Below are 72,089 nucleotides of genomic sequence, written 5' to 3' on the forward strand. Positions count from 1 at the left end.
CTTTCATGATGCTGGAACACATGGTCACAAGGGGTTCACCTCCCTCTTCCACAGTCTCCTCTGTAACTTTACTTCCTTTTTTCAACATTCATAGTATATTTCATTACACATACAATTAGCTAGTCCAAAAATACCACCCCCACAATGTTCCTTGTTCCACATAGTGACCTTGGGCATTGGTTTTCCCATAAGGTTAACCCTAGAGAAAGTCAAGTTGGACAACAGTGAAGTGTATTGGTGACTGAGCATTCTAGATTTTTCTTCTGGTCAATAGAAGTTATATCATCATGATTCTTCGGCTAACCCCTCATCCCCTTTCTTCCCTCTTTAGGTGGCATTTCTATCTTGGGGACAGATATTACAACTGAGTAGTAAGATGGCCTTAAAAATTTTTTTGTACCATATTTTTTGGAATCTAAAAGGAGGCCCCTTTGTCCTATTGTACTGGCCTGACTTCATGGTGCTTTCATAGAGCCTTTTTCTTTTTAAGAATGATTTGCCTAATCGTTTGTGATATGTGAGGTCTGATGGCTTCAATGGGTCCTTCTGGCCTCCAGAACTTCACTACTTGTCCCTCAGGGTTGACCAGATATTTTCAAAAGTTCCACCTTGGTTCCTACTTGGAAAACTCAATAAGAAATCTAAATGCAGGTTCTGCTTCCAGCCCTAAAATCTTAATCTTGGGAAAGATGGGAAATGTGACTTCATAGCTTTTTTCTGGCAAAAGATTCTACCTACTTGCTGGACTTAGACTCTGATTCTCCAAACTGATTGCACAGGAAAGCCAGTACATTGAAGTAATAGGGCACAAACTCCTTCTGCAGCTTCCTGGGGGTCACATAACTCTTGTCTGTGAACCAGCAGCCACTAACCATGTTTACAACTAGGGAAACTTTGATTTGAACTTTCCAGAGATAACATCCTTCCTTTGGCATCCTTCACTTCAAAGGAATAGAAGCTGCTGATTCTCGGCTTCAGGAATTTCAACACTATTCTAACAGGTTAAGGGAGGTTTTCTAAGTGAGAGGAAGAGCTGCTAGATGGCCGTCAGGGTAGAGAAACTAGGGAGTCAATACGGGATGAAGAGATTGACGTGGTTCATTGGCCACCTCAGTCTTTGCAAAGCATGGGAATAAAGTTCAAGTGAAGGAGCCGGCTTTCTCTGGAACCCAGTTGAGTCACCACATGAAGGAAAACACCTTAACACCTTAAACAAGCTTAGTTTAATATCTACAGGTAACAATCGCTGGACGCAGAAACTAGGATCCTAATTTTGTAAGCTATTCTAAGTTATAAATCCTCCGGTAGCAGATCCCTGCAGATCTGCCACCTGAACGGTGGGCGAGGGGTCTGCTACCTACATTGTGCCTTCATGCTCGCCTGACTTTACTTCTATTATGTGACTTGATACAGACTCATAGATTGGCTTGTGAACAACTTTGAGAGGCCTGGTTCTGCAGATGCATGTGGCAAGAAGGCTATGAAAGTTAGAGAGACAAAGACAGAGACAGATTTGGGCCTTGCATGAGCTATTTTTGGACTTGAGGACTTTCCTCTTCTAGCACCAACATCCCACTTACACCCAGACCCACTCTATATTGCTGTCATTTGCTCAGGGCTCAGTGTAGCTCATCCCATTCTATCTCACCCATTCACAGTTCATGAAACAGAAACAAACACAGACCACAGAAGACAAATGATAAGAGCAGCTCTCAGCAGCCAGGGGCCCAACAGGAAAGAAAGACATGTTCAAAGTCTGCATGTGGGCTCCAAGTTTCTGTCTGAGAAACAGCTGAGCCACCACCACCCATAGCAAGCGGGGAGGGTGAATTTTTGGATTCCTTAGGCAACAGAGCCTGTGACATAAGCTGCCTACAAGCACAGCTGCTTTCTGGGAAGGGTGCATGGAGCCCAAGAAATTTTTCTGAGAAGGAACTGAGAAGACAAAACCCTGTATCATCCCATTAAACAAATCTCAGCTGCCAAGTCCAGCTTCCCTGGGATGGAGCAGAGTTGGCAGAAGTAGAGGCTCATAAAGGAAGCATCCAGCCCACATCCTGAATTCAGGAAGTGAATTCATTTACTGACATTAAATTGACATAAGTGATGAGGTTGGAAACAGGACATAGGCTTAACTCTACAGCCTGTTTGCCACCATTTGTATCTGGAATATCCCCTAAAGGCCCACATGCTGACAGCTGGGTCTCTAGTCTTTGCCACAATTGATGGTGAGACTTTCAGGCAATAGCGCTCTGGCAAAGGAAGTTGGGTCAAAAACATTCTATCGGGGTTGGGGATTTAGCTCAGTGGTAGAGCACTTGCCTAGCAAGCGCAAGGCCCTGGGTTCAGTCCCCAGCTCTGAAAAAAAGAAAAAGAAAAAAAAAACATTCTATCAAGCTTCAGAAAGTAAGGTAAAGGTACTAGCCTTAGGAAGATACTGGAACCTGCAAGGTTCCCAGGCCTCTCCCAAATTCGTTAGTTGTAGATACAGTAATCCTTGCTGGAAAGAGGAGAGCCTACAAGGAACTGAGAGGAAGAAGTCTCCTCTCACATGCCTGTGAGTAACTCCAGCAAACTGACTAGCCTACTGAGCTGGAAGGGGTGGAATTGTTTCTTTGGATTGCTCTTGCTTTGTTGGGTGAATTTGTCTAGGGAAAGTAGCACAATGGGAGCATGCAATTTATGCTGGATAGTTTTATGTCAGGTGGACTCAAGCTAGAGTCATTCAAGAGGAGGAAGCCTCAATTGAGAAAATACCTCCATAAGATCCAGCTGTGGGAATTTTTTTTAAAATTAGTGAATGATATGAGAGAGACCAGCCTATGGTGGGTGGTACCACCCCTGAGCTGGTGGTCCTGGATTGTATAAGAAAGAAGACTGAGTAAGCCACAGGGAGCAAGCCAGTGAGCAGCATTCTTTCATAGTCTCTGCATCAACTCCTGCCTCCAGGTTCCTGCTCTGCTTGAGTTCCTGTCCGGATTTCTTCAATTGTGGACTACAATGTGAAAGTGTAAGCCCCATAAACCATTTTCTCCATAAGTTGTTTCTGGCCATGGTGTTTCTTCACTGCTATAACCGTCCTGGATAAGATGCTATTGAAAGCTGTAATGGGAATTCAGCTGCTTGCCTCCTCTGGTTTAAGCAGCCATGATGTGAATAGGCCTCCCCTACCATGTACCTAAAGCTTCTAGAATCCCTGAAACTAAGAGCCCAAGAAAGCCTCCTCCTCTGCCACCCCTTGCTTGTATACTTCAGCTCTTTGTCACATAAAAGAAACCTTGTTGTTCTAACTCATAATACCTGGAAGCTGTGGGGCTACTTTGGTCAGCTATGAAAATGGTAAGGGGAAGGGGCTGAGGAGAGGTGACAGGAGCCATCAAGGCCAACAGGAAGATGGTGAGAGAGTTAGTGGCGGTGAGGGATGAGCAGTTACTTCCATCACTTTTGGTGTCTGTTACACACATTCCACATGATGAGAGACAGGCAGAGAATAGTGAAAGTTCTAGAAGGGGAAAGGAGTTCTGAAGTTTGAGTGGTGGCCCACAGGGTAGATGTTAGTCTGTTTTGCTGCTCTACAACAGTGATTACATCAGGGCAAAGGGTGGGGCCAGGAGAGCTGGACCTTGATGAATGGGTCCTAAAACAAACAGTCATTCTCCTAAAGAGGTTCCAGCAGTGTGGCTGCCTTTACTGAGACAGGGAGTGAGAGAAGCCCTGAGTGTCCAGTCCTTAGCTGCTTGGAATTGCTTTGGCTGGCATAGGGTTCTAGAAGCTCTCAGAGCCCATGAATAGATTTAAACTTCTCAGCATAGCCCTTCCACCACACTAAGCATTAATTAGATTTTATCTAATTAATAACAATCTGAAGATGGATTTTGACTGGAAATCTGGAATTATCTGCTTGGATGTTTATAGGCAAATATCACCTTTTATCCCTAGATACTCTCCTTCTGCTGTGTGCGTGCGTGCGTGCGTGCGTGTGTGCGTGCGTGCGTGCGTGTGTGTGTGTGTGTGTGTGTGTGTGTAGGTATGTGCAATGCATATGAGCACATATATGTGCTTGCCCATGTTGGACTCATGTATGTAGGTTAACATTCTAATGTCCTCCTCAATTGCTTTTCGTTAGTGTTTTGAAACAAGATATCCCACAGAATCTTGCCATTTTTGCCTAGACTGGCTGGCCATCAAGCCCTCTGGGAACTACTTTTCTCTGCTTCTGTTCCCTATGCTGGGATCCAGGTAAGGTGGCCACATCTAGCTTTTCATGTGAGTGCCAGACATCTGAACTCAGGTCCTCATGTTTGCATAGCAGGAAATTCACCCAGAGCCACCTTCCCAGTCACTCAACTCCTGAAATATCTTGGTAAAATCAAGACTTGATTTTTATAAACCTTATACTTCTGTGGATGTCAAACAAACAAAAACAAACAAACAAACAAACAAACAAACAAATGTCTAGCAACCACATTTAAGAATGGTTTTGAAGCTCTGAGAAGGCAGTTTCTTCTCTTGGCTCTTTCATGAACAGACATATCCAGTGAAAGGCAACCCCGTTTCCGTAGGGACAGCCATCTCTCAGCACTTTTTAAATTGAGACCATTTATTTAGATTGAAGATGTTTTTAATGATCCATGTTTGGCAGGAATATTAAGTGGGTCCACCTAGCTTATTCTCGCCCTTTCAGTTCTATATTTGTGCTCTGTGAGCTTTGAATAAAGCAGTTAGGGTCTTTTCCTGTAGGAATCAATAGAGCAGTGCCTAAAACAGCAGCAATGGTCACAGAAATGCCTTCCTTCAGCCACCGTGGGCAGATGATGCTTCTTCTAGAGAGAGAATATTCCTCCAAGCAGATTTCATTAATTTTAGGCAGCAAATGTGTTTCTTAAAAGGAAAAAGAAAAAAGAAAAAAAAAACCCATGATACCGCCTATGCCATCTAATACCAAAACCATGTAGGTCATTTGTAAAACCATATATCTACTCAGTGTAAGGAGCGGGGTGAGTGTTATGGCATGATTGCTGCGTAAGTTATAGAGGGTGCATGAGCTTGCATGCAGGGGCATTGCCTGAGACAAGATGCATGGTGCCTGCTTCCTTTCATAAGAAACAAATTCAATATATTTTGAAATTTCAACAGAGGGGGGAGAAAAAGGGGAAACAAAGACGGCTCATATTTCAAGGTGAAAGCCCTCTGGTGACTGAAGAGGTTTACATCTTTACTGCAATTATGGTTTCGGCTCTTTTTATTTTTGTAAATTTTTCCTATCTTGAGATGGTACAGGCTATATTTATAGCTGGGTTTCATTTAGCAATGCTCATTTGTACCGATCGGTGACAGATTTATACGATCCTAGATTCCTGGTGTCACTATTGTATTATTTATAATTCTATAAATTAAAGCTATTATTATCAGCAATGGCCTCTGACAATGGATGCGGAGGTTGGAAATAACGTTTAATATTTTCTCAGCCCCGATGAATCCTCTATGGATTACATCCTGATGTAGACTAAGAAATCATTGTCTTTGCTGGGGGTGGGGGGAGAGGGCTACAGTAATAATAATAATAAGTCACTAATGAAAGACAAAAATTTCAGGACTATTTGTAGGCACTGGGTTTTTAATCTTCCTAATGATAGCCCTGACAATAAATAGATGAGAGCGCTAATAGGAGGCTGAGAACACCAACAGACCACTCCTCTCCTGCCCTCCATACTCGATTAGCCTCCAGGACAGATTCGCATCATGACTTTTAAATCTCCCTTTTATCTCCATGTTGGGCTAGCATGTCTCTACTGAGCGATTGATTTTTAAGCAAGGCCTTTATGACAGATGGGGTACGGGAGAGCCTTTATCTCCTTGAACCAAATAAAACAATCACACTTAATTGGTAACTTCAGCACCTAACAGTTTATTTGTGACTCTAGGATGCTGCAAATTAATAATCAGGTTTAAAGGATAAATGCAGAGAGGATGGAAGGGAGATGGTTGTTTGAGACTGCATTTAAAAAAAAAAAAAAAAAAAAAACCTCTTAGCAGATACAACCCAGTGTAAGATCCAGGCAGCTGAGGGCTTAAACAGCTTGCTTATTGCTGGGCTGTGTAACCTCAATCAAGCTGTAAAGTTGTAGTGAGCTTCAGGTTTTCTGTCAGTAAAATTGAGATGCGTTAGTCACAGAATGTGAGGATCTTAAGCACATTAAATTAAACTAATGAGGATTAAAGCAAGGTGGCTGAAATATATAAACCTGCTCATTGCCCTCTGAGCTCACTGTAGCACCAAAAACCCTGATTCTGTGAGGCTAGGCTGTTTGTCAGTGAAGCACTGGGAATGTGTCACCAGAAGATGCATTTTGAGTTGGCTCTGGACCACTCACTAGCCAAGGCAGGAGTCTCCGTCCTATCTCTGTTGGGCTCCTCTCTTTGCAAGTTACGTCAAGGCAGTGATAGTTTATGAAGTTAATAACATTTTCTGCTATGAACGTTGAAATGAATAATAGTAATTCAGCTCTAAAAGGGACACAAAGTCACAGTTTTTGCAGGAAAATAGATATACTTTGAGTGCATAATATTAAGTTAAGTCACATGATCTCAGAAAGAAAGAGACCACATGGTCTCCACAGTGCACAGATCCTTGCCTACAGTATATGTTCATATGCAAACAAACACGAGTGTGGGTGCAATATAACATGTAAGAAGATGTGGAAAGGAAACACTGGGTGGAGAGGAAGGATGGGTGTAATAGATGTGTGAGTGATCAAAAAGACAGAAAGCTAATTGCTTTTCTCTTCCATCTCTATTCTTTCGTTCTTTCATTCGTTCGTTCGTTCCTTCCTTCCTTTCTGTTTCTCTTTCTCACTCTCTTCCTCCCTCCCTCCTCTCTTTCTTTTTTTCCTCCCTCCCTCCCTCCCTCCCTCCCTCCCTCCCTCCTTCCCCCTCCCTCCCCCCTCCCTCCCTTTCTATGGTGGATAAGTACATTACAAATAAATGTGCAAGTGAAAGAGCAGAATCCAGTGGAAATTTCACAGCTTTACAATGGGTCTTCTGGCTATACAGAAGGCTGCTGAGATGCAGAGGCTTTGGGACTGGCTGATCTCAACGTGTGGTGGTTTGTACTTTGTTCCTTACAGCAAAATGTTAAGAAAGCTGAGAACATCTCTACTTCACAGAGTGGGATGAAATCACATGCTACCAATGGATTTCAGGTGTAAGATGGGTCCTTTGAGACAATGCCCTTGTTCTCCCAAATCTCAGTTTCCCTATGTGTCCAGGAGGAACTAAGATGCGTGATAATGCTCTCTGAAATCACCTAAGCAGTGTCAGGCTAGGAAGGACCTGCTCTCCCTGGGTTCCCTGACCTGCACCTCTATCTAGCTGGGCAACTTGTGGAATAGCAAAAAGGAAGCCTGGGCACACTGTGATAGGAGCCACCAAGAGGGGCAGGAGGCCCAGTGCCACAAGGCTGTCATTTATCCATATGTGTCTGACCTCCTCCCATCATTTATTTGGTACCAGACCCTACCATCTGGGGTATAGAGAGAGGGGAATGAGAAGAATTTAGAGTCTCTGACAGGAACAAAATAGCAAGTGGAAAGTGGAATATTCATACTATAGAGGGTAGAGCTGTCTATGAATCTGAAAACACATCATTCTGACACAGTACTGGAAGATATGGATAGATGTCCTGATGGCCCGAGACATCAGTATCTTCCACACTGACTCTTTTGTCAAGTTGTAGGAATTTACCGAGCACTTACCTGCCCTAAACCACAGAGGAAGACTTTCCATTCAACTATGTATGGTATGAAAGATATCTCGGGATATTTTCCCAGGATTCTTGCTTCTCTATTTTTAACTTTAAATTAGATCTAAGACCTCCTTTCCCAGCATGCTGTGGGTCATGTTCCACTAATTTAACCCTCAAGAGAGCAAGCTGGTATTTAGACAGTGAACTCAGTAAAGATATACATAAAGGAGTATAGGCTATGTACTTGAGAACATGGTAAATCACACACATACATGCACATGCTTGAATATTCATACACATATGCACACATACCTACCTATGTATCTACTATTCCTGTTTGATTTAGGACCCTGGTTTTTGCAGCTACAGCCCTGATTGGACCTCAAACCTCCATTCCTGTCTGCATTTAGTTTTTCTTTCATTCTCTGTGTTGTGTGCCTTGCTTTTCTTTCCCAGATGCTGCACTGCTGGGATTAGACCTTATGACTTTTGCTTGTCAGGCAAATGAGCTGCATACCCAGCATGATGTATAATGTTTTTGCATGCAAATTTGTTTGCAAAACCTGGGGTGGAATCTGCCTCATAAAAGCATGCAGGACTTTGAGGATACTTGAGGGTTAAGTAGGATTTCAAGAGCATCTAGTTAGTGTAGCCTTGGGGCAAACCATCTGGCTTGTACCTATCTTCGTTATATCTATGATCTTGCAAAAATTATGCATACCAGGCCACTGAGGAAAAAGCACTGAGATCCAGCATATGGTGGGAGGATAATATTAGGGAGCACATTGCATCACAACCTCACCCCACATTCTATAATCTTCATGACTCAATATTTTTTGAGGGCTCGCCCTAGTGCTGACCAGATTTCTCTTCTCTACAATAAGTTTGTGTTTCTTAAGGATATATGTAGAGACCACAGATGAGCCCTCAATGCCCTCTGCTTCCCCTGATGTGTCCATGTCATCTGTCTGACATCAGGACCCTAGTGTCTGCATCTCCTACCCAAACTGGACCTGGGACCTTTGTTTTTGTTGGTATGTAGCCTTTTCCTTCAGTTCGTTTGTGCTGCTATAACAAAACACTTGATATTGGTACTCTGTAAAGGACAGATTTCGCCCTTCCAGTCCTGGAGACCATAGTTCAAATTTAGACTTGTTCAGGGTTTGGTAAAGGTTTCATTTCTCTTAAGGCCACACCTTGAATACTGTACCCTCTCATGGCACAAAAAGGCTTGATAGTACACAAAATGTCTGTTTACTAGGAGCTTGGTTCATTCACAGTGAGGGATGAGTCCTCATGACCTAATAATTTTGTTCAAGTTACATTCTCAATACTACTGTACCACACAGTATGTGTTGATGTGAATTTCAGAGTAGGCTATGGGGCTAGATCATGAAGTTGGGCAATCAGATTCTGGCTATCTCTATTCTTTTATTAATTAACATCTTGTATTTCCTCAGGATTTGTTCTTCTAATCCCTGTTCTTCATCCTATACCCTAGAACAGGAGACCCTGGGGACTTCACACAGGAAACCACTGAGAAGGGAATCTAGTCTCTTCCTGCACCCTTTAATAAAGACAGCTCTGCTGTTGTCTATGTGGGCTTTACAACTGGAGACCTCTGAGCCTTCAGGGTTCTCTGCTCTTAACCATGTAGGAGAATAGGAAGGAAAGTGTACCTTTATGAAATCACAGATTTGTCCTTACCTGCTCATCTGTCTTGATTTTTCACAAAGAATTATTCTATGTTCCATATCTGGGCTATGTAGACATCAACTGATGAAGGAAGGGAAAATGAAGGTATTTGCAAAGTGAATCCTGTACATAGTTATATCAGTATTGATATATTTTATATCATTTTTATTTTAAAAAATAATAGTCCTCTGAGTGAAACACCAAATAAAATATAGCAGAAAGTTTATCTTCAGGGGGAATATTCTAGATGAACCCTGAGAAAGTTTTAGAATTAGCATTCTCTGACCTCATCCAGAGAGTTCTATTGTGGAGTACACAGCGCCTAGGAGAACTTTCTAGGTGCCTCTAAGGTGTGCAAGAGTTACACTATATGAATGAATGTGGTCTCTCCTGTGCTGCTGCTCTTCAGAGGAATTTGAGAAGCCATCATGTGTCAAGATTTACTATGAACCTAACACGTTAGGCTTGTGATGGGTGAGGGTTCTGAATGTGCAAAGCTCAAAGTCAAGCGAGTAAGTCTCACAATGGATACAGGGCTTGAACATTGCCCCCTGACATATAAGATACCACTAACCCAAGGCTATGTGCTCCACCACCAAACCTTCAGCCTCGAGCCCGGCTTCTTCACTTCATCTGGGAAATGGCAGCAGTTTCAGTTAAAAAAAAATCCCAGTTTTCTTGTGATTGAGGACAAGTAGAATAACAGCCTCATTAAAGAGTTGTAAAATAGACATAAAGATAATGAGGCTAGAACAACAATTCTCAATCATGTTGTTCACGATCCCTTAGTGGGGTCCAAACACCCCTTCACAGGGGTCGCCTAAGACCACCAGAAAACAGATATTTACATTGCAATTGATTCATAACAGTAGCAAAATTATAGTCATGCAGTAGCAACGAAGTGCTTTTATGGTTGGGGGGGTCACCACAACATGAGGAACTGTATTAAAGGGTTGCAGCATTAGGAAGGCTGCAAGTCACTGCTCTAGAAGGAAAGTTTAAAAATCATCACGTTGATTTGCAAACCTGTGCAGGATGGGTACACTAAGGCTCAAATAGCAACCTAATGAGGCCCTGGCACCTGCTAGTTCCTAAGCCATAAACCTCTGTAGCCAGCGCTTAGCCTCCTTCCTCTGGTTACACAGTCTACTGCTGCTTCCTCGAGCCCTGGTCTTGCTTCATTAAGGAGGACAGAGGAGTCTGGCATGAAAACACTCTTTAACATGTGTTTTTCCTCCTTGTCTCATTGACTCAACATGCAGATATCTCTGCCAGAAATGTCCAAATGCACCTTGGTCGAAAAAGATTCTTCTATTGATCTTAATCTAATTAGCTAGTTTGAACTATGGTTTGTGTCACGATTCCCATCTTGATCTAATTAGCTACTGGAATGGAAGCAGGTGGATGTGAAATCCTTGTGGCGAGGGTGTGCAGAGCTTATCCTGTTAGGATTTGCCTTTTTGGGGAGAGATGTCTAAACATCGAGAACTGTCCATAGCTTAAATCATGTCTGCGAAATTAGCTCTTAAGTCTTCTAGAAGCATCTTTAGATGCACAGCCAGAAATACCCAGAGCTTAAACCTCAGCTCAGTCATGCTTAGCTAAGTCCACAGGCAAATGCCTTCATCTTCCTAAACCTGTTTTCCTTATCTGAAGGGTAGACAGAGGATTACATGAGAGAGATGGCTGGCTGGGAGCTCCCCTCCCCATACAGAGCCCTAGCTTAGTTCCTGGCACAGTGTGACCAAGCCTCTGATGTCCTTCCCTTTCTGCATTCTATTGCAAGTGTGACTCAAAACACAGGCTCACTCCTCTGTACTGTTTCCTACTGTGACCTGGAGATTCCCCCCCGCCCCACCTTTCCTCTCCTGCATCTTCCCTTCCTTCTTCTTCTTCTCCCTTTGTTTCTGGATTTCACCCAGAATTCCTTGAGGCATACTTACCAATCACCATAGGGTTCCACCTGTGTTCATACTCTCAAGGAAGGCAGAAGGGGCAGTATACAAGCCTAAACCCAGGACAGACCAAGCTGGGGAATTTCCCAAAGCCTGGAATCAAGGAAGCAGCAGAAAGCACAGAGCTAAGTAAGATTGTGCAAAGAGAGCTTTCTGGGGGAGTGTGGGGAGGACTCCATGGTTGGGTGAGGCAGGTCAAGGGTTTCCCAGCAGCATCCCCAAGGCAAGATGTCCCTGAAGAGAGTTTGAGTGAATTTTCTGGCTGGACAGCAATTCCTTATCAGTTATTCCCTGTGAGCATCTGGCCCCAAGTCATTTTCTTTCTGCATCTGCTGACTGCTGTTGTCACAGCCCTACAGCCAAGATTTAATTACCTGGTGTTCTCCCCTTTGAGATTCCCATCAGCCTCCCAGCTGGCCACCTCCGTGAGAAATAGCACCCCCTCTTCTTCTCTTTCTTCCTTCTTTTCCCACCTCTACTGCCTCATTATTAGGTCTTGAAAGTAGCAAGTGAATGGGCATTTTCCAGCTTTGAAGCTTACTTCGGGCTCTTGCTGGCTTTTCCATAGAAGTCTGAAGGTTTCCCTGTGTGAAAAGCGAAGGTGCGCAATTGCAAAAACACTTTTCTGAACTTGACAGTTCCTAAATAGGAGCCCTTGTCTTTGAACTGATGAGAGAAACACCCACACAGAGTGAATGGGCTCATCTGCTTCTGGGCCTAGAAAAATAAATGAATGGATTTGGAAGGAAGAGAGGGCTTATAGATCACAATTATATAAGATGACACTAATAGCTTGTTACCTGTCCCCATCCTTGCATACAGATAACAAGAGTCAGCTACTGTGTTACACTCAGAAAACCCAGCACCCTGCTAACGCAATCAGGGGCCTAAGCTGGTGAGTACAACCATAAGTCATGAATGACTTCGCTATATTGAGGTCTTCAACTTTGTACTATGGATAGAAGTGTCCATGAGGCCCCATTTCACCTATTTCAAGAAAATGATGACTGTTTATGGTTACTGGAGGAAGGGTATCATTTTTACTAGTCCTGTAGTTACTGGGGGATTAGGTGGGAAGAATAGGAGGTTGAGATGGAAAAGAAGGGGGTACCAGACAGAAATGAGGGAGACTGAATAGAATCACAATATAGTATGTATGTACGTACATATGTATATATGTATGTATGTGTGTATGTGCATATATATGCATATATGTATGTGTACATATGTATATATGTGTGCATATATGTATATATGTGTATATATGTGTGTATATATGTATGTATGTGTGTGTATATATGTATGTGTGTATATATGTATATAAGTATGTATGTATAAAACTGTGAAAACCTAAGAAAAATATACCCATTTGGATTCACTTTTGACTTACTTCAAACTCTTTAGGCCTAGACTGTTGTTCAGCAAACAACCTAGAGGTGGGAAAAGAAGGGTATGTGGCAGCTGACGGGCCTGTCTTGTCTGTAGAAGCAGTCACCAGACTCTTTCCCCACAGCACCTGCACAATTCCACACAGCTTCTGAAAAGCCTTATTTATTTCAAACTGAGGTAGCAAATTAGCTTCTGGGAGTGGCCCCAGATGTCAGAGACAGCTTACTCCCCATTTCTAAACACTTTAGAATGACGTAAAGGTAGAATGAAAAAGAACCTAAATACTCGCGCTGGTAAATAAGAAAGGGTCATGGTTAATTGTAGATTTTCTGAAAAGTCTGAAGAACTCTGAGACACAGAGGGGACTGGACTTACCAAAGAGCAACGCCATGTGTCCCACAGCCAATGCTGTCTGTGTGAGGACCCCTGAACTTTGATCCTCTAAGCAGAGCATGTGCTCTGCCCACCCATGAGTCCCCTTCAGTTTCTGATCCTCACTGGGTGCCTGATGGGGGCAGTACAGTGCTTGTAGACTAGAAGTGAATAAATACTTCTCCAAAGATTTATCCAAAGCCCCTCTTCACGCCACACACTATGCTTTCTTCTTAGACACCGAATAATGAATTCCTCCTACACTCAGCACACACTCCCAGAGTGATTGGCTATTGTAATCCCGGGTAGATTCAGACTTCAATACCAAAGAGTTAGTATAATGTCGAGGGTTCCGCTTGCAAAGAGTGGGGCTCAAAATCTTGAAACAGAAATCAGTTATGTCCACTTTGCAAAGCAATCTGCTGGAGTCTCCCATTCCATACAGTTACCTCTGCTCAGCTGTGTCTAAGAGGCAGCCAACTTCTGCTGGATTGAATACACGCTGTTTAGTTTAGAGGAACGACACTTAACTGCTAGCAAAGGAAGGCAGTTTTCCTTTCTCTGGCTTTAAAGGGCAGAAGTTTGGTAGAGCATTCCAGTGTCAAGGCAGTTCCAGGTCCAATCCACACACGAGCATTCACATGTGTGTGGGTCTAACTCTCTGCAGCTTCACATGGATATAGTACATGAGATGATCTCCTGCAGGACATGTGGGAACCATCTAAGATTCTGCTCTCTCTGAGTAGCCACTAAAACACCATCTGCCCCATTTTCATTTTTGCAACCATCTTGGCTCAGCTTCTAAAATTTCTAAAATTCCAACAGGGCTTAAAATCTTATAATGCCCTCTAGTGCCCTCGATTCAAGACTCTGACTCTGGCTTTATTTCTTGCTGTGGTCCTTGGTTTTTACACTGGATTTTGGAGACATCACATGCACACACAGGCACACACATGGACATATTCATTCACACACACAAGTACACATTCCAACACACACATACATACACACGCATGAACATACATACACTGACATGCATAGACACGCATGCACACATAGTACACACACAAAAACACAGGTACACACACACAAAACTCATTACCCCACCACCACATACACATACACACATGGACATACATACACAGACATGCACAGACACACATGCAAACACAGTATACACACAAAGACACAGGTACACACACAAAACTCATACATTTACCCCCCACACACAATACACACATGGACATACATATACACACATGCACAGACACACATATACATATAGTACACACACAGAAACACAGGTACACACATATGTACATACATACACAGATCCACACACAAACACAAGCACACACTTATACTTGAAGCATGCATGCTCAAAACTACTTTTTAACAGTAATGACATCAAGTTTTAAAGGAAAGAGCAGACTTGTTCTGTAGATAGTTGTATTGGAAGAGGTTTGGGGCACAGGCACTCCAAGAGAACCCCTGTGTAGGTGGATGGGGCAGCACAGGATTGAGGGTATTCATCATCTCCAGCTCTGTGCTGCCATGACATCGCAAGAGAGCTAAGTATGGAACCATCAAAAATAAAACACGAAGTAGCCTGAAGGGCCATCTGGCACTTCCCTAAGCCTGTCATTCAGCTGTAGTGCATGTTCTTAACTTCTCTGTCAGGTGAACTCATGCAGGTCACCCTCAGAGGAAGGTCTGGGAGGCTGATAGAGAGGCTGCTGAACGTGAGTGACAAATTACAGGAGTAGTAAGAAGGGGGCAGGTAGAAAGGCTCCTTTTAGCTATCAGTCTACCCATGCCATGGTCAGGTGGCTTCTGGCCTCCCTGGTGAAGTCTGGTGTGGAATGTATACCCAGCATTTCCCTCATTGCCTTCTGATCCTGAACTTCTCTGCAGGAATCCTGTATGGTGCTCCAGGAGACCATGGTAAGGACGTTTACAGCTATGCTATGCCTGGGCATTGCCTGCTCCCCACTGCTCTGGGCGCTGTGGCTGCCCTTTGGGAAGGCCGACTATTCAGGTCTTTTTCTTTAAAAGTGCTGATGAACTGAACTCTCTCTCATTGCATTGCTGATGGAAATGGGACTGATCAAAACAAGGGATAAGCTGTATTTGTCTATTTGGGTTACCCTAGTAAAACACCACCAAAGATAGAGGCATTTGGGGTTATGGGGGTAACGCCTTTGGTTGTCTCTCTGTCCCTGACCTGTGAAAAGCAACCTTCACCTGTGATGTCATGTGTCTTTCTGTCTGTGTGTCTCTCCTGACCTTCCTCTTCTCTTCGGGTGGCAGTTATAACTGGGTTAGGGCTCCACCCTTATGACCTTGTTTTCCTTAGTCAGCTCTATGGAAGCCTATCTCCAAGCACCACCCCAGGCTTGCCACTCAACATTCCGAACTTCAGAGACCAGTTCCTTTTGGCTGTGGAAGGTGACTTCAGGCAATTTCATATATATTGGAGAGAGAGAGAGAGAGAGAGAGAGAGAGAGAGAGAGAGAGAGAGAGAGAGAATGCAATATTCACACAGTTGTTAATAGAATGTTATTTATTTTCTACAATGAAAAACTCAATAAAGTTCTAGCAGAACTTTAAAGCCCCCCCTATTCAGGAAGAACAGGAGTCATGAGCGACATGGTACTGGAGATAAGAATGCAACATGGGATAATACTGGAGCTATAAGACACTTTTAGTAGTGATGTAAGCTTTGAATAGAAAACATAGGGTAATGCAAAGGTGTTGAGGTTGGAGTGGGTAGATGGGAGGGGGAGCATCCTCATAGGAGCAGGGGGAGGGAAGAGGGAGGTATGGGAGAGGGAAGAAAGGAGATAACATTTGAAATGTAAATACATAAATTATCAAAGAAAAATAAAATTAAAAGATGAATATTAGAAGGCTTTGTTTACTACTTTGCTTAATTACTATCTTGTGTGATCTTTTTGCTTACTGCTTTACTTGATTACTTTTTAATCTACGAACTGATTTTTTTTTTTTGCTGTATCTAGAATGATATAAAAGTAGACTGGGAAAGAATAAGCCTCAGCACTGACTGGGGTCATGTTAAAAAAAAGAAAACATTGTAGAGATAGAACTTTTTAGTCATGATATACAATTAGTGTACCTGCTTCTCCATACACCAAGTACAGTGTTTCTGAAAGTCTTTGATGAAAACCTTTGTTATTCTTTGTAACTTCAGTCAGGGGCCTGAGGGTTTCTGATACATGATTGGAAGCTGAATTTGATCATAATGGCTTGACTTCCTGAAGTTCATAGACCTGTATAGAACTGAAAACAAACTTAACTTGTGTGACCCGCGTGCCCATTTGCAGAAATGCTTCACTGTGGTACGGTCATTGGAAACATTTATTGAAGATGATGTTTATGACATACTGAGACTTTAGTTCTCCTTGTTTAGAAAAGGGAGAAGAGATCTAGTTTTAGAAATTTTGGCTTAGTGGTTCATCGCCTCATGTTTTATGGTTGTGGTGCTGTAGAAATTATTTAATAAGTGGTAACATTAGAAAAGCATTTCACATGACTGCAATTCTCTCATTAAACTAGCACGCGCGAAATGGAAAACAGTGCAGAGATAATCTCTTCATCAAAAATGCAGCAAAGATAGAAGAAACTAAATTAAAACACTGTCATTTTTTCCTTCCAGTGATAAAATGCTTATCATGGATTTGACCGCTGATGTTGTATCTAAATATATATCTTTCGGATCACCTTTGGTTCATTAGCAACAGTGATGAATACATATTAGATACCAACTTCAGATTGTAGAGAGAAATCTCAGTGGGCAAAGTGCTTTCCCCATAGGTGTGAGAACCTACATTTGAATCCTCAGAAACTAGGTAGAAGATGAATATAGTGGTTGTGTGTCTGTTGTCCCAGGACTCCTATGGCAAGACATGAAGCAGAGACAGTCCCCAGAAGTTCCTGGGCATGTGTTTCCCATACACAGCAAAAAATAAGAGACCACATCTCAAACAAGGAAAGAGAGGACAGACACCTGACTTCCACTTGTAAGCTATGGCATATGTACACCCCACAGTCTCATACACAGATCTCTAAAATCTACCAGCTATATGCAACTCGGGGGTCGAGCTCAGATAACACTGTTGCCAAAAGTCTCAGACAAGCAGGGTTCTGAAGCAGTCTGTTTTGCTTGCTAAGCTGGTTTTCCATAGTCTCCCCTCCTTCCCCAAATCCCTGGCCTCCTTTTGTAGTATTTGTTTATGGTGTGGCAAATGGCTGACACATGTAAGAGATACTTTTCTGTTGCTGTGATAGAGCACCATGACTGAAGGTAACTTTAGAAAGGCTTTATTTTGGCTTATGATTCCAGAAGGATAAGAAAAAAATGGAAATAGAAGTTGGGTTGGGGATTTAGCTGTAGAACAGAAATCTTGCTCTAAGCAAGCACAAGGCCCTGGTTCATAGGTCCTCAGCTCTGGGGAAAGAAATGAAGAACTCCGAGTCAAAACATAAACGAAAAATAAATTAAAAAGTAGGGGGTGGGGCAAAAGGGGTGGGGGGGGAAAACCTCCATGGCAAAGTGGAAGCATGATAGCACGCTGCACGCATTTCTGAAGCCAGAAGCTGAGAGGTCACATTGTAAACCACGAACATGAAGCAGAGACAGTGAACTGGAAATGGGGCAAGGCTGTGAACTCTCAAAGTCAGCCTTCAGACATACGCTTCCTTTAGCAAAGCCAAACTTCCCAAGCTTCCCTCAAATAATACCACCAACTATGTGTTCAAATACCCACACCTTTGAGAGACATTCTCATGCCAACTACCATAGGCTGTGGCAATATGACCAAGAGACCAGGATGTCTAGCAGAGATCAGCTTGCAATGTATGCAGTGAGTGGGTTAACACAACCAAACTGCATATTAACACAGCCCAGGCTGTGTGAAATACAACATCCTTAGAACATTCCTGAACTTGGTTCTTCTCATCTACGGTACAAGGAACAGCCATGTCTTGCTACGTTGCTGTATTGAATATGGAGGTTATGACTTATCTTAAGTCTATGTCTTAAAGGGTGTGTTTGTCATGCCCAGGAATGTTTTCACTGGTTCCATTTTTGAGCTTGGCTTTGATCTTTAATAAAGAGAAGGCTCTCTGAGCCTAATGATTTTTTTTTACTTTAAATGTGTTCTTTTAGATAGCATACATGAAAGCTCAACAATAGCACTGAAAGTCATTCTATACCCTTGGAAGGACTATTAGATTCTTTGAAATGAAGCCATTTCTGAGATAAAGTTGTAAGAAGAGTTTGAAAGCAGAGATGAGGGATGTCAGGACCAACTGACAGTCACAGCTCCTGTGTCACATGTCGGGACCCTATGGATTGGGTGCTATAGCAGTTTTATCAAAATCCTGTTCAAATTTTTCCTCCTATATGTAAACCCATATTCTTTGACTGTAATAGAAGGTTAATTTTTTTAAAAAAGGCTGGAAAAAACTCTACTGTAGTCACACGTCAGAGTAGCTGAGGAGCCCCAGGTTTCCTGGAAGGTCTCCATGGTCATCCTCCTGTTTCCATAGTCCCAGTTTGAGGCATGTAGGTCATACAAAACCTTCCAGGCATGTGGCCTTCTAGGATAGTGGTTCTCAACCTCAGTGCTACAACCCTTTAATACAGTTCCTCATGTTGTGATGACCCCAACCATAAACTCATCTTCTTTGCTACTTCATAACTATAATTTTGCTACTCTTATGTATCATAATGTAAATACTTGTTTTCTGATGGTCTTAGGTGACCTCTGTAGAAAGGTTGTTTGACTTCCAAAGGGGTCCTGGACTACAGGTTGAGAACCACTGCTCTAGGAACATAAGTACCAATATCTGAGAAATTAATTTTAAAAACATATGAGTTAAATTCATTGACTGAGTTCTCAAGTGACAAAGTATAACTTATGTACTAAATGCTCAAGAATACACCTTGAATTAGCGAAAGGGGATTATTTAGAACAGATCGGAATTGTACATTACAGAATTGTCAAGGGACATATGCCTGAAAATAATCTATGGACTTACTCTCAAAATGTATAAATATTAAAAAGATGGTGATCACCAAAAGGCCTTTGATATAAGAAACTTTCTACTATAAAAATTCCAAGTTAAAAAAATTATATTGGGTTTCCCATTGCTACCTCAGACCATTATTGAGCAACCTCTGCCCCACAGACTTGAGTAGTGGAGTCTTCAGATGCTGGGAGAAAAGAATTTCAGCATCAATAAGAAGTGTAAAAATGAGACCTGGCTCTGGGGTGTACAGTCTGGGCTGAGTTTCAGATTAAATTTCCATGACAACCTCATTTATTTGGTATGATCTGGATGTAACCAGGATACAAACCTAGTGGTACTGATAGGTCAACAGCAACAGTTCACATTAATTCGGAAAAAAAAAAAAAACCTACCAGGTAGCTTAGCAAGAGCTTCGCTTCTTCAATATGGAATACTTAGGGTGGTGAAGGGTGGACATAGGCATGGTAGTCATAGTGACCATAAAGAAGCTTGCACTTTTAACAGAAGCATATCTGAGAACAAACTAGACATTTTCCCTTCTTGGATCATTGCCTGTTGCAGCTGGCACAGGACACGCGTGGCTGTACACACCCACCTTTCCACTTATCAGACTCCTCTAGTTGCCTGACAAATACTGTGTCTTTCTCAGCAACCAGGGTATCCATAGTGGACACAATTAAAGAAATTTAGCCACAAAGGCTCAAGCCTAACTGTGGTTTCCATGACAATATCTTGTATTATCTGCTTGCCAGGAAAGCCACCAGTGTGTCATGCAATGTGCCTCCTAGGTTGCTGGATATGAAAGACCCTGGATAGGATCATGTGTTAGAAAATATTTAGTTATGACACATGGAATGTCGCTACAGACATCCTTTGCACCTGGGGGCGTTTGTCTAGTAAGAACTGCGAAGACTTGTGAGAACCACTGGCATTTTGCTGTGAGTGGAACCTGACACTTCAGTCCACCCTACTCACTGTCTAATCACTTAGCTTCCACAACTAAGAAAACACTCCTGTGTAGTTGGCGCAAAGCTTTTAAAATAACAGAAAGCCATTAAACTCTGTTGACCATACCCTTTCCTCGAGATTCACTGGGGGCTGAGCATCCCTTCAGAGAGGAGCTCTCTAAGTTTTCTCATGCCTTCTTTCTACCATGGTTTGTTTGTTCTCTGGATTCAGTTCTTCCTATGTCTTTTCTCAGATCTACCAGGGGAAGAATTTTAAGATTAAAATGTAGTTTCTTGAATAATATGTTATTACTCCCCCCATGACTTAAAAAAATAAATAAAACATGATTGTTTCTAGAAGGCGGAGTCAAAACACCAAAACAAAACACCCCCCACCCCCAAACCACAAAACCATAAGCCAAGGTGAGGAAGGATTGATTTCTTCAAAGGCTGGAAGAAGAGCTTTATTATACGCCGTAGTTTCTAGAAGTCAATGGCTATCATGGGGCATTTCTTCATTTCCTTCCATATATGGCTTGGTTACTTACAACCTCTACATTACCAAAAGGCCATGCAAATATTTTTCCCAAATGGAACGTTTATCTTTGACATCACATAGATACATATAGTGAGGTTTAAAAAATTGTTAATTTTAATATAACGTTCCCATATCTATACTTAGGAAGATGATATAAGCATAGCATGGATGTAAGAAAGCAGTCAGGAATGTTAGCAAGGGCTTGGAAAATGGTGCTATGAGTCCGTATAGATACCAACAGCATACAGTGCTGGTTTGACTTGCCATTCTGTGCCATGATCTGTGGAAGTAAAGCTAAAGTTCCAACTAAGGACATGTCTGAAGCCTAGAGATGGTAAATACTTACTCTGAGGTCATGGATTGAATTTATGGACTTAGATTTTCTAATTACATGATGGATTTAGGTTCTCCAGGGTCATGGAGATCTAGGTTCCACAGCTAAGCTTGGTTCCTATTCCATCGAATGAAGTGTGTAGATCATGTGAACTTCCAAGAACACTGTAGACATTAAACAGGATAGTGATATAGCTCAAGGGTAGAGCATTTGCCACAGATGCGCAAGGGCCCTGGTCCATCTGCAGCAGGCACATCCCCACTGAAAGTGACAAGAATGGAGCTGTGTGGTAATTGCACAGTCTCTACCTCTCCTAGTCACCCTCAAAGGCTCATATCCACCTAAGATGTTTTCAGGACCAAGACTCATCTTTCCAAGCAAAGCATGGGGAGTCTAAGAGCTCCTGATAAAGGTCAGGACTTCTGACTGCTTCAGAGTCTTAGGAATGTGCTACTCCTGTCATTCATCATTGTCAGGAAGATGACTGTTAGCACAGAGTTGTCACCACAGTCACCAGTCTGACTGACATTGAGTTGAGAAGCATACCTGCAATAGGACATTTAGTCTGTACAATAAATGGGGCTACTGAAAAGTGATTGCCTCTATTTCAGGATGTTGGTAATGGAAGATTGTAAGGTGAATCGTCTTTAGCTAGCAGTTAGTTACCTGGCATGGATACCTATGTAACACTAGCAAGAAGCTTAAGCCAAGGTGGATGAGTGTGTGGGGTATGAGCTTCTGAATGCATGTTCTACCACCTAGACAACTGAAAGTAAAAAAAATGCCATGATCTATTGAGCCATATGCATTGGCATACACCTGTAATTGAGACACTGAGACAGAAGGGTAGTGAGTTCTGGCCCAGCCTGGAATATTTAGTGAATATGTGTGGGCTAATCCTGTCTCAAAAGGAACCAACCTCTGCTTACTCTCCCCCACAAAAACAATCCAAACAAACAAACAAACAAAGCAGTACTAGGGATCAGCTCTCTTTCACAGGGGACAAGCATTTGGCTCAGTTCCCAGGACAAAAATGAATGAATGAATAAATGAATGAATGGAAGAAGAAAGAAAGGACAAAACCCAAATCAATTTATAGTACCATTGTGCTTTTAGCATGCTCAGCTTTCCACTGGCCAAGCAAACGCTTTTATCTCTCCATCTCCCTTAGATGTAGGCTCTATTACTCCCATTCCAGAGGTTGAAAACAGCACAAGGCAGACAGCCCATCTGGTAGGAATGTTGTGGAATTCACGCGTGAACCTCGCTCCGCACTCTGCTTCTGTTTCTCAATGGTTCAAGGTCTACAGACAGTTACTTACCACCTGCCAGATCTGACAGGTTTTGGACCCAAACTGCATGGAAGCACAAAGATGAATCGAACAGCAAAAATGCTAAAAGATGAAAACTGTCCCTATCCTTTCAGTTTAGTACCATAGCCAGGCAAGCTGACCAGGGCGCCCTGTGTTAAGTACTGTGCTAACAGTAAGTGGCAGTGAGGACATTTATGCAGAATGTAAGTGTGCTTTGAACTGAGCACTCAGAATTTAAATCTGCAGTGCTTGACTTCAGGCCGTGAGAGCTGGAGAGGCAAATAAGGACTTGGAGATGTGTTAAAGTCAGAGCTGAAGTTCTGTTGCCTTGTAGGTGCCTCCACAGGTCCCCAGCCCATCCTTTGGTCTCATTTTAGTAATTCAGATACTTCTTATCTGTGATCCAACCCAGGACAGGAAAGCCAGATCACCTCCTAACGAAAACTGTGAAAACAGAAGGTGATTTGGTGGTCTCAGGGAAGAATCTTCTGTTTCATTTGAGAGTCTTGGAGCCCAGAGCTCACCCTCAGTTTCAAGTGGTGAAGTCAAGAGCCTTACTCACCTGTTATCTGAGAGTCCTTCCTTTTGTGTACCATTCTCACCTGGATACTTCCAAGTATAAGGCAAGGTATTCGAGAGGGATAGAGACAGTAGACTATGTGTATATATTATAAATGGGACTTATTAGACTGGCTTATATGATAAGTGATAGCTGTTTTCGCAGTGGATGTGTATATTATTATAAACAGGACTTATTAGATTGGCTTATATTTTAAGTGGTAGATGTTCTAGTGATGGTCATCTACATGCTGGGGTGCCTGAGATTCCAGGAGCTGTTCACTTAGCTTAGATGGAACCTGAACGCTGCACACACACACACACACACACACACACACACACACACACACACACACACACACACACCTTACATGCTAACAGAGAGCTCAGTGACAGGTGTGGGTTGTTTGCTAGTGACCCCAGACATCAAAGGTTACTGTCAATGCTCTTGGATGCCCTCCAGAACTTGACAGTAAGACCAGCGTACTTAAGTGATAAGTTATGCAATCAGGCTGGTACTCACTCAGAAGCTCCATTCATCCTGGCTAGTTTTCATAATGCTAGATGATGCTATGCCTACTACCCAGTGAATGAAATAAGCATCGGTTTTTACCAGTTTTGAGTACTTTGAGCTACCATAACAACTGTTCTGGAAGGAAAATGTTAAGGTGCTTTAAATTCATCTGTCAACACCCTTCATAGAATTGTTAATTCTCTTCAGGGAGGGTCAGAGGAGCAGAATATAGAGATGAATGTCACCGAGTGATTCCCATACATCTAGGGCTATATGCTACCCAACCTATGCCATCTTACAACCTCATCTTAAGGAATCAGAACCACGGCAGGGAACATTTACGAGCTTGAACATGGCACCTGACCTTGAATTTTACAGGACTCAAGACTTTATTAAATTTTAAATGGAAAAAATTTAGTTCAAAGTTCTTTTTTATATTTTCGAGAAAAAGGCATATAAATTAAATGTCAACCTGTTCTCTTTCCAAATTAAATGTACATACCTAAGTCATTAGTGGTCAGAGATTTATAAGACTGATGTATAAGCATTAATTTTTCTTCTGCTTGCAAAAGGAAAAACAAAACATCTTTTTGGTGAAATATAAGGGAAGGACTATGGAACTGGTTACCACAGTGAGAAATGCAGAAGCTCCCGGGTCATGAGAAGTGTCAGACTGCAGAGTTCAAGATACCATACTAACTTGCAGAGGGAGGAAGGAAACCCACTCAGGTAATTTCTCAGACTATCTGCAGTAGCAAACTTGAAGTGATTCCTAAGGGTGAGTTCAAAGAATTGGAACCCTCTGGTGCATGCTCTATCTAGAGAACCAAACATGACCCCGTTCCCCAGCCCCGTGGCCCCACCCCTACCAATATAGTCATGATACAGTTCCTTTTCTTTATCTTCTCCTCTTGTTTTTTCCAGAGTTGACATTAGGAAAGGACTGCTCAGGGCTGGACATCCTAGGTTGAAGCCTTGTCTTGTTAATTATTAAATGTGGGAATTGGCTAGAGAAGATATTTAATTCCTTTTAAATGAGACAGGTAGATTTGCACATGGAGACTACTCTTTTATCAAAGCTTCCAGTGCAAATGCACATGTAAGTGGGAAGACACAGGCATACAGACACACACATAGACACACACACACACACACACACACACACACACACACACACACACTGCCCACCTACAAACTTGTTTTGACAGCTGAAGTGCAGATCTTCCACCTTAAGGATTAACATTTACCACCATGCAGCTCCAGGCATGCCCAGTAGCTCTCCCTCTGTAAGTCTTTCACTTCCTCCTGTCTGCACAGACCGTACAGGACCTGGCTGGAAGTGTTGTCCCAGGGCCTCATTCTTGTTCTCGCTGATTATTTCCATCAGTTCCCTACTTCACCAAGTGAATTTCTCTGTGCTCATGTCTCCAACAAACATCGATTGCATTTCAGCTCATCTATCATGTCCTATTTTATGCATAGTACACCTACCCACAAATTTATATGCAACTTGATGTCAGGGATGAAGTCAAGCCATTCTTCCACACCTACAGCCCCTGGTGTGTCGTAGATGCTCTGCAGGCACATCCTGTGAATTAATCTTCCTCTGTCAAGATCCTCTGCCGGTTTAGAGTCTGTATTAGGCAGGATGAGGGTTGTTTAAATTCTCCTTGACTCTGCTGTGGCAGCAATGCTTCAGTGAGATGTTTTAAATCCTCTTAACTTCTTGTTATTTAGCAATTTCCTCTGAGATGGCACATTCTATCAGAGAGGGAAACTCCTTAGAACTCAGGAAGTAAATACCACCACAGGTTCAGGAAGTACCCAAAACTGACCAATTCAACAGGTACTCCCTCTCCAAACTTATGTAGGCTATGAGGTTTGCTGAGAGATGGGCTTAGATGAAATGGGCTTCTTGGAGGAATCAGAGATTTGCTGGGCTACCTGCGAGAGACACTCTGACCTGTTGAGCTGCCTCCTAACTCTACAGTGATATCCTAATGTCTGGCTTTCATGGCTCATTGTCCTGGTTGGGATGAGCTTTGGGGGATGCAGGGGGATCCAGCTCTCTCGAGTCACGCCTGATATTGAAAGTAACCCCTCACCCATAGTCCTAGTGGATACCCTTAAACCATTCAACTCAACGTTGGAATTTGGTGGTCTGTTACTGATTCCCTGTCTAGGGTAAGTGGCCATTCATTTCCATCTCCTTAGGAATAGTGTTATACAACTCATTTTTGAAAAAGATGTATATATACTTAAAATTACCAAGTAAAAATTAAGTTTAAAATCCTGATGGTACGTCTGGATTCCTCAAGGCTTATTAAACTTAGAATTTGCTATTTTCTACTCTATACTGACCTCAACTATGCATGTAAACTCTTTGTGAAAACTAATAATTGATTCCAACTGTGTTCATTAGGGCCTTGCTGTAAATTTACCTTCACCATCTTTTATCTTTGTCCCTTGAGGGAGAAATTGTGTGCTCAAGAAGAAATTAAGTTAAAATGTGCTTGCTTCTGAGGTTCAGCGTGCAATTCTCTGGGCTACGTCTTCAAAGAATATACTTTAAACTTCAAGAACATGTGTTAATACTCTGAAATGCTCGTGGAGGAATTTCGAAGATCTGTCTGTGTAAGGAGAGTGGCGAGAAGTGTTTTCCTTTGCTTTTCCATTTAACAAAGCTGTGTTTTTTACAGCCTCTCTTTGCCTCTTATGGTTTGCTCTGTTGACACTGTATACTGGGTGTGGCACAGTTTCTGTGGTGGGCCTAATGTCAATGGAGCATGGAGTCTTCTAGAAGAAGAGAAGCTCTATGATTCCCTGGGAATGTAGCTCAGATGGCTTTGACAGAGGAGTCTGAATTAAAGCAGGAATGCAGATGCACAGGGTCCGGAGAGTCCTCTGGTGGGAGCGGTGGGTGCTTTGTGTCAGGAGCATCCTAAGGACAATAGTTGTGAATGGGACTTACCTCACTTCCGAGTATTTCAGCCTGCTGATGTGAGGTAGAAAATCAGATAAATTTTCTCTCAGCTCACTTATTTCCTAATCTGCAGAGATCTTTCCCTGGTTCCTGTTGAAGGACACTATCTAATTTAATTCAGAAATGCAGCTCCAAGTGTGGACACCTCAGTGAGGACAAAGGACAGAAAGAAAAAAAAACCCAAAACAAAACAAAACAAAACAATAACAAAAAAGAAACCCTGAGCTGAGTCCTGTGGAAGCTCTACCAGGCTACTTATAAATGGGCCTCACAGGAATGGGTCTTCACATGCTTAGAAATAAGGCTCAGCACACATCAGGAGGGCGAGAAATGTTCAGGCTTTGTGTTTGTGGTTGACTGCATGATAGAGTCCAGTGTGATGCCCAGTGCTATATGGTGTCATTTTGGGAAGGAGAAAGTCATTCTTGCCAAGCAGGTATGATCTGAGTGGTAATACAATGCTCTAAATTTTGCCACAGACACTGTTGCCTTGTTCCTACAAAAAAGAGTTTAGAACATATCACAACCCATGTGCCACATACATGGCAGTAACAACAGAACCGTTTGCTTCCTGTGCCAATTTTAATGATATGTATGTATGTTCATGACCACAAGCATCCGCAGCATCCACTGAGGGTTTCAATCACCTGGAGCTGTCCTCCCAGTTATGAGAGTCAGATGTGGGTGTTAGGGTTTGGACTCAGGTCCTCTGGAGAGCAGTGCAGGCTCTTAATCACTGACCTAGTTCCTCTGTCCTAACCCTGTACCACTCATTGTTCACCCTTTCCACAGAAGTGTGTGGCATATGGAATGGGTGTGTTTGAGGAGTTGGCATGTCTGTCCATGAACTGTCTGTCCAACTGAGTCCCAATATGACAAATGTGATGATGTGACCATGTTCACCCAGGAGTCAAAAGGCCACTCTAAACTCTCAAGCCTTCATCACAATTCTTTCTCCATATTTTTTTTTTAAGCCTTTCAAATTATGGTGTAGCATGTGCATGTACGTGACAGGATGTGCATGTGTGGATGTGCATGTACATGGGATGGCTCTAGTTTAGAGGTCGTAGGACAACTTGTGGGAGTCAGGTCTCTCTCAGTAACCTTGGGACAGGAGGTCAAACTCAAGTCATCATGCTTAGCAGAAAGCTCCTTTACCCCCTCAGCTGTCTGGGCAGCCCTCTCCTTGCTTGTAAATGATATAAGAGTTCCCTGCATGAGAGCAAACCAGTGGCTTGTGTTAAATGAGCAGAAAAGAGAAGCCTCCAGGTAAGGGGTGTAAAAGCATCTGACATTTCCTTCTATCGGAAAACTTGCCTGCTTATCAACTGCAGGGCGAACCTTGGCAGATGAGAAAGCCAGGACTTAATTCTCCCCTGTGAAATGTATGACTCCCCCTGGACAGTTTTGGAGTGGCAGGGACTCCACAGTGCACTTCATTAATACTCGGAAGTGAAGTAAGTCCCATTCGGTGCATACTTCAGATGTTTCTGTTAGCAATTCTCATGTTCCTTCCTGCGACGAGAATAAATTACAGACTAGACCACTGGGCCATCTCTTGCTGCAACCCAGCCTGAAGGTATTTCTGGGTTTCCTGGGTTTTGTCCTTTAATTAATTTGCCACCTGTTTTAAATGCTATAGTTTATTCAATGGAGCCGTTAGATGAATTTTTCATCCTTTTCCTCATTCTCTCTCTCCCCTCCCTTCCTTTCTTTTCTCTTTGCTCCTCTCTTCTCCTCTCTCTCCTCTCTTTTCTTTCTCCCCTCTCCTCTCTGATGTTTTGGAGACAGAGCATCTTATTTAGCTCAAGCTGGTCTGAGACACGTGGCAAATCCTGCCTCAGCTCCCCCCGTGCTTAGACTCCATGTACGAGCCGCTATGTCTCTGTCAATGCATTCTTAATTGCAATGTGTGCAGGGCAGTCATTGCTTTTGTCTAATTTCCTTACCTTATCTACACTCGTATCTTCCCCAAAGACACCCCTCTGCAAATTATGCAGAAATTTTCATTAACAGTATTAAAACATATCATGTTTTGGACGTCCCTTCCTTTCCCCATGTGTTAGCATAAAATTCAATTCAATTTATTTCATACCTAGGAACATGGAAGGGACATTGAGGGGTCGTAGAAAATTCCTTTTAGTCAGGAAACATAACATTCCATCCAGAATGATACAAGCTTGTATCAATACTGGTTTCCTCCCTTCACATTCACAGGACCATGCGGCTCATAACCTATCTTTGAAGGAGGACGGAATCTCTGGAGACTTAGCCACCTCTGGCCATCACATGAAAATACCTTTGGCAAAATACCTATATAACTTGCTAATTAGTGGGTAGGTGGTAGGAGCTGAGCTTCCAATAACTTTTAAATCAAGCTTTGATAATCGATACACTCTAGCCACTATCCTATCAGTCCATGTAAGTGGGATATCCAGTGCCTGTTAAGATGGTGACTGCCTTTAATCCTAGCACTCAGGTCAGAGGTAGGACTCTGTAGGTGAGTTCAAGCCCATCCTGGTATACAAGGAGAATGCCAGGCCATCTAGGGCTACACAGTGAGACCTTTATTTTTCTTTTCAAAGTAAACAAACAACAACAAACCAGATACTAGAGACAGAGTGATATGCAGTGTGCTTCCTAGGCTATTCATACCTGCATCATCTCAATCAGTTCGGGAACATTCTGTCACTTCAAAGAGAAATGCACATGTCCGACAATAGCCCATTATTATTTATTACTGTCAGTCCTAATGGACATCACCATTAATCTAATTTCTGTCTCCATAGATTAGTATATGCTGGAAGTTTCTTATAAGCAGCATCTATGACAGGTGTGTAACACCTCTAAGCTTTCCTCCTACTGTAGAATCTTTTGGTTTTGTGTTCATTTCCTTTGCATACACATCCTGTTTTGTCCATCCACATCATTTGATGAGTATGTGACTTATACGTTTTGACTGATCCCACTGTTGCTACTATTGACATTTGTATGGGTTGTCACGAGGACACTTGTTTTTACAGCCTTTGGATGCAACCCAGGCTTTAATTTATGGATCCTTCAGTAATTTGTATTAGAGGCCAAGGAGTTTCTACACAAATCTCACTTTCTTCCGTCCCTCTAGCAACATCTGAGGACTCCGGTCCCCATTGTCACTTGTTTAGTCTAGTCATACTTGTAGATGCGAGGTAGCTTATCCCTGGGGAATTAATTTGCATTTTCTTTATGGTGAACAACACTGAGTGTTTTCTCAAATGTCATGAGACATATGTGTATTTCCCTCAGGGAGCCATCTATTGGAATTCTCTGCTGAATTTTTGTGTTGTCTCTTTGTTAGCTGTAATATCGTTTTTCTTATTCTAATTTCCTCATTAATAAAATATTGGCAAATATTCACTCTCATTCTGTGGGTTGTCATTTTACTTTTCCTGATGTGGGTAGGCTTTGAAATGCAAGTTTTGATAGTGTCTAGTTTATTAATCTTTCTTATTTTGACCATGGTTTGATGTCATATTTAAGAATATGTCACTTAATGCAAAGCTATAGAATGCCCCCACCTCATTTCCTTTTAATGGTTCCATAATTTTATCTCTTTTGTGTATGCTGGGATCCATTTTGAGCCTCTTTATCATGGAAGGAGTGATACATGGTCCAATCTCATTCTCTTATTTGTCGAAAAGATTTATCTTTCTCAATTGAGGGATCTTGTCAGTTGGGCCATACATGTGTGGCTTGTTTTTGGACTCTCCTTTCTGTTGCAGCAATGTATGTATTAGTTCTTATGTCATCTTCATTACACTGTTTTATTGCTTTGAAAAAAGCTTTGAAATAATGAAATTAGTCATCTATTTTCTTCCTGTTAAGGATCCTGTGATTGTGTGTGTATGTATTTGTGTGCCTGTGTGTAGTTGTATATGTTTGTGTTTCTTTCTGTGTTTTGTGACTCTGTGTGTGTTTGTGTCTGTATTCCTGAGTCTCTCTTTTCCTACCATCTGAATGTAGAATATTAAAATGATTTTTACACAGAAATTACCTGGAGATGTAAGCTAGAACCTGTGTTGAATCTCTAGCACTTCTTGGGGTTATCCCAACGTCTTAATGCTATTAGATTATCTAAGCAATTAGCACAAAGAATAGCCATGGATTTAGAGTCTTCATTTACTCATTAATACTCTAGTGCTTACATTTTTCCTGCCTTAAAGTTGTATTTTAAAGTATCTTATTCTTTTTGATGCTTTCATAAGTGGAATTATTTCCTTAGTTATATCTTTGTACTTCATTAGTTTATCACCGACCCTATAATTAGTTTCATTTGTTCATTGGTGTTTTTATATGATCATGCCATTTTTTTGGACCAGATATAGCTTCCTATGCAGATATGGGAGCTGTTCCCTTTAATATTGTTTGCTTTTATTCTTCACTCACTCAAGAATCCAGTTAGGCTAGTATGTCTGGAGGGAAGCAGTTAGGGCTGCTGCTTCTCTCTCTCTCTCTCTCTCTCTCTCTTTTTTTGGTTAAAACAACAATAGACAACAACAACAATAACAACAACAACAACAACAACAACAAAGTCAATATCCTCCAGTTTTGCAACATTGAGATTGACGTGAGTCTGAATTTTTTTGGACCTGTCATCAGAATGAGGAAGCTCCCTTCCAGCTCTAATTTCCTGAGTATTCTTGTTTCGTTATTATAGAGAATTGATTTTTGTCCCTTTTTTCCTTCTGTGTTAACTGTAGAAACCATGTGGCCCTTGTCTGACACGTTACTGGTGTGGTGTGTCAGCATCATTTCTGTCACTGTGATCAAGACAGCCTGAGAGAAAACAGCTTAGAGGAGGAACAGATTTATTTGGCTATGGTTCCCTGTAACAGGTCATCCTCTGGGGAAGGTCAAGGCAGGGAATTAATGCATCACCTCCACAATAAAGATAAAGGAGATGGCATGTGACTTCTTGCTTTCTGCGCATGCTCACTCACCTCTTCTCACCCTTACGCAGTTTAAGACCCAGCCTTGAAACGATGTGGGTTACTACAGACATGCTACAGGCCAACCTGCTCTAGATCATTCCTCAGCTGAGGGGAACTTCTCAGATAAGTCTAGGTTGTGTCAAGATGGAAGAATAAATCACCCATTACACACCACACACAGATATTGTATTAATTAATCGTGGGCTACTGTAGAAGAGTCTCTTCCTTGTGGGGAAAATAAAATCTCTTTTGGTCCTGAGGTTGGTTTTTTTTTTTTTCCCCACTTATTGCTGCATTTCATTTGTTACTAAGTTTCGAGTCTGTTATCAATCCATATTCATAAGAAATAATGCCACGGGGTTTTCTTTGCTTCTGATGTGTTTTTTTTTTCCTAGTTTTGCTCTCAGGAACATTCTCCTCTCATAGACAGAGTTGGGAAATGTTCTTCTGTTGGCTGGTTTTTAGGAGAGTCTGCAAGGAGCTGGTGTTAGGATTTAGCAGTGCGCCATCTGGGGCTGAGCTTGCTTTGTGGGTAGTTTTTGGATTGCTAACTCAGTCGGATCACTTATTATAGGCGTTTCCAGATGGCCTATTTCTTTTTGAGCCAGTTTTGGTAGTTTGCGTCTTTCTAGGAATTTGTCCATTTGATCTACTTTATCTTAATTTATTTTCGTGGCGTACTCACCATATTCCATCTTCATTCTCTTTTATCCCCGAATAGTCGTCCCCACCCCCCTCCATGTCTGCTTTTAGTAATTTAAGTCTTCTGTCTTTGTTCCTTGGTAAGTCTCATAAATACGTGCTAATTCTGTTGGTCATTTAAAAAAATGTTTCTTATTATGAATTGATAATTTATAATTCTCTGTGTTTTATAAGATACAAAGTGACATTATGATTGATGAATATGATGTAGAATACTGAAGCCAAGCAACATATCCCTAATGTCAAACAGACACAGGCCTTTCATGGTAAGATACTTTGAAATTTACTATCTTAGAAATTGTGTGTGTGTGTGTGTGTGTGTGTGTGTGTGTGTGTGTGTGTACATATTCACTTGTATACGTGTATGTATGTGTAAAGATTGAGGATGGACCTTCTTTAATTACTTTTTATTTTTTGAGGCAGGGTCTCTCACTGAACTTGGCTCTCACAGAGTTCTTTAGACTGGCTTGCTAGTGAGTCTAGGGATCCTCTTTCTCTTCCTCCACAGACTTAGACCACCTGACCAGAGATCCTCACCCAGATGCAGACTGCCTAGCTTTCTACACAGTTGATTCTGGGCATTGATGCCAGATCTCTCTGGTTGCATGGCAAGAACTTTGCCAGAAGAGCCATCTCCCCTGTGCCTATCTCAGTGATTTTAAAGTTTACTATTTAATTGTCCACTCTATTTATCACACTGTGTGTGTGCTCCTGGGCCATCACCTCCCCATTTTCTTTTGTCTCTGTCTATTTTTTTTTATTATTATTCACTGGGTTTCCCCCAAGTGCATTATATAGATTTATGTTTAATCTTTCCTGTTTTTTTTTTTTTTGTGATTCATTTTGCTATTATTTTTCTCAAATGTTTGGCAGTATCTCCTGAGTGAGATAAAGGTAGAAGGCACTCTTAGTGAGTTGAGGTCTTTCTTATTATGGAGAACATACATTTTCTGCTAATCAGTGTTTTCCCTATATCCTGTGAGATATGATATCTTATATCATCTTTTGTACTCAGCCCAAAGTATTTTCAAAATTTCTTTGCGATTAATCTCCTGATACACTGATTATCTAGGATGAGTTTTTGTTTGTTTAATTTGCACATATATGTGAGTTTTTAAAATTTTTTTGTGCTGAGGTCTGTGGTATATATATGAAATTTCTCTTATGGCTCATATTGAACGTTGTGCATTGGGAAGAATCTATGTTTGGATGGAGTCTGTTACAGCATTTTATACATGTCTGTTGGACTTAGTTTGATTAGGGAAATGATAGAATTTCGTGTCCCCTGCCTCATCTGCCAAGCTCATCTGCCCATTACTAGGTCTGTGAAACTGAGACTCCAAACTGATTTTGAGCCACTTACTCGACCCTCAACACTCTCAACACTAGCTTCATTAATTTTAGTGCCTTGAATTTGGTAAATAAATTAATGATTGCCATATTTTTTATTCTTGACCTTTTAGTCATCACACAATATGCATTAAGCTGTGGTGATGTTTTTGCTAAACCATTTTTATTTGATATGAATGCGAGTGCTGCTATCCCTCATGGTATGTATCATTTCCTTTTTCTTTTAATTTGCTTCTGTTTTCTAATCCAGTTGTACCCCTCATAGACGGTTTGTCCTTTTTCTTTTTCCTATGCAACACTATCGGGCATGCTTGCTTTGACGGGGGTTATTTTATCTATTCATAGTTCTTGCTTGATGAAAGTGGCTTGTGTCTGCTGGGTTCTTTTGTTCTCTATATGTCTCATACTTTGTTGTTGTTTTTGTTGTTGTTGTTGTTCCTCTATTCTCCACTGCTTTTCCTTTTGCATTAGTCAACATTTTTCTAGCATAGCACTATAGTTTGTTTATTGACATATTTACTGATATGTTAATTACATAGTGAGTTAGTACTCCAGTTCTTACCACAGACATTTTAGTTTATTGGAAACACCTTCAGGTTTATGCAAATACTGTTTCCAAAGTCCACAGAAGAATCACACTTACCCAGTTTCATCCTGTTTCACATCTTTTCAATATTATTGTTATATGTGTGATACCTGTAGTTATTAAAGGTCAAACCATCAATTATTAAAATATTATGTTTAAAACAGCATGAAGAAAAAAGCAATAAGTGCATATTTGTTGCTCTTGCTGACAAAGCCTCTGATTTATCATTTTTGGATTTTCCCAGTTGCTCTTAACAACTGCAGCTATCAACAGTCCTTATCTCTGCAAAATGAATTCTATTACCTGGTGTATACTCTCTGTCACTGTGATAAACACCATGACCAAAGAACAACTTAGAGGAGGGATGGTTTGATCGGGCGTACAGTTTTAGAGAGGTTAGAGCCCACAGTGGTGGAATGGTAGCATGGGGCTGGCAGGCGTGGCTGCAGGAGCAGGAATCTGAGAACTCAAGTCTGCAAACTAAAGCATGAAACAGAGTAAACTGAAAATCCCCAAACCTGCCCTCACTGGTGATTTCTTCCAACCTCTCAAGTTACCCCCCAAATAGTACTGCTAACTGGGGACCAAGCGTTCAAATGCCTGAGTCTGAGGGATGTTTCTCATTAGAGCCACCATGTCAGGAACTGGATTCATTTCTTATTCACATTTGTAATATGGCTACGCTGGCCACAGGATTCTTGTTAAGCTTAAAGCATTTGTTGTTTTAGTCTTTTGAATTTGTGTTTCCACTTTCTTCTCTCCTTGATCATTCCAGATGAGAAGTCAGTTGTCAATCCGATTGGAGTTTAACTATAAGCAAAAGTCCAACTTTACCTGGATGTTTTTGAAAGACTTTCCTTGTTTTGTTTTTTGTTTTATTGTTTTTTGTTTTGTTTTGTTTTGTTTTGTTTTTTGGCTTTTAATAATTCCTGTAAATCTTTTTACTTTTTAAAAGTATTCTGTTTGCTGTTCAAATATTTTTTCTGCTGTCTTGTCTCTAACTTAGGTAGTCACACTATGTGTCTAGTGATTTGTTTAATGGGGCTCCATATTTCCCTAAGCTCCCCTTTTTATTCTTTATCCTTCTGACTAGATGATCTCCCTTGATCTTTTTACAAGTTCACCAGAATCTTCTCCAGAGAACCCAGGTCTACTGCTGATTTTCTTTGGCACACTTTTCAACATTTATTTGAAACATTAGATTTTTAATTCCAGAGTTTTCGTGTTGCTTTCTAAACCCTCTGTGCTTGAGCTCTTTTTATTTTAACTCTAGGTTCTGGCCATCCTGGAGATCTGTTTGTTTTGCATATACTTTCATTTTCCCAATGCCTGGGACATCATTTTCTGTTACTTTGCATGACATGTCATTCAGCCTGTACACCGAGCAAGTAAGGAACCGGTTCCACTCTTAGCCTGGATTTTTGTCTTTTAAAAATTAATTACACATGTTATTTTAATGAAGTCTATTTTCTTTTTGCAAGATGAAGTATATTATAGACCTTCTAAGGGAGCACTGGTTTGGATGTGTGTAGATTGACCCAGGGATTATGGTATTATTGGTGGGGTTAAACAAGGCCATCTCCACCACTCACTGTTTACTACTGTGAGTAAACACTCTTGCTTCCAGCTACACCTGCCAGAGACTGATCTATCCATAGTGATCTCCTAGAGAGTATTCTTCAAGTCAGCTAGGTTTATTGCTACCATAGAAAGTTTCCTTTGAGTTCTTTTCAGGAAAATATACATCTTACAGCTTAGAGTATCTCTGTGGGGTGTACTGTCTATTTTGGGGAATCAGGTAATGCCTACACAGTTACTCTGCATCATGAAGAACAACAATTTACCCCAAGTGACTCCACTCCATTTCTTAAAGCAGCAGTTGGACATTTTTGAACAGAAACACAAAGGCAAAATGACTCTGCATCTTCTTTATACGAGTCAACAACCACCATATGTTCAGCACGTACCCTGAGGCGCAAGCTGGTAAGTTATTTATTTATGCAAATAAAATATTGTCACTTACTAACTTTATAAATTAAGCAAGGAACACATGGACATGGGAGCATATCAAAACTGAATTAGAAAAACCAGACCTGTGAACTTACTGACACAAGACCAAAGAGTGAAGCAATTCCCTCGAAGGGCACGTAGACCTGGGATGGAAAGGTACCCATTGGCCTGTAATGAGACACTGTCCCCAAGCTTTCTAGTGCACACATCACAGGATTGACAGGTGACAAATTCCTGGATTTGTCCCACTGGAACGAACATTTTCCTGGAGCCCCTGACTACAGCTTAAGCCAGTTCTGCACTCTGACGGTCTCACAGGAGAACAGCTCTCTGCCAGGTTCATCCTCATATATAGCCACCCAGACTGACTCTCTTTGCTTCTGTGTAGCTCTCTGCCTTTTCTTTCAAGGTGAATCCTGTGATCACTGCTACAACTTTAACTCTTTCTTTGCCACATTGCTGTAAGTAATTAAGATTTTAAGAAACAAATCTGTTTGCTGATGGCCACGAATATCTAGTAGAAAAAGGAGGATCCATCTAGCTGCTGAGATGGCTCAGCAGGCAATGGCACTTGCTACCAAGCTTGATGACCTGAGTGAAACCCCTAGAAGCAATATGGTAGAAGGAAAGAAGTCACTCTCACAAGTTGTCCTCTGATGTTCCCACATGCACGGGGGGAGTACACACACACACACACACACACACACACACACACACACACACACACTCATGCATGCACGTGCACTGCACATTGTGAAAAGACACAGATCTATCTGTTTATATTTCTAACTTAGCTCACCCCCAGGCTTGGTCTTTTCTTCACTGAAGTCTTTAGGAAAGGGATTTGAACCTCTTAATTTTGTGTCTACTTCTTGCTTTCCAAGTCAAATCCTGGACCAAGGGGCAGAGTTTTCTCAGTGTCCCCATTTCTCAATTATTCTTACTCCAGATCCCTTTCAGAACAGGTGTCAGAAAAGCTTTCCCTTGGTGACTGCATGGTACTATGCATAAGAACTATGTAGGGTTCTTTCCTACTGATTTAAAACAGCATTTGATGTGGGTATCATTGGTAGTTTGGACATTGCCTCAACTCACAAAGGCTCCATTACCCAAAGTGTCTGAAGTTGGATTGGAAGGAAGAATGGATCTCAGGATCTCATAACTATGACCTCCCTTGTCTTTGGTATTTTATATTCTATTCACCCCACCCTTTCCTCTTCTACAGTCTCTCCAGTACCAGAAATTGAACTTCAGGACTCAGCAATGTTAGGGAATCACTCTACCATGGAGCTGTAGCCCAGTTCCTATATTTATCTGTTATCAAAGTCATGGAGGCCAAGTAGGATATATTGGCCATCTTGAGAGGATGGACCTCTCATTAGCATGGGAGACAGACACCCTGTGTTTTGACTGTAACTATCTGGAGTTCATGTTCCTTTTACTGAGTTATGGAGACGGGGAAGGTCTTAGTTCAGATGCTAATAATTGGCTGTTCTTGCTGGGCTGTTGTTTTTTTTTTAATGTTACATTACCTCCATTTTGTACCCACCATTTGCAGCCCCGCTCCAGGCACATTGATGTTGCTCTCTGAAAGTATCTTTCACTGGTTTTCCTGAGGAGAGACTACAAATTTTCCCACCCACTGGGTCCTGGTGGATATAGAACTCTCTAAGAAGTTTTAAAGTTATTCTTCTTTAAAATGATTGCTTCTGATCCACAGAAGCTGGGCCATGTCAAACTCTCTGTGCTCTTCTCCTCCCATTTGCTACAGAGACTAAATAAGACAGCGCAGGAAGATTATAAATCATAAAGCATAAGATGTCCCAATGTCCCCCTTATCAGTTACATGAACTAAGTATCATCCAGTCTGCAAACTAACAACATTGCCGGATTTTCTGTGACTTCTCCAAACCATTTAGTCTGCGAAAGTCTCAAGGTCACAGGCAGCGGTGGGTCCAGATCCGGCTGTGACATTTCACATCTTTGAATGATTCTGAGCCAGGCTTTATGGGTTGTGGTTACACTCTACCCCATGCAGTCACCAAGGGAAAGCTTTTCTGACACCTGTTCTGAAAGGGATCTGGAGTAAGAATAATTGAGAAATGGGGACACTGAGAAAACTCTGCCCCTTGGTCCAGATCCTTCCACCATTGTGGAGTTGTTTGTACTCATTGAGAAGTGTGAGTATCTGCTATTGTCCTAGAGCTTTGCTAACTTCGGGAGGCGCTAAGGTGTGTGTGTGTGTGTGTGTGTGTGTGTGTGTGTGTGTGTCTCCCTGAACTCATATTTCACTGGGTCAGAAAAGCCCCACAGGGCGGATTGTGTAGGACTTGTGTAAGCACACCAAGGAGTCCATATTATCCCTGGGAAGACAGACAAGCATGGCAGGTGCTTATGAGAGAAATAGGAGTGTGAAGGGAAGGCAGCAGAGGTGAACACAGCATCCCATGCTGGAAGAGGAAAACTGTGAAGAAGATGATGTAAGGATCCTTTGCTGGGAATATTTCACCTCATATTGCTGCTGCTCCCATGGCTTCTAGGCTTCTCTCTTTCTCACTAGTGTGATGTAATATCCCTCTTAGCTGCAATTCTGGTGTTAAATATAATCCTCTCAGCTGTTAGATTTTGAAAACTCTCTGCTTAGGACACGGTCTTGTGTCTGAGATGTAGACATCCTCTGAACCCTGGCATTAGGTGGTAAAGTGTTTAATGGAATTCTTTCTTTCTGAAATCATTTTTTTCCCATGCTAGCCACTATCATACAGCAAGCTCTGTGGAGGGGCTCCATTTGATACCAACAAAATAATTTGGGGACTTGTGATCTATGGAATTACATATTCTAGTGGGCCAGGGAGTGGAAGTGAGGATCAGTGTCCTAAAGGATAGCTCCTGAAATGGTGACTGGGAGTAAGCATAGGTTTATCAGACGTAGAGCACTCTGCAGAGCCCTCCACAACCCCCCCCCCACCGAGCTTCAGAAACAATGCCAGGCTTTAAGTAAATTATCAGCAATCATGAAGGAGGCAGGCCTGCTACTCCAGGCTGGATAAGAGCAAGCCACTTTAAACATGGCTCGGATGAATGGCAAGCCTAATCATCCTGAGATGTGCGCTTTGGGGAGGTCACCCACAATTTTGGTCGTGCCATCCATAAATGCAAATGGGCATGCTGTGTTATGAGGTAATTATGAAGATGAATGTTACAAATCGCGAGTGCCTATGAAAGATCAAGTTATTGTTACTTTAATACCTGTGATAAATCTGTTTCAGAGTTTAAAGGATTATTCCTGGTGCCTGTGTTTTTACAATCTTCTAACCTAATTCCTACTTGACAGTGCTCTGATTTCTGCTTCAACAACGTGGCATGCACAATAGGTTAGGGAAAGTGTTTAACATAGGGGGAACAGAATGGATAAAAGCAATGAATAATGGCCTTTAGATAATGAAATAATGTTAGAACCAGAGTGTGAAGTTTGAAACTGCTATAAACACATTCCAGCATGAATTATACGGCAGGGAAAGAGCGATGATAGGTGTCTCTAACAAGACCAGCCACATCACACATATGTACCCACACATACACAGCTGCACTAACACCCTCTGCATTCATAAAAGAGAAGGAAGCTAGTTTAAACAGGAACTATGGAGTATAAGCAGACAGACAGAAATTTCTAGAATATCGCAGGGGCTCCATAAGTATTCAAAACAGGCTTTCTCTTCACTCCAAAGTCTACCATGGTTAAATACGGGAGCAGTACAACCAACAGGATGGATTTTTAAAAGTTAATTGTGTGTGTATGTGTGTGTGTGTGTGTGTGTGTGTGTGTGTGTGTGTGTGTGTGTTTGTCTGTCTGTCTGCCTGTCTGACAGTGTGTATCTGTCTGCCTGTTTGACTGTTTGACTGTGTGTGTGTCTGTCTGTCTGTCTGTCTGACAGTGTGTATCTGTCTGTCTGTTTGACTGTTTGACTGTGTGTGTCTGTTTGTCTGTCTGCCTGTCTGCCAGTATCTGTCTGTCTGACTGTTTGACTCTGTGTGTGTGTGTGTTTGTCTGTTTGTCTGTCTATCTGCCTGTCTGACAGTGTGCATCTGTCTGTTTGACTGTTTGACTGTGTGTGTGTCTGTTTGTCTGTCTGTCTGCCTGTCTGACAGTATCTGTCTGTCTGACTGTTTGACTCTGTGTGTGTGTGTGTGTGTGAGTGTGTGTGTGTGTATTTGTTTGAGGGTAAGTACACAGGAGAAAGCAGGTACCCACAGAGGCTCTGGAGTTATAGGTAGTTGTGAGGCACTCAACTCAGGTCTTGTGTAAGAGCAGCAAGCACTCTTAGTGGCTGAGCCCAGGACAGCATGGTAAGGTACAGCATGACTCAGGATCATATTTTCTGGTGTTTTTTTCATATTTCATATACTTTCTTAGTTTGAGGTTTATTACTATGAAGAGAACATCATGACCACATCAACTTGTATAAAACAAAACATTTAATCAGGGTTAGCCCTTTATCATCGTGGCAGGAAGCATGATAGAGGTGGTAGACATGGTGCCGGAGGATCCAAGAGTTCGACATTTTCATCTTCAGGCAGCCAGGAAGAGAGTGGAATTCCACACTGGGCAGAACTTGAGCATAGGATACCTCAACGCCCACCCTTACAGTGACACTCTTCCTCCAACAAGGCCACACCTCCTAATAGTGGCACTCTCCATGTGCCAAGCATTCAGACACGTGAGTCTGTGTAGGGCCAAACCTATTTAAGCCACCGCATATATTTTTATTAAAATCTGGACATTTTGGATGTGCTTAGTAGATCTGGAGGGTGGAGTTTCCCTGTCTCCCATGTCTTCCGTGTGCTCATGATTTTTGCAGTAATGAAGCCTGAGTCTTTCTTAGTAGGCTTAGCCTTGGGTCTCCATGGCCCTCCTTGTCCATTTCTCCTTGTTTTTTTTTTTCATTGTGTTTTGATTTATCTTTCTGCTGCTATGATAAAGTACTCAAAGCAGCTTAAAAGAGAAAGGGTTTATTTGGGCTCACCTGTTCTAGGTTTCCCATCTCAAGGAAATCAAGGTGACATGCGCTTAAGGCTGCTGGTAACGAACTCACAATCAGGAAGCACAGACCAAGGAAGGCCTCTACTTAGCCCACTCTTCTTTTGTAAGTCTATGACCCAAGCCCAGGGACTGATGTCCTCCATATTTACAGTATTCCTAACTCCCTCACAAGAATGCCCTGATCTAAACACTCTCTCAACAGGTATGCCTAGAAGCAGATCTCCTAGGTGATCCTAGAGCTTGTGATTTACACAATCATAAACTGTGACATGTGAGCCCAGCCTTGACGCCTGTGACCCTCTTTGACTATTGTTTCCCAAATCTTTCAGTTAATGGCTATTAACTGTACTATAGTATATTCTATTGCATGACTGTTACAACCAAGTGCCAGCATTCACTAGTTGCTGATTGGTTGCTGTTTTTAGTCCAGAAATACAACCTGCACTAATTATCTAGTTAAATCTGGGTCCCTTGGCTACTTTTGAGTCCAGCAGTTGGTTTGTTCTGACTTTAAAAGGAGGCTGGTGAGAGTCCTCCTAGGATATTATCTGCTTCTACCTGGTAAACTATCTAGCCCTAGGCCAGTGATTCTCTACCTTTCTAGTGCTGTGACCCTTTAATATTGTTCCTCCTGTTCTGTTGACCCTCAGTCATAAAATTATTTTTGTGATTATTTTATAATTATAATTTTGCTACTGTTATGAATTATAATGTAAATAGCATGAGTTTCCTTAGGCAACCCAAGTGCAAGGGTCATTCAAACCCCCAAAGGGGTCATGACCCACAAGTTGAGAGCCACTGCCCTTGGCTTAACAAGTTGCCCTCTTGGGGTCAGCAGCCTCTCTGTGATTCCTCACCATCAACACATTCATGGCTTTCTCAGGGAGCCTGCAAGTTTGGATTTCATTAATGAATGAAAGTCATCCTTTTGGAGGGAGATTCTGGATTTCTTATTCTGTCTCTCCCCAGATCCAGAACTGTAAGCCACCATCTGCAGCTGGTGATAGGGATGGTGGCCTGTTTCTCTGAGACAAACACCCTGCTCTCTAAGCAGCATCCCTCTGTCTGGAGTCATCACTCAAGTCTCTTGCTGCCTTGACTTCCCTCTCTTCTCTGTGGAGAGCAGGAGCAATGAAACTTGGAGTCATAGTATTTTCAGTGTGATGTGCCTGGTGAGCTCTTTCCTGTTAGTGAGTCCGCAGTCTGCTTCCCTTAAACTGAGGCACGCAGAAATACTGTGGGGTGTTTTTCCTAATGAGCCATTATTCCTTTGATTGGGAAATTTTTTCTTGGCTATCTGGACTCTGATTGGAACATCTGTCACAAACTGTGAAGGTGGAGGGGGCAGATAGAAATTTTACGAGTAAACTTACTTTATTTCTTAATAATTGGTTGTGAAAACATTTACCCTATTTGGAATATTTAATTCATCACTTTGAGTATACTAATAGTCTCACATATTTATCATGATCGATTTTGTTTTCTCTCCCCTCTGCAGATACTTTAGTCTATTTTCTATGGAGTTGCTTTTAGTTTTACAAATGTTCTTCCCAATCCAATCTGTTGCTCCACTCATCTAATTCATTCTTATTTTCCAATGCTGTATTTTTCAGCTTTTATTTAATTATTTAGTTTTATATTTTATTTTGGTTATTGGTCACTCTACCCATCTCTCATATGCTCATCTTCCATCACATTTTAGATACATGAATTACATAATATTCTAAAAATGCTTAATTTTGTTTTTAGGTTGAACTCATGGCAAACCATGCTGATGGCGTGTAACCTTTATTTTAGACTTTTCTAGAATAAGTTTGTCTCACTGACAGCCTCTTGCTGGGGTGTGGCCCATATTCTTAGATTCCATTCTTAACTTTTGGGCTTTGCCTTCATGTTTTGGTTCCATTTGGGGTCTGAATGGGCCTAATGTTCATCTAAGGTGGAGTGTGCCTTGAGCTTCTCCTCTAGCCCTTCTCTACCTCCTGTGTTTAGACGAGCGTGGTTGTTAACCACAGAACAAAAGTACCCTTCTTGCAGCTTCCATTGGAACTTTCTCTTCTCTTTTTGTTACCTCCATTACTAGCTATTACCCCCATGAGTTGAAGTACAATTCTACCAGCAGACTTCTGTTCTGTTTAACTTCTTTTTCCCCCCAGTGTGGATATTAGAAATGCTCCAGAGATAAAAGAAAATGTGTTGCTCATTTTTTTAATTCTCTTCTATCTGGATCCTTAATGCAACACTGTTTGCCTCAATGCGTACAAACTATTGTTTTCCACAATAGTCAAATGCCGTTCACTGTACACACTGTAGGAATATGCACACCAGCTACCTGTGCAGAGATCTTAGCTGATATTGAAATTCAGGAGATTAGAGGTGATCCTCAAAGGAGTTCCTTAGAATACAGAACAGAGAAACATGTGACAGAGCCTTGAGATTTGCTTTTCCTGAAGATCTGAAGGGTAAGGGGAGGGCTTGTCTAAAGAACCCGAGGAGAGATAAGCAGGGGGTTAAAGGACAAGAAAGAGATATTCTAGATGATGAGAAGTGTCCAGACAAAAACATTACCTGCAGTTTCGAATGCTGCTGCTAGGTCAATGAAACATGAGAATTGAGAACTAAGCATTTAATTGAACAGCCAGAGCCCGGCCATTGCGAGTTAGCCCCTGAGTCCCAGTTTAGAGAGAGTAGGCCATGCTTGTTTTTCTGCGAAGGCCTCTTTTTATCTTATTTGAAGTTTTGGAAACTGATTGTGCTCATGTCAGCAATAGTAGAATATTTGGGATTTTCAGCTGCTGATTCCCTGTTGCTGTCATCGTTTCTTTCCCTTAATTTTCTCCAGCTCCATTTACCATCGATCCCTAAGGCAGATTTAAAATAAGCACATGGGATTTGGATACATTTTTCTTTTCTGAAAGTTGTGGAATTTTGCACGCATGCGTGCGCACGCGCGCACATACACACACACACACACACACGCGCGTGCGCGCGCGCACACACACACACACACACACACACACACACACATGCGTGCGTGTGTACCCCCTGTTGTGCTCATTGCTGTGTGGCCAGTACCCACAACCTTCTGGTACACAGAAGCCAGGGAGAGCTACCTGAGTGTGTGATGCTGAGGCCAATGTTGGAGTTTTGAGGTTTATTTCCAGTGGGTCACCGCTTATGAGTACTGATTGCTCTTTATTGTTTCCTCAAGACTAGAAAGCCTTAACCATTAAGTCTGAGTATACCTTTACCATCAAACAGAGCAAGTTTATAGCAATAGAAAAGCTGGTCCGGTCTTTATTTTATGCAGCACGTCAAGTCTTTGGCATTGTTCTAACAATTAAGTCCCTGTCTTCATGCGGCAGCTCTCTCTTGCTGTCTGTCAAACGGGTGAACAAAAATAAAGCCATAATTATGCTCATAGTTTTAATCCTGGCATTCAAGTTCATTTTCCTGGGTGATGTTATGTAACCAGACCTTAATTCAGCCAGGGTTTACTGGCAAGTTTTGTTCTACTTAAGTCTCAGCAAAGCATTACTCAACATCTGCAAGCACCCTGCTTTGCCTTGTGATTTGAAGAACCCAAGGCTTGTCAGATGGAGCTCCTAGCAGACAACACTGTCTTCAGGTCGCTCTTTATAATCCTAACATTCAACTGTAGGTGTCACTGTTAATATTCAGCCTCGACTTTCCTTCCTGTCCTTTGTATGCCTCTGTGTGTATGTCTTCATGTAGATATGGATGTATGCCTGCACAGGTGCATGGGAAGCCAGGGGACAACCTTAGGTGTTGTTTCTTAGAAACTGTCCACCTTTCTATTTTTTTAAAAATTTCTTTGGTTTATACATGTGCGTTGCATGTAGGTATGTTCACATAGGTGTGGGCATGTGTCTCTCTGTGTGTACATAAGCACATATGTGTATGTTCATGTTGGAGATGGAGTTTGTGTCAGGTGTCTTCCTCAATTGCTCTCCACCTTATAGATTGATGCAGGGCCTCTCGCTTGAACCCACAGCAAGCTCCCTGATCCAGCTAGCATGGCTAGCTAGCTTGCTCCAGGGATGCTCTGCTACTGTCTTCTGTATGCTGGGATTCAGGTAGGTCCCTGTGCCTATTTGACTTCTATGTGAGTTCTGGGGATCTGAATTCTGATCTTTATGCTTGCATGGGAAGCAGTTTATTCACTGAGACATCTTTCTTTTCTTTTTTATTCTTTCCCTCCCTCCCTCCCTCCCTCCCTTCCTTCCTTCCTTCCTTCCTTTTTCTTTCTAGGCAAGGTTATCTGAGGCTTACCAATTTATCAAAGCTGTCAGCCAGTGACTCCCCAAGATCCATCAGTCTCTGCCTTCCCCAGTGTTAAGATTTCAAATGTCTGCCACTACATCCACTTTAATGCCTGGCATATCATCCACCCTCTTGATTCAGCAGAGAAGAGTGTGTCATATGGATCAATATATATATATATATCATAATACATCTTATCATATTATTATTTTTGGGTACTGATCTGGTTACTCATTTTTACTCTGAATGGAAAGAGACTGAAGAAAACTGTTAACCGTTCTTCGCCTTCAAAAGGCAAGTGTTCTGTAAATTCATAGCTTACCACATATCAGCGTATGCAACTTAATATATTTGTGAATGATGAACCAGCAGCCAATAGTCTTAGAGCCAATAGTGAACAATATGCCCCATCCATTTAACAATTAGTTACTGAGTCTTTCCTACATGGAGGCCAGTGTACTCTTGGGGACATAGTGATGAGCAAAATCCAATTGACAACCACCTGATGGGCACTTCAGTGGAAATGACAACAGACATTTAAGAGATACTTTATACAAGAATAGACCCTTCTGGAAACAGTGACTCTCTCAGGATGTACCTTGACATTCCACAGGAAGCATTAAGCTTATCATATCCTCTTGCTTAAGACTATTAGCTGCTGGTTCTCCACTCAAAAATATATTAAATTCTATAAGTGGGTGTCTTAGTCAGGGCTTTATTGCTGTGAAGAGACACCCTGACCAAGGCAACTTGTATAACGGCAAACATTTAATTGGAGCTGGCTTACAGTTTCAGAGGTTCATCATGTTGGGAGGCATGGCAACAACCAGACAGACATGGTGCTGGAGGAGTTGAGAGTTCTACATCTTGATCAGAAGGCAGCCAGGATCTTGTGCATTAAATAGAGCTTGAGCAACAGTAGAACTTAAACTTCCTCCTCCAACAAGGCCACACCTATTCCCATAAGGCTATATCTCCTAATAGTGACAGTTCCCATGGGCCAGGTTATTTAAACCCCATATTCCACTCCTTGGCCCCCATAGGCTGGTTCAAACACCTGAGTCTAGGGGGGCCATACCGAGCCACAGAATAATGCAAAGTACATTTAGTCAAAGTCCTCGTGTCTATCACAGTTTCAACAATGTTTTAAAGTCCAAAGTTCAAAGCTTCTTCTGAGATTCATGCAGTCTCTTAACTTGTAATCTCCTATAAAGTCAAAAATCACAAAGTAGATTTCATACTTCAACATCATAGGATATACATTGCCATTCTAAAAGTCATAAGGAAACACTGGACCAAAGCAAGAGAGAAACCAGCTAGGAAAACTTCAAACTCTGCATGTCTGTCTGATGTCAAAGCACTCTTTATATCTCCAACACCTTTCATCTTTGTTGACTGCTACAAACTTCTTTTTCTTGGGCTGGTTCCACTCCCTGTTAACAGCCTTTGTATTACAGGTATTCCACAGGTCTGGCTCTTGAACATGTTGGGGTATATAAGGCAACTTCTACTTTATACTTCTTGTTTCAATGTCTGGGATTCACACATGATCTTCTGGATTGTCCAAAGAGCTTAGATCACGTCTCCAGCTCTACCCTCTGTAGAATTCTAGGATCTGGCTGACTCCCCTCCATAGCTACTGCTGTTCTTGGTGGTCATCCTATGGTACTGGCATCTCAAATACTGGGGTCTTCCACTGCAACTAGGCTTCTCCAGTAGCCTCTCTTAGGCTCACTTCATGGTGCCAAGCCTCGACTTCTTTGTATGATCCCTTCAGTCCTGGGCCTTTAACTGCCACTGAGGCTAGATCTTGACCAATAGCCCTTTCTGGTCTTTCATAATGCTAAATTCAGGTGCTCTCCACGACTGTTTATGTTTTCAAAACCAGGACCATCTGGGGGACTCTTATACTTTACCAAATTCAGCTACCAGCACAAGGTACAACCTTGGCTGCCTCTAAAACTCAGCTTCTTTTTACTCTCAGAAAATGCTTCCCAGATTTCACCTCAGTAATGCTGGTCTCTTCTTAATCACCACTGCTTTCTTAGCAGGAGCTGAGCAGCATTAATAGTTCCGGTAACCCCTTCTATTCTTGAGTCTAAAGCCAAAGCCACATGGCTAAAGCTGCCAAGTTCTTTTGGGTTTGGAACAAGGTCTCCATGTTCTATTGCATCATCACCAGCTTTCAGAAAACTGGCCATTCTGAGGTGAGGAACAGGTATTAGTTTCCTTTAGTCCCTTTCCCTTTGGAATGACAATAGCAAGCAAATCAATACCCCAATACAACTGTTTGCTAAGATATATTGTTACCACCACCACTCTCCAGCCCAATGACACACCTCCCAGCTCCATGACATAACCACCCCCAGCCCCATGATACAACACACCCTCCAGCCCCACAACATACCCTTCAGCCCCATGACACACCCACCTGCATCTGGCTGAGTCTAGGATTCTGGTTAATGCAAATGTTTAAATTTAGCTTTGTCACCAAGAGGGCACTTTGGGCACTGTCACTCATATATTTGGAAATGCTTTTAGCTCTGCAGCCTCATTTGTAATGGAATCAAGAACCATGTTTTTCAATTATATTTGAAATTATTTGATCCTTAAAGTTGAATTTACTTTACAGGTCAATAACTATTTTGAGAGGGGTCAAAAATCATGAGTTTATCATCTATCTATCTATCTATCTATCTATCTATCTATCTATCTATCTATCTATCTATCTATCTATCACGTATCTATGTATCTATGTATCTATCTATATCTATCTATCTGTATGCATGTATTTATTTATCTATCTTCTATCTTTATCATTTATCCCATTACCTATCTGTCTATAACCCGTCTTTTCTCTTGCCTACTTAATCTAATCTGTCTTTTCCCTCCTTATACAGATTTTCCTGACTGCTTGTCCTTGTATCTTGTGTTATCTCAGTACCTACATGGGTACTCACTCTTGTGACTGCCCAGGATTATCTAAATCACATAGCTTAAGTTTATTTTATGTTTTGTTTTCTGATAAGATCAAACTTTTTGTCTCATATGTATGCTAACTATAACATATGTTTTTAAATATTTATTTTAAGCTATAATTATGTGTGAGGGTATTTATGTGGCTATAAACATGCCAATGTCGGCACTCACAGAGGCCAAGAACATTGGATAAACCTCTGAAGATACAGTTACAGGTGGTGGTAAACCACCTGCAATGGGTTCTGGGAACTGAACTTCGGCCCTGTTCATGAGCTGTATACCAACACTGAACCATCTCACCAGCCTATCTAGCATCAACTTTTAGGGCACAGGGGCACAGTCTCAAACCAAGTCTTCAGACTCTTTTTATTCTCCTTTCTGCCTCTCTTCTATTTCACTCATGGCTGGTGAATGCTGTCAGTGTGGATATTCTTAAGAGAGTTGATGTCAGTTAGGGAATCTGATTTTTATATAGTTTGAGTTTAGATGTTACTGGATCATTCTCTCTCTCTCTCTCTCTCTCTCTCTCTCTCTCTCTCTGTGTGTGTGTGTGTGTGTGTGTGTTGTGTGTGCACACACACACACACACTATGCATAGGGGAATGTAGTACATAAATTATTGAGATGGCCTTATTAACTGTATTGAGAAAAGAACCCGTTTGTCCATTTCCTTTTGAAAGTAGTAAATGCTATCCCTCAAGGTGCTCATCAAGGTGAGGGTTAGTTTTGACACTATTCTTGTGCATAACAACAGTTGAGAGTGGGAAAGGGGATATGCAGCGAGGAGTGGGATTTCCTTCCTTGGGCCCCAGTCCTTCATAGTATTCCCTTTTTCATATGGATACTCATGCACCTTCCACAATTACGAACAGATTCCATCAGACAAATGTTGTCTCAGCCTCCCTACTTCTAACCCAGGCCTGTCCAAGACTGATCTGCTGTTTGTTGCTACTTGTGAACCAGTCTTCCTAGATTTTCCTCCAAGCAGAACAAGCATTTTAGTCTTGTGTCTCTCTCTCCTTCTCCTCCTCCTCTTCTCCTTCTTGTTCCTCTTCTTTTTCTTTCTCTTCTTCTCCTTCTCCTTCTCCTTCTCTTTCTCCGCCTCTTCCTTCTTTTTTCTCCTCCTCCTCCTCTTCCTCCTCTTTCTTCTTCTTTTTTTTTTCACCCATGTGGTAGTAAGCATTAAGGATATACTAATTTTATGATTTTTGATTTGTGAGTAGGATTCCAATAGGTGAATTCTCAGGAGTGTGTTTATTCAGCTGTTGGTGCATGGTTGTGTTGTTTTCATTTTTTTTTCCTTTAAAGGTGAATCTGTAAATCTGTTTTTGCTTTTACCTGATTTAGCTTATGTGTGGATCCACACTTGAATTTACATGCATAATTCCTATGCAGACTTCTTTTTATTTTCCATGGGTAGATACCAAGGGGTGAGATTCCTTGGGCATACAAAGAGTATATATAAAAGTTTGTTTAAAAATATTAGGCTGTTTCTCAGTTGGTTATGCACTTGGAAGTTCCCCAGAGGTGGTAAAGCACTCCATGGGCTGCGTTTGCCAAGACGGGCCATTGCTGATGTCTTCACTTTCTTCTTTGGACATATTTAGTTATTCTGGTGCATATAGATTGAGATAATTTAAATTTTCATTTCTGTAGCAAATTTCAACCTATTGCTCAGTGCAATGGGGACCATGGTTGATAATAATAACTTCTGTTCACAGAAAGGGCAATAGTCATATACATAGCTATAGGATAATGAGTTGGCAACATGCCAGGAGGAACAAAATAATTTTTCTTTTAAAATAAGTATGGAGACAAGGATGGTGGCCTAGTGTGTAAATGCACTTGTTGCCAAGTCTGATGATCTGAGCTGAAGTCTCAGCATCCACATTGGTGAAAAGGAAGAATGGAATCACCACATTGCACTATGACCTCTATATGTGTGCCACACCATCAGAGGCAATAAAGAAATAGTGGAAAACAGTGAATGAACTAAATGCCCAAGCCAATAAGATGTGCAGTAGAGACATGGTCTTTCATTTCCTTTTCATACCCTTCCTTCTGGTCCCACCCAGAGGTAGGACACAGCAAATCATTTTTTTGTCAAGCAGACCTGTCCTGGATAACTTTCCCCCATATCAATCTCTCTCTCTCTCTCTCTCTCTCTCTCTCTCTCTCTCTCTCTCTCTCTCTCCTCTTTTCTTTCTTTCTTTTTCTTCCTTCCTTCCTTCCCTTTCCTTCCTTCCTGTCATCTTTCCTTCCTTTCCCTTTCCCTTACCCTTCCTTCTTCCTTCCTTCCTTCTTTCTTTCTTTCTCTTTGTCAACTTGACATAAGATAATCATTTGAGAGATCCTCAGTTGAGAAAATGCACTAAGTAGATTAGCCTGTAGGCAAGCCTGGGGGGTGTTTTATTGACTAATGATTGATGTGGGGTAATCCAGTCACATTTTGGGCAGAGGCATAACTGGGATGGTGGTCCTGGGCTATGTGAGAAATTGAGCTTAAGAAACCAGAAGACAGTGTTTCTCCATGGCTTCAGCTTTTGTTCCTGTCTCCAGATTTCTGTTCCGACTTCCCTCGATGGCAGACAGCTGGGCATATTACGACAGCAATAGAAACTTTAGGACAAGACCACAATGATGCACCTTGCTTAGCTGACTCCACTCTTCTGTCAGGGCCGTCAAGTGTCCTTTTGCTGATTTCTTACTCTAGGGTCATTCTGTGGTTGTTCTTTTGGCCATGGTTTCTAGGGCACCGGATTCAGAGTATGGTAGAGATACACCTCTCATTAAGCAATAATTTAAAGGCTCAGGGAGCACAGATCATCTTGCTCCTTCCCTTAAAAGAGTCCACACTCTTGCCAGTACTTGGGGGAGTTGCAGGCAGCCTCTTGGAGAATCATTAAACACAGCTCCCACTGCTTGCATGCTCATTGTTATTGTGTAGAATGTTAGTTTAAATGAAAACCAGATTTTGTTTTTTCACCGTGGCTTTATTTGGAGTGACTCTGCATGCACTGAAGACTCATCAAATCAGCAAAAATATCAGCATTTTATTTATTTATTTATTTACTTATTTATTTTTGTTTAAGGCTGACATGAACTAAATCCTTGGAAAACAGTATTTGGAATAGCCATGCGGGGCTGACTTGGATTAGTGAACTGTAAGAATACATGGCTGAAAGTATTCTGCTCAGACAGGATTGCTCAGTGGAGTTTTACAAACCAGCTTAGATAGAACTCAGATTGTGCACTACTGTGTTCTGCTAATCTATATTCATGGGATTTGAAGCTTGCCCCTCAATAGGTTTTTAGAGTCACCAGCTATGGGGGGTATTGAGAAAGAGACTCTGCGAAGACTCACTGGCAGTCATCCTGTCCCTATCCTAATGAGATCTCACAGTTGAGAAATGAGCTAGCTATCCCTGCAATAGGGCCTGTCTTCCAGAGCACACACTCCTGTTTCCACAGGCCTCTGTCATAGCTGGCCACCAGGGAGAGGAGGGCAACAATAGGTAGAGATTAGAGAAAGAAGGAGGGGCAGAGAGGGGAGAGATTCAATGAATGCGATGGAGGAATGAACACCCTCCCGGAATTTCCACTGAGGTGTGAATAAGCTTGTTGGTTTCAAAGATGAGGGTACAGAGAGAACGGGTGGTTCAGATCAGAAGTGGAGATGTGGTAAAAGAAGGTAGGCAGACTGACAAAGGAGAGCAGACAAAGATGCGGCAGGGGGATGCCTGCGTCTGCTTTGTATCCACCTGTCTCATGAGTCCCATCTCCTGTAAAGCTTGTCATCCCAAAGTCCCTCTCTGAAGAAGACTATGGTGGGACTCACTCCTAGAAACATTACCTCATCCCTCTTTGGGTCTTTTGATTTGCTCTGTTTTGAGAGTAAGTCTTAGGTGTATGAGCATTTTGCCTCCACATATGTCTGTGCTCCATGTGCATTTGTAGTGCTGGCAGAGGCCAGAAGAAGGTATTGGATCTCACAGACTGACAGGCTGGAGTTAGAGACGGGTGTGAGCTGCCATTTGGACACTAGAGAACTAACCAGAGTCCTCTGGAGGAAGAACCGGAGCTTTTAACAGCTAACCCACCTCTCAGGCTCCTCCTTAGTGCTTTGCTCTTAGTGAGCTGAACATGAATCTCCTCCTAGGTAAAGCACAAATTATAATCACCAGGTGTCCCAAGGACCGAGTAAGGAGTGTCAGCGTGAGCTTCAGGCCATGCAGCAATGTATTAGTCACTGCAGATGGAAGGAGGAAGAGGAGAGGAGAGCGAGACAGACAGACACAGACAGACACAGATTATGAACACCTCACCCACCTGTTAATCTTACAGAGGAGGAGATGAAAATCATATGCATAGCATCACCCCTCCACCCAGATTTGCCTTCCCCTACATGCTTCTCATCTACCTTGAATAATTATGGCTTCTCTCTGCAGATCAGCTGAGTTTAAGTGCTACAGCTCCTATAGTCAGGCCAAACTCTACCCCCCCACATTGACCCCTTTACCTGTACCCTCATTGGCCAGCACTACCTTAGTGGGTAACCAGAAATGGGCAGTGAAGAAGGAACAGATAAAAGGGAGGTTATCTCCAACAAAAATGCATGCTGTTCAGCTTGCCAAGTTCTTGAAGGCCCTCCTGGTGCCCATGTAGGTGACTATTCTAACTCCAGAGATCCTGATGCCCTGAAATTTCTGCTTACGCACTTTGAATACTCACCATGACCAAATGATGATAAAAAGTATAGACTCCCTGGGACCTGCAGGTATGAGCTCAAGCAATAATAGCATCTTTCCTGGCAATATTTGATGATAGCCTCAACAAGAATTTGCTCATTGTGGGAATAAAAGGTTTGCTTTGCGGGGATAGCTATTAATGGAATGATACAACCCTATAATAAGGCTGGTTTCATATGACTGTGGACTCCAGGGGTCTAGAGAAATTTCTTTCCTTGAAAGGGGATTTTTATATTATTTGAATTTCAGAGACACTGTGACACATCTGGGACAGTTTACTTCAGAACACAAAGTAACAAAAATATCTTGGTTTGCTGTTTATTTATTTGTCTGCTTATGTGCTTTATCTTATGCTGTGGTCCAAGTCTGTTTTCCCCAGAGAATCAATCATAGACTGTAACCCTCCCACTCTCCCACATGAAACTACAGAACACGACTGCCTTTGACATGGAGTAATTCCTTTCCAGACTGTAAAGGGTCCGGCAAATGTTTGCTAAGGCCGTAGCGAATCAGTTAGTGTTGTCATGGGTTTTGCCCTAATCTAAAAATCTTACTGCCTTGAAGTGCAGATGAGTCTGAGTCATCAAGTAGGTAGTGTAAGCCAGGCAATATTGTACTGTGTTCTTTCAATCTAATTAAACCAGACTCCAAGTGTACATGATACTAAGGTGATAGGAATATGGAATTCAGCATGATGGAGCTCTTTTCCCAACAGGGAAAAGGCTTCAAAGTCCTTATAAAGTGAGCCATTCTAGAAGACTCTCTGGACATCATACCATTGGCATCAAGAATCCACAGGCATACTAGCAAGGAAGTACTGGGAGATCTGTGGCACTGTCGGTGCCTATTAGACTCTTCACTGTGACCATGAACCTATCAGTTGGACCGGACATGCCTGTTTGACCATAGCACTGTGTTCCTTAGAGGTCCAGTAGAGTATTTAGGAAGGGGCAGAGAGCTGGCTATGAATCCTTCCCACTGTGGAACTCTAAGAGAGACAATGCTTGAGGCTACTCTGTACATGTCATCTATCGCCTTTGAACTTTTTCCATTGAAAGACTCCCCTACCTTCCCTTCTGAGATACTAAGTATATTTTTTAATAAATTGAGGCACGGGTAGGCTGCCTTTGAAATTCAGAGGATCCACTTATGCACACATCACTCAAACCCATTCTTGCTTTGATTCCCTATGCTTCAGATTGAGTCTCATGAGTCACTGGGCTTCTTCTTTCTCTGGGCTGTACAAGAGCCAAGAAAGTTGTGGGGCAACTGGGCAGCTCTGGAAGGGATTCTAGTGATTCCTCATGGTGACTGTCAATAAGGTGACTGTCCAAGACCTCCCCATTTGTAAGACTACTCAACTGTCTGACTCTTCTGTGTTTGAAACACGGATCAAAACATTGGCATCCATACCCAGCTAACTTCTGAGTTCTGGTGTTCTCTTTATCACTAGACAGATGTTCCTGAGCTAGTGTGGTTTGATAGGGAAGTAAGTCACAGGACCATGGTTCACTTGATGGTGTACTTACAACCCTTGCAGCATTTGGGATTCGTCACCATTGGCTTTTGTTCCTGCTACAGCCTTTCACTTCTTATGCCTTTACCTAGCATCATTTGAGTCAGAGGACCAGAGTGCTGACTCTATTGATGACATGGAATGGTAAAAAAATCACAAAACCAAGAAGTAATGTCATTGAAGGGATTCTCCAGTTAGATCATTCTAAGTAGAGTGTTAGCCATGAACTTTATTGTTCTGCTCGGGATGTGAAGGTAAAGTTTAATAGCAGATTATCACACATTCAAAAGAAGATCCCAATATAATCCGGCATTCATTCAACTTAATGAGACTGTTGGTGTCTAGCATGTGACAGAAAAGGGTGAGAAGGGAAGCCACTCCCTGACAGGGTATACAAGTAGATCGTGATGTTATAGTTTGTCATGTGATTAGCTAGACCTACAGGAAATATGGGGATAGGCTGACCTGTGTTAAAACTGAACTCAAATGCTTGTCATGAGTCCAACCTTTGAGCTCCTGCCTGATTTCAGTGGTGGCTGCTGGAACCATCAGAGAGTCGAACCAGGCTCCAGAGTAAGTACTCACCTCTCCTTTTCTTCTGAAGAGAGTTGGGCTTTATTATTATAAATTATGTGACATGCTTTGTCCTTCTTAGAAATGCATCAAGGAATTGCATTAAGGTTCTGCCTCCTTTATTTCATTATACTTTATGGGAACTAAGGACTATGTTTTAAAGTGCTTTCTTTAAAGCTGCTTGCAAATGCTGTTGAAATTTACAGGGCTTCTTTGTTGACAAGAGAGATTCTCTGCACACTGTTTCTCCAGTTATCATCACTTGTGGAGTTAGCTATGAGCAGACCAGGCAGCAGATATGAAGCCCCCAATTTCTCAGAATAGTCCGCTGGTCTGTCTTCTCGGGTTTCTGTTGGTTATTCTCATGTATTGTAAGTCTGACCACTCTCTTGGATCCCAAGGTCATCCACAAATAACACACATCCCTCTTTGATTTCTCAGTCCAGGATCTCCTTTCTGCTTTTTGCATGCCCAGCCTCTTTCCATCCCTAAGACTGTGCTATGAAATTGTGCATCTGGCCTCCCCAAGTTAGAAAAGGGGTTCTTTTTCAAGAAGGGAGCCCAGTTGTTCTTTCAGTATCTTCTTTCCCCCAATTTCCATTTCTTATACATAAGAGATGCTTATTTAATTAGTTATTTCTTGGATCCTTGTGGGGTTCACAGGAGAAAAACCTTACACAACAAATGGCACAAGGAATCTATTTATATCCTGATGTCTTTGAACTTACAGCTCCTTAAAACACATGGGGAGCTGTGAGACCTTTTAGGTACTAAGTGACCAGGTCTAAGCCTTTCTTGCAGGGATTTGCTTTGTTCTCTGCTTTTCTTCTCTGGTCACTGGAACAATGTCTTTGACTTTTATTGCCTGCTAAGTCATCTTTCTTCTCATCAGAATTAATGTCACCTGTTTTTCATGCAGTCTTTGTATGTGAGAATTCAACAAATATATATTTGTAGAAGGATTGATCTAATAGGTGAATAGCAACTTGAATACACATTTGAGTTCTGCCAATGTCGAACAGCTATTAAAAGTCTAGGGGTAAATCTTCAAGCTCTTTTTAGGGAGTTGAGGGTTTTTTATTGTTGGTGTTATTTTGTTTTTGTTTTTGTTTTTTTTTTTAAATATTATTTCTTTGAGACAGAGTCTCCCTGGGTAGTCCTGGCTGACTTGGAACTCATTCTATGGACCAGGCTGGCCTCGAATTCACAGAGCTCTACCTTCTCTACTTCCTGATTCCTGGGGTGGGTGGGAGGAATTAAAGGTGTGCATCATGACCATTGGCTAAAAGCTGTTTTTTGGCATATGACTTTACTCTTGGCAAAATGGAACATACAGAATTCTTTTAGACAGCATATTTCCAAACATGCTACTATAGAAGAACTAACTGAATTGTTTACCTTTCAGGAAGGAAGAATAGGGAGGAAGAGGAGGATGAGAAGAAACAGGAGGAGGAGCAGGAAGAAGAGAGGAAAAGGAGGAGGAGGAAGAGGAGGAGTAGGAGGAAGGAGAAGAAGAAGAAGAAGAAGAAGAAGAAGAAGAAGAAGAAGAAGAAGAAGAGAAGGAGAAGGAGAAGGAGAAGAGAAGGAGGGAAGGAGAAGGAAAGGAGAAGGAGAAGGAAGAAGGAAGAAGGAGAAGGAGGGAGAAGAAGGAGAAGGAGAAGGAAGAAGAAGAAGAAGAAGAAGAAGAAGAAGAAGAAGAAGAAGAAGAAGAAAGAAGAAGAAGACAACAACAATAAGAAAAGAGAAGAAGGAAGAGGAAGAAGAGAAGGAAGCCAAAGAGGAAGAGGAGCTACGAAGTCAAATGATTGTTTGATCAAGAAACTTACTTATTTATTGGATAATACCTGTCAATATTAGAGTTGATTTTTAAAAATAATTTTTTTATAAAGAAATCATTTTCTACCACATAAAATTACTCATGCTTTTTCCTTAAAGAATTTTCTAAAACGTATCAAATTTAAATGTTAGCATCCTGGTTATGGGAGAAATCCTTGACACTCTTTGATAACTGGGCTTCTCTTGTAAAAGGACAAGCTTTGGTGGTGCATTGACTGAGAACTTCATGGAAGCCACATCTTCTGCTCTGACAACTCTTCCCTACTCTCCCTAGGACTGCCCATGAGACACCATCCTAGACACCTTTAAAATCTGTAATTGACAAATCACTTTTGTAAAGGTCTTCTTTAGGGTAGATTCAAATTCAGTAAGAAATAATGAATGAGGGGAATAATGCATATTTATTTCTCAGTGTGTAACCATAACACTGCCTCTCCACTCTCACAATTTATGCTCAGGAAGGGATTTGTGTGTGTGTGTGTGTGTGTGTGTGTGTGTGTGTGTGTGTGTGCCTGAGGAATGTATTATGTTAGGAAAAAATTAATGGCCATCTGTAAACATGGGGATGGTTAGAAATTCTGTTATGCATGTTGTAATAAAAATGGTTTATTGGGCTATGAAATGCAGGCATGGGAGTCAAAGCTGCAGCCTCTACTGGATCTTCTCATACAAGAATCTACCTGTATATACCTCTGATTTTCTGGACCATTCTGAAGGACTCCAGTTTTTAGTGAATTGGTACCTTTTGAGATGCTGATCTTGGACATGTAGATTCTGCTTTTGGGCCCCAGATTCCTGGTCTGAAAGAGCAAAGTTGGTTCATGCACACTGAGTTTTGGGAAACTTTTTTTTCCCTCTTCAAATAAGAGTTCATTATTCTTTTTGGATATAAAGTTTAAAACCCTGGTAGGCAGGATTCGCCTTCATTTCTTGCCGTGTAGGAACAAAGGACACATGTGTTCCCCATCTTCAGAATTGGAAAAGAAGGGAGAGTCCAGGGAATGAACACCTGTCACAATGTTCAGGGTCAGCTCCAAGGAGAAGCCACTGGCCAGAGCTGAGGCTGGTGGAGGATCTGAATTTCAACTGACAATGTCAGTGACAGGTCAGGTGGGACTAAGTAAATCAGGAGAAAATCTGTCAGGCCATGATGACTCCAGTCAGTTAGAAGCATATGGTGTTACCTGTGACATCTTGGTTTGGATGGTGTCTGCTGAGCCTCTCAGCACATAGCAAAATATTATTTTTCATGGCATATTGCAATGAGGGACAGTGAGAGGATGTGGTTCTTCTGTTTTCCATAAAATCTGTACCAATGGTTCTTTCCTGAGCTGGTTGCTATGGTGGCTTCTACACAGTGACTTTGTCATTCTATCCTCTGTCCTGTACTTGTGAGTTGACTTTCTGCTTTAAGTCACAAACCCAGGTAAAAGCCAAAAAGAAGGTCTCTTCTTCATGTTTCTATTTTACTGCAGTGTGGAATTATGGTTTTCTCCCTTCAGGAACTTATATGCATATGTGTACATGTGTGTAGCTCTATACAGGTATTTACTACACGTAACATACACTCATATGCACATATATTTACAGTTACACATGTGTCTACATGTATACCTATTCATGTATGTGGTGGCCTAAGTACAACCTCAGATGTTTCTCTTTTCTCTTCAGGTGTCATCCCCTCTTTTACATCTTTAAACAGACATTAAAAAAAGTTTAATTATGTGTATATGTTTGTCTCTCTGTGGAAATGTGCTACACATGAGTACTGGCCCCTGGAAAAGGGGTGTTGGATCCCTTGCAGCTGGATTTTCAGGCAGTTGTGAGCTGTCCGATGTGGGAGCTAGTCCTTGAGTCCTCTAGAAAAGGAGGGGGAGCTCTTAATCACCGAGGAGTCTTTCCAGTCACACTTTTTAATTATTTTTAAAATTAAGACTGGGCATCTCAATGTCCTGGGGCTTGTCAAGCAGGCTAGGTCGGCTACTCAGAGAAGCCTCAGGATCCTTACGTTTCAGCCTCACCAGTACCAGAATTACAAACATCTAATACCATTATTTAAAAGTGAATTCTGGGAATCAAACAAAGTTACCCATACTTTCAAAGCAAGTATTTCACTAGCTAACATATTTCCCTAGCCCCTGCTTCAAATTATCTAAAAATCAAATGTTTAAAGTGGCCATATACCTATTTATTGGCAAACTACTAACTATCTGGCATCAGCTGGTTTCCAGACCCAAACTGCCCTAGGTTCCTTTGCTCTTTCTAGTACACACAGGCACGAGGTTTCCCAGTGACTCACAACCTGAGAGCAGAGTCTGATCACTACAAGAGAATGGCAGCATTTCTCAGTTATGTCTAGCTACTGCACAGCTATAAAAACAATAACAACAAAAACATAACAAAACAAAACAAAACAAAACAAAAAACATTACCATCATAGTTCCTTTTGGTCCTTGGGTGAAGGTCAAACAGTCCCCAGAGGGGTATCTTAAAAGTCCTAACCTTTCCTACCACACAGCGCAAGAGCTTATAACCAAGTGTTCTCTAGGCTATGATTTCTAGGCCTTGTTGTTTCTGCTTATAGTCAGTCATTACCTTTGCTTCAACAAGTGCCTTCTATATGCTTAGTATGGCCACATCCTTGAGGATCCCTGTGTCTTTCATTAAATGAGCACAAGATAGGTTATTTCACACCCTAAGATCTAGGTGTTAATGTCCTCTCGAATTCTTGAGATGGTACTGGAAAGTGATCCATCAGGAAGCAATTAGATCCTGAAGGGAGAACCCTCCTGGATGAGGTTAGTGTTCAAGAGGAGATCAGAGAGCGTCTTAGTTCCTTCCGCACCTGAGAATGCTGTGGAAAGGTGAGATCTACTGGTCAGGAATCAGGCATCAAATCTGAAGACCCCGTGAACTTGGTCCTCCAGCTGCGAGAGATCCTGTTGTTCACAGACACCCATTTGTGGCCCTTTGTGGTCATAGCCCAAATGAAGTAAACCATAAGTTCTCAACAGCTTTAGAAGATCTCTGGAGTCTAACTGTGCCTCTGTGGCCTGTCCTAGGGCACCAGTGGGACAAGGCAGGGAATGACCATCAAAACTCTGAGGATAATCTGAAAGGTCCAGAACTCTCAGCCCCCTGAAAAATGGAGCCTCTGGATCGTGTGTGTTCACTAAGAATCTTATTACCCACCGTTCTCCGTAACTGCTGATTTTAAGTTCCAAAGAAAGAAGATATGGATCTACCTGAGAGTAGAATTCATAAGCTTACTTTTTTAAAAAAAATAAGAAAGTAACAGCTTATGCCTGTCGTCCTATTAATAGCTACCTCTTATGCTCCCAGGAATGTCTGTTTAGGTGACATATTCATGCTTTAGTGAAACAACTCACAGGGGACACTTGGCTCCGACAGTCTACTTTGACTCATCTAATTTTTATACTCACTCCATGGCAATGGCAGATGCCTGGGGTGGGGGTGGGGATGGTAAGACTTAGGAACACACTGTGGGCTGGGATGTTTTTGAGTAGGCGTCAGGTACCATGTCCTATCACACTCTCTTTGTTCTTCCAGAGGACAAGTTAATGGAGTAAAGTGGAAATGGGAAAGAGCCAAACGAAAGATTTCACAGCAAGAGCTTTTCATGGCCAACACAGCCTTGGGATCTCAGAAGAACATCATGGGGATTTGTGGAGACGGGTGTATAGGTGTGTGTTCAACATAGTTGTCTACAGCTTCTCTGTGATTTTGGCTCTATAGGCCACAGAAGCTTGCTGTGTGGTTGTCTGAGAAAAAGGAGAGGAGATCCTAGAGTGTCTATCTAGAAAATTCCAGAATAGCACACAAGGAAGGTCTAGGAACAAACAGACCTTCTGAGAGTATAGAGGAAGCACTAGCTAAAGGATCCAGAGAGCCAATGGCTTATGAGCATTCATCTAGGAGCCAATTATCTTGCTTCTTAGAAGGGATTCGGTGTGGAAGGCAGCTTGGTTTGATTGACTACAACCACTGAATTAAAAACTCTGGCCACGGCGGTGGGGGATGTGTGTGTTAGTACAATACTTACTGTGCAAGCATGAAAGCCTGGGTTTGACTCCCAGCACCCATATAAAAAGCTAAGTGGGGTGGGGTGTGCTTGTAAACCCACGGCTGGAGAAGCCAAGGCAGGGGGATTCTTGAGGTTTCATGGCCAATAAGGCTAGCCTAATTGTGAGCTCTGGACCAGTTAAACGCTAAAAAAATCCAAGGTGAACGGTATCTGAGAAGGAACGACATGCAGGGTGGTCCTCTGCTCTTCCACATGTATGTGACTACACATGCATTTATAAATGCATGATGCGTGAGTGTAATGTAGATTTTAGTCTTGAAATGCTGAGTGTGAGTTGCTCTAAGGCAGGCATCTATTCTAATCAGTGTGATTCGTTCCTGCTTTGAGGAGACCATTGTTTCTTAGGCCTGGGATTTGAGATTATACAGGTTTGCTGTGCCCTGTACTGGTATGAACCTGGGGTAGATTAACACTGCAGAGGTGGCAGGCTTGCCCTGCAGGACGACATCCTGCGATGCTGGAGCTGGAGCAAGAAAAGCTACCTCCAGCACTCTGTTTCGTTTCAGCCTAGTGGGAAGCAGAGCTCAGATTTATCCAGGCTTGGGGATTTGGAAACTCTCCTATCTGTGAGGTGCAGACTAGATCCCGAGATGACGTCTCCCTACTTCTGAACTGTCCATCATGAAAGCCTGGGCAGAAGATTTGCATTGTGGCTTCAACTTGGGGACCATGAGGTGCCATGTACAAAGTGAAATGCACACTTTGCAATGCTTATTATATGCCAGTTGTGACATCAAACCCATAATTTATTTTGCATGCATTTATTAACTGCCACTATGTACCTGGAGGTAAGCTGTGTCCTGGCTGCAAGGAGTTCACCAAGATGTATACAAAACTGATAGTCTCACTGAATCCCCAGGAATGGAGGTGTGTGTGTGTGTGTGTGTGTGTGTGTGTGTGTGTGTGTGTGTGTGTGTGTGTATGTGTGTGTGTGTGTTCACGTGTGTGCTTATTAGGTAATCATTGCTTAGTTTCAGACCCCGGGACAAGAGACTGAGGTCCGTATTTTCCATAACACACAAGACCTGGTCTCCAGGTTCTCCCAGTATTCCTCAGTCCCTACCTGCCAAACCCTGCCCTCAGGCCTGAACTTTCCAGTCCAAGAGCTAGGCTGTGCTTCCCTCATAGGCCCTTCCCTATATAATCCAGACATTTAGGTCCTCTCTTTATGCGTGTTTCTCTTCTCTCTGTGTGCATACATCTTCTTTCATGAGTCTACCTTGTGTCCCCTGAGTCTCCTTTTGTCACATGTATCCTTTTGTCAAAGCTCACTCTTCAGTGCCTCTCTTGGTCCCTCTCTAAACCATATGATTTTTTTCCTGTGTGGATCCTAGCTTGTAATTTAAATATGTCAGAATGCAAAGGGTGCAGATGTATGTACAGCCTAGATGGAGCCCTTTACATGACATAGGAAGCCAGACATTGGTCAGTTATGTTTTAGGCTACTTAGTCACTATAACAAGACACCACAGGCCTGACTATTTAAACAGTTTGCTTTTCCCCACACCCTCACAATTATGGGGAAAAAGGCACATTTAGAATCTAGGGAGGTCCTGCTTCCTCACAGAAGTCACCTTTCTCTGTGTCCTTACAAAAGAGTAGGACCTGTGATGGTTTGAATGAGACATGACCCCTCATAGGCTCACACATTGAACATTGGTCCCAGTGCTGCTGTTTGAGAGGTTGTGGAACCTTGAGGAGGTGGAGCTGAGCTGGAGGATGGATGTCACAGGGTGAGCCTGAGGGCTCAGAGCCTAATTCTATTCTCTCTCTTGGCTTCCTGTGTGTGGGTGGAACAAGATTTCTCTGCTTCATATTTCTGTAACCACACCATACATTCTTGGCCATGATGAATTCTATTCCTCTGGAACCATGAGCCGAACTAGACTCTTTCTAACTTGCTTTGGTCATCACAGCAACAGAAAAGTAACTGATAGAGACCTAAGCTTCCTTGATTCTATTTAAGTCAGGACACTGATTCCATTCACCAGGGTTCTTTTGTGACCTAATTACCTCCCAAAGATATGTTTCCTAAGACTATCACTGGACGGTCAGGCTTCCAAGGTAGGAATTTGGTGGAGAGTGGGTGGGGGCGCATAATATCAGTTCCAGCAGTCTGATACATCTAAATGTTCACTTTGGCATTGATCAAGCATTTAACATGTGTTAGTCATTGTGCTTCAAAGTGCCACAACTCTTCCCTTACTCTGGTAATGAGAACTGAGTAGTGCACCATGAGAACCTCTGGTAGCCCCACACTCCCAGTTTTCTGCATATAAGGGAGGAACTGCCTGGCCTGTAAGAACTGTGCATCTCTGTTCATATCCTGCTCCAGTCTGGACAGCATGTGCATAATTAGTCCATTTTCTTCCCAGGCTCTTTGTTTAAGAGGATTTGGTAGATCTGCTAATTCAGTTGCTTGTGTGCAGCTCTTGTCACACAGTCAATTATGGAAGTCTTTGAATAGCATAACTGAAATCGTGTTCGGCTTAATCACTTCTGACAGCAGCGGGGTTGCGGCTGAGCGCCAGCACACGTTACACAGGAATGCCATTAGCAGGCTGGTCTCAGGGCACACACCGGTCCTTCTGTGTGTTATCAGCCTGGCAAGCATCACCTCTGTATGAACTGCTGGACCACCTCAGCCAGCACGTTAAAAACAATTGGCCTGACAGAAATTAGAGGAGCCTAGGGAGTTTCCTCCATCCAGAACTATAGCAGCAGCCACAGTCACTGCCAAGAAGCTCCATGTAGTCACTCTACTCACTGGAACCCAGCAAGACTCTGAATCCAGGGTACCTGGATGTGCTTCAAACAACCATGATGCCACCTTCTGCCTGAGGAGCCTGAGCTAGGAAGCTGAACCCCCCTGGACCTCCACTATCGGTACACACGAAGCACTTGGTTCAACACATAGTCAGCACTTAAAAATTTGACCTGCTATTGTCTTTCCATGGTCTAGACACAGAGATCATTGCTCCATTCATGTTTACAATAATACAATCACTATGAGTACTAAGAACCCTCTTCTCAGTGAATGTTCTCCAACTATTGAATATGTATTAAATCAATGCAATCTTCACACATACTGAAGGAAAGGAAAGCATATTTCTCTTGGATAACAGAGAAACCTAAATTGAGTATGAACTTAAGCCTCCTGTTTAGCTGAGACTAGGCCTGAGGCTATGAGGTTGACAACAGCAGCTCAGATCTCTCACTGCTGGCTTGTCAGCATGCCCTAGACCAGTGGCCTTGTAATAGAAGTTTGGCTGCTCTTTTATAGGCAAGGTGATGGAGTTAGGAATGAAAGAGACATTGCCAGTGTCTTCTGCAACCGGGACTAAGACAGAGTTTTGGGATTCTGAATGGCAAACTCCAAAAGCATTAGTTACTTCTTTGATGTATTTGGGCCTCAAAAGTTGGAGCATACAGATCATTTCTTCCTTTTTCTCCAGATTCTTCTTCTTCCTCCTCCTCTTCCATTTCCACTTCTGAATCACCACCACCACCACCACCACCATATTGCCATTTCCCTTCTGTTGATAGAATAATGTTAGAGTTTGTTTAGATCAACTATTCCTTACAGCAACATGCTCCATGAAAGCACAGATGTCTTAGAACCTCGCTACTAACATTGCTCAACAAGCTGGCAGTGTTGTGTCCTAAGAACGCTTATTAGGACTACTAACTCTCAGACTTCACCCCGGTCCTCTGAATCATGATCTGCATTTCAACCAGATACTTAAACAATTTGTGTGCATACTGACGATAGAGGACTGCTGGGAAAGGGGGACATGGGCTTTGGCATCTGAAGTAAATAGATTTGACACCCATATCTTCCATTTATTATCTGCACTGCCTCAGAAAAAAATTGCATAACCTTTGTGAAATTGTTTTCTAATCTATAAATTGAACTTAATACTATCTTGCAGGATTGTTGTAAGAATTGGCGATAATAAAGTTAACTACATTTATTTCTCTGCTCCTGGCACAGTCTAAGATACTTAACATCCATACTGTTTCTCATTTCAGTTTCCCAACAGAGCTATTAAGTAGGTGCTGGGTTATCTACAGACACAAACACAGGAGAGTGGGAAGCCCTGGGCAGAGGATGGTGAGCCAGTCAGTAGTAACACTGGTACATCTCAGAGCTTTGATTCTCCACAGAGGAGAGGGGGTTGCAGTTAGCCATTCCACATATTCCACACACAGTCTAGGTATACGTGTGTGTGTGTGTGTGTGTGTGTGTGTGTGTGTGTGTACATGTGTTAACAGCCGTTGCAGTCTGAGCTGAATTTTTCCAGGTTCTTGCTTCTTATGCACAGAATTGAAAATAAGAATTCACAAATTTGCAAAAGAATCAAGGTAATTTTATTTGGAGCAAAGCAATAATACACACCTCACTGGGAAAATGGACAACTGGTTACATGAGTACTCACTCATGCTTCAGGCTCCAGGGTGTAGCCTCAATTCTCTTTTATGGAAGTAGAAGAGAGTGAGGGCTTAGGTATTAAGGTGAACGGTTTGGGTGGCTCTCTATTTTATAACTAGATGAGGTCAATGAATCACTTCTCTACTGTGCTTGCCCCTTCCCATAATGCATCTGATTTAATCCCATGCCTATCAAATTATGCATAGACATAAGAAAGTAAAGAAAGGACTCTCCCTAAAGCAATGGTTCTTAGCCTTCCTAATGCCACCGTCCTTTAATAAAGTTCCTCATCTTATGGTGACCCCCAAACATAAAAGTGTTTTGTTGCTACTTTATAATTATAATTTTGCTACTGTTAATGAATTGTAATATAAATATAGGCTATGGGGGATAGCTGATATGTGACCCCAAAGGGGGTCATCATCCACAGGATAAAAACTGCTGCCCTAAAACATTATTAGAGAAGACAACTTTGTCCTAAGGATTGTACACCTAAAACATGGATCAACATTTTATCGACTATACCCAGACAAACTGGAGATACAACTGGACAGAAAGTCTGTTTTACTGTTATCAGCAGCTGGGAAACTCATACCTACTGTTCAGAGGTGGGAGTACATGAAGGTCATTGCAGGTAGTTAGTTGAGGGGTTTTGAGGTTGCTAGGTATATCATTAGTATGTGTGTGTGTGTGTATGTTTGTGTGTGTGTGTATGTTTGTGTGTGTGTGTGTGTGTGTGTGTGTGTTAAATACAGGTTTAAGAACTAGGCTGCTAAGTGCATTGCATGGGGAAGGTATATATAGGCTAAAACCAAATGGGGTACCAGAGCATTTAACTGCTCCTGCGACTGCCTGCCTGCCTGCCTTCCATGTTTGCACATCTTTGGAGTCCAGAAGGCAACCTTGAGTAGTGCTGCTCAGGTGTTGTTCACTGTCTTTTGAGACAGAGTCTGTCATTCATCTGAACTTGCTAGCAGACAAGACTGCCTGACAGTGAGCCACTGGGATCCACCTGTCTCCACCTCCCCACCACTTAGGTGACTCTAGCTCCTGTCAAGCTGACAGTAAACCATTTCACCACAGCAGCTTTGCTAGCAGGTGCTTCGGAAGTTCTGTCAGTATCACATGGGCCAGGGCCCTTCAGGAATTGTTACAGTTAAACAGGTGGAAACCCTGGCAAGGAGCAACTTGTTTTTTAGAAGCAAATGCGGTACACATAGGATGTGCTAAACCTGTGGTCATGGGTAATATCTGTGGTGCATTTAGAGCAGCTGCTGGGTAGGAGACCATGGGAAACCTCTCCTATGACCAGACACCCCATGCCTACAGAGTACAATCAGGATTCTCACACGTAAAGATGTAGAAGATTATCCACACATCTGTTTTCCATTCCCGGTGGAGCTCACCTTCCACAAGCCCGCCTCTCTGTCTTTTCAAAGTCTTCTGTCTTAAGGCCAAGAGCGAAGGACCAGGATGATAATGCCTGTGATCTGGGTTTTATGTAAGGAATATGGACAACATAGAGCTGCAGTGACGAGTCTGAGAGTGGGTAGACTGCTGGCAGCATTAGAATGTGAGCTAACTCTGCACCTAGGTGACAGAAGAGTTCTGAGGAACACCTGCTGTAAAGTGTATGCTCCCTCAAAGGCCTTCTGTTTATTTACAGGGTTTAATTTCAAATTTTAAGAGCAGGAACAAAATTAAGATCAGAATATGCTGGAAAGAAGGGAAAATATAGTAGGTACTTAGTTGTGCATTGGGACTTTTCAACAAAAACTTCCTTCATTCAACCAGTCAGGTGTTTCCTCTCAGGCAGGGCTGTGTGGATCTACAGCAGCAGTTGAAGCCTCAGTTGCACTCTAGTTCTTACTGGGCTTGCACAGTGCTGCTGTGTCCAGTCCCTCAAGTCAGAGTTTCTCTTCCTGCCACAAAGCAGCCTAAGGCAAAACTCACACTCCTGAAACTACGGAGGGCAGAGCTGATCAACTGGGTAGGACTGCTTCCCTCTCTTGGCCCGGCACGTCCTGCTGTAGCTTTAGACACAGGGTGAACATTTCTCTCTTGCTATGTTATTTCACATGTTTAGAAATATGTTTTTAATCGTTGTCCCCCAAATTAGCAGAGAAAAGTCCTTTCAGATATTTTAGTATTTTCTTTTTGGTGTGACACAACACCAAATCATTCTAGGTGATGGTAGAGCAGAGATGGCTCATGTTGGATAAGGAGACCACCCAACTTTATGACACCATTGTAGTTAATTGCATCTGCATGGAGACCCTTTCCAAATAAGGTCACCTTCGGAGGTCATGTGACCTTTCAATGTATGTTGAAGATGACAGTGTATCAGTCTGCAGGGTGCAGAACAAGCCCACACAGTAGACTTTGTCATCTACACTTTGAGGATGACCATGAAGAAGCCTTGTGAATACTGATACTGGCAAGGCCGCCCACCTCCTGAGCCTTACCCCAAACCTGAGTTTCATCTGGTAAGTCTCGGTCTTTATGAAAGTAGGTGCTCCAGGGTCCTACTTTCTGAGCCAGCTTTGAGGGTATTGAGTGGTACACAGGAATATAGCCTGCTGGAGCCCAAGGTGGGTAAGCTCTGGAGACCCCCTGTCCACCCTCTTCACAGCTGCCTCTCAGCTGTGTGGGCATGAGCAAGACATGAGCTGGTTGCTTTCCTCCAATGAAGACAGAGCTAACATTTATATCAGAAAAAAAAAAGCTAATTCTCAGGGCTTTTTCTTTTTCTGCCAAGTTAAATTCTGGTAAAAATCTCTCCTGCGTTTTCTTAGCGGGGAGGTAAAGGGGCCCACTGAGATGCTTTTGTGGGTTTCACTGTTAAATGAATGCAGCTGGGTATTTTGATTAAACACATATTGAAATCCACTTATAACAAGTGAACCAAGACAATGAGAGGGGGCCCGCTGCACCAGTAAAGTTGTTTTCTGAAATTGTTCAAGTTACACAGTTTGGTGGGATATTGCTGTACTCGGGTGTCTGCAAGAAAGAATCACTGTGCTCTGTAACCAGTGACATATGCCAGCCTGCAGGGTATAGCCCCTGCTCAAGGGCTGGGCCAACAGTGCCGCTTCTTCCTGGAAGTAAATGCCTGCCGGAGTTGATATCAGCCTATATTTCCCCAGGCCAGATACTCAATGAAGTATAATGGAGTGGTCAGAATGGTTATGTACACACATACACATGTACACACTCACCCATCCACACCCACCCACGCACATACACACCCACAGTGGGAGATGGGAAAGAGACAGAGACACTGACTGGTAGACATACACAAACACTCACACCCACATTAACACACAGACAACAGACAACATGGGGAGGAGAGAGACAGACAGACACTGGTTCACACATACACACACATTCAGGGATACACATGCATACACACTGCTTGAGGATTCTCAGCTAGCTCACTAGCACATGTACAGTGGCGTTATTTACCAAACACGTATATTCCCTTGAACGCACAAAGCTGTCCTTTGCCTTGAAGAATCGTGTCACTCTCTCTGGCTTCTGCAGGTGACATTACTGGGGACATAGACATACTCCCACACTCTTGACGGACACAGAGATATCACGGAGGGGCAATACTCTCAGTTCCTTCAAGTGACCTACAGTTAGTGCTAGAGGCACAGAGATCAAATGGCCTATGTCTCAGCATGGATAGGGAAACATGGAGCCATGGAACCAGTGAACTAATGCTGTAGTTGTCTTTAGAACAATGGATATGGAACAGTGAGAAGCAGGAGCAAGAATGTGCAACATGGCTAGGGTATGGCCAGCAAGGGTCTGGAAGAGAAATAGTGAGCTGAGGTTTATTTAGAGGACAGCTATGGTTAAGCAAGAGTCAGTGGCCAGAGGTCCTTTGAGCAGAATACAGAGCAAAACCAACCAAACAAACAGTAACATCCCAGTTTGTTGAGTAGGCCAAGACACATGCTCAGAGAACCATCATGAGATTCAAGCAGATGGAACCTTGACTACTTTTGACTGGCAACTCCAAGGTCTACACACCCAGTGTAGTCCTGACAGGAGGTAAAGTGGGTCCTTGTTTATTTAGAATCAGAATCTTTTCCTTTCTTAGGGTCCACTTAAAGCTGGGACAGGTAGACAGTATGCCTTCCTGACAGATGGCCATTTTTGTTGGATTGGTCTTTAGGTCTCTTGCCTTTTCTCTTTCTGAAATTACCATATGTCGGATGATTAGAGCAATGAACTTACGGTTTCAAAGATTATTAAAGTAATATGTAATTTTAAATATTGGAGTGGTCTTGATGCCATATTTGTTCAATAAAATTCTTTAAGTGCTTGAATAATGGAGACTCACTTTATCTTTGAATCCAGTTGAACCAACACAATACATTTGCTATTCATTATGTGTAAAGCGGATGTGGAAACAGCCATCTGATACTTAAAATCTTTAGCTAAACCATTTCTGTATTATTATCTGTCCAAATTAATAATGATACCTAGTACCCAAGTTGTACATGAGAATCCGTTTAGCTGTGTACTGCCATGCATTGTCTTTGCTCTCTTGGCATAGAGGAAGGAGCAGGGGCATTCAGATAAAAAGGCTAGCTTGCGTTCAGTGGTCAAACCCAGGTAGCTCTTCCAAAGAACCCATTCCTAGCACCCACATGGAGGTTTACAACTCTCTGTTGCTCTCTTCTGGCCTCCATATGCATGTGGTGCATAGATATACACACAGGCCAAAACACTCAAGCACATAAAGTAAAAATGAATGCATTTTCTAAAAGTAAGATGGTTAGACTAAAATAAGTATAATTTTACATTTTATCCCTGAAACCGAAATCTATAACTTCTCAAATGTCTGATCTAAGTTTTATTATCTGATAATTACGTCTTTACCAACCCATCCCTTTTAAGTTGATCCTGTGTGTTTGTGTGTGCATGTGTGTATGAGTGTATGTGGTGTCGGTCATGTGATGTATGCATGTGTGTACTCACACATGTGTGCATGTGTGAGTGAGTGTGTGTGTGCGTGCACACGTGTGTGTATGCTGGCAAAGCTCATCCTGCAAGCCTGTGTTGAGGCTGGGAGTTGATGCCAGGGCTTTGGGGTTGTTCCTCAATGGCCAGAGAGCAATCTTCGATGCCTGTAGGCTACCTATTCCCTGCATCCTCAGTTCTGTGATAAAAGTGAGTGCCACCACGCCTGGCTTTTAAACTTCTTTTCTGAGGCTCAAATTCATGCTTGCATCGCAAGCACTCTACCTATAAATCCATCTCCCTAGCCACCCTCCCCCAGCCCCTGCTATAAACATCTTTGTATCTGTTATCTGAGTCTCCCGTGCTGGTCTGGTTACGTGTCTCTTACCATCTGGCAATCAGAACTCGATTTGGATTCTAGGGTCACTTTGGCTTGGACAAAGGAAAATGGCCCTGCCTCTTTATGAATAAACTGAACAGGGTAGGGGGGTGTTTTTTTTCTTCATCTTTTTCAGTCTTAATTATATAACTGAATTATGAAAAACCTAACTGTTTTCCAAGCATAGCCATAAAATCTGGACCCTTTTTTCTTGGGATAAAAAAACCCACTGATCTCTTTTCACGAGAGCTTGACAGTCTGGGGTATTTTAGGCACAAGGACATGGAGGGGGTGGAAGGCAGGCGCATGAATTTTGTGCATTTACGCCAAAGCCAGGCTTTTTCTCGTTTTGCTAATGGATGGTGATTATAGAACATTTTAATGTCAGAAAGGTTTGAAAGCCATTATGCTGCTCAACAGATCTTAAAGCTCTCTGACTTAATGACTAGCACCTAGGAAAAGTGTTCTCTGCTATCCCTCTCCCTCTCCCCTCCCTTTCTCTTTCTTACACACACACACACACACACACACACACACACACACACACACACACACACACACACACGACACACAGAGGCGTGCACATATGCAGCACACATACCCCATGAATACAGCAGTAAAAGTTGATCCTGCCGTTTTTCTGTCAGGCCTCCCGACAGTTCTTGCATTGCTGTCAGGAGGCTGCAAGCACTCAGTGCCACCCTTTAGCTGAACTGAGATGTGATGACACAAAATACGAGGAGGCTCGAGTCCCATTCCCAGCGACGGCATCTCATTTTGCTAATGCTCACAAATTAAGGGTATCTGTCATTGCCTCCGTGAGACCGCAAGAGAGCATCTCCCCAGCTCATGAATTTCAGAGCGTGCAGCCCTGAGAAGCAGGGACCAATCCAACTGCAAGTTAACACACAGCTCACATTGTCTATGCAGAGAATGTGAAGTCCAGTCTCCTCCAGAGCCACAGGGCATCAAAACCAGAGCTAATTACAAGATAACCAGGTCCTCACAAACAGTGAGGACAAAAAAAGTGCCTAGGGTGGAACCACCTTTCTGCGCATGCTCTCAGGTACTGTCAATCACCACTGGTGAGGATTTGTCCCTTTGGTTTTGAAGCTTTCAAAGCCCTAAGGCCAGCTCCACGGCTTCCAGGAGACCTGTCTGAGCAGATTCCTACCAGCAGTCAAGGACTATGACACGGATGATGGAAA

At 42.3% G+C, this 72,089-nt stretch overlaps 1 pseudogene; it reads right to left on the bottom strand.

Moving 5' to 3' along the window:
- Positions 1-466: 466 nt before the first annotated feature.
- LOC116906038 lies at positions 467-32,107 on the bottom strand (annotated as a pseudogene).
- Between the last annotated feature and the right edge of the window lie 39,982 nt (positions 32,108-72,089).

The sequence above is a fragment of the Rattus rattus genome, chromosome 7 (genome assembly GCF_011064425.1).
Source record: "Rattus rattus isolate New Zealand chromosome 7, Rrattus_CSIRO_v1, whole genome shotgun sequence".
NCBI classification, from domain to species: Eukaryota; Metazoa; Chordata; class Mammalia; order Rodentia; family Muridae; genus Rattus; species Rattus rattus.